This window comes from Centroberyx affinis, unplaced genomic scaffold, assembly GCF_046629955.1.
Source record: "Centroberyx affinis isolate AG114_WGS23_722 - 3 ecotype Tasmania unplaced genomic scaffold, CSIRO-AGI_Caff_v1 ptg001415l_1, whole genome shotgun sequence".
In the NCBI taxonomy this organism is placed as follows: domain Eukaryota; kingdom Metazoa; phylum Chordata; class Actinopteri; order Beryciformes; family Berycidae; genus Centroberyx; species Centroberyx affinis.
This window is the reverse complement of record NW_027279893.1, coordinates 182,665-254,753: the sequence shown is the minus strand read 5'-3', so window position 1 is coordinate 254,753 and position 72,089 is coordinate 182,665. Positions and strand designations below refer to the sequence as shown.

At 42.8% G+C, this 72,089-nt stretch overlaps 1 protein-coding gene across 1 annotated transcript; it reads right to left on the bottom strand.

The window, feature by feature from the left end:
• Positions 1-30,365: 30,365 nt before the first annotated feature.
• On the bottom strand, positions 30,366-65,447 carry LOC139649978 (drebrin). The gene is made up of 16 exons (XM_071526501.1): positions 65,182-65,447; positions 45,071-45,126; positions 44,692-44,804; positions 43,587-43,661; positions 36,656-36,799; positions 36,287-36,364; positions 35,981-36,132; positions 35,748-35,802; positions 35,583-35,657; positions 34,570-34,675; positions 33,747-34,361; positions 32,719-33,078; positions 32,452-32,550; positions 31,951-32,090; positions 31,448-31,499; positions 30,366-31,333 (listed from the first exon to the last, which is right to left on the bottom strand). Exons 1-16 carry the CDS (start codon positions 65,271-65,273, stop codon positions 31,197-31,199), a joined length of 2,349 nt encoding a protein of 782 aa, XP_071382602.1. The 5' UTR covers positions 65,274-65,447; the 3' UTR covers positions 30,366-31,196.
• Between the last annotated feature and the right edge of the window lie 6,642 nt (positions 65,448-72,089).

The window sequence follows — 72,089 nt, the reverse complement described above, 5'->3', positions numbered from 1 at the left end:
TGAAACTTTTTTCGACTCAATGTAGGCACTGGCCCAACAAGTAACTCAGTGTAGGTTGCGGCTAATAAACGTTAACGAAACATACCAGTCCAAAAGAAAAAGTGCCACATCTGCGTCACTCCTCATCGTCCTTTCTCATCTGTGCTTTTCATCTTTGAAAGGCAATGCTGATGTGCACTCTAGTTCTGGCTCAGATACAGTCGCTTTCTTTTTTAGCTCAGTTCAGACGTGGTGGCTATCGCTGCTCATGCTAACTACCTGGTTCTTCTTGCTTTTATTTACTCCAAGCAAATCACTTTTCCATAAATGACAGACGCCTTACTTGTGCAGCAGAGGATTTTTCTGGGTCCTACCTGCTGATGGGTGTTTAGAACAATAAATGTAAAAGCTTTCATGAACTGAATTGAATTGAACTGAGTTGAATCACTGTTATATCGCTACTATGGTATTAATCAGCGATAGAGTAGGAAAATGGACATTTATTCATGTGAAAATGTTGTGGATTATTACTTAGATTAAATAGCTAAAATGGATATTTTTTCGGTGCAGCCTACCCTAGCATTTAGTTGTTAGACCAAATCACTGTGGTGAGAGACTCTTTGTAGATTCACTGTTCAGCTTAAAAACAGGAAATAAGGGCATTACTATCTTAACTAGACTCAGTAAATTACTGTTAAATGAAATTAAATTACTACTTTTTGTTTGTTTTTTGGGTTGTTTTTTTTTTGTTCTGTTTATACCTTTGTAAAACTCCAAGCAGGTGTGAGATGATCATTAGCCAGAGTGGGTGGGTGAAGCTCAGATGATGCGGGAACCTAATTAAGGAAACACACACAAGATAGGATTTTTAATACATTGTTCCACTGATGACCCCTATTACAACATATTAGAAACTTATGAAAAAGCGAAATAGGTTGCCCTTCCTTATGACATGGATCACTTAAATCATTGCCTATGCAGGTTTAATTGTGTTCTCTGTCTGTTAGGTCAGTCCCACATCACTCTCATCTGATACTATCCATTTCTACCTGCTGCACTGCATGAGATAGCTCACCCTTCAGAAAACGTGGGGTCACAACGTTATGTGGCGAGAGAAAGTGAGTGTGTGTGTGTGTGTGAGAGAGAGAGGAGATAGACTCGAATTGACCCTGGAAATAGAGTGGAGAGAAAGGATGTGTCAGGGAGAGAGAAAACTGTGACAAAACACTGTCTTGCTCTCTCTCTCTCTCTCGCTCTCTATGTCTCTCTCTCCCACACGTACACACACACACACATGCAGAGCAGATGTCCAGTGTACAGTGTGGACTTAATGAGCCATGAATGATATGAGAGGCAAGTGGAGATGCCTGTCCCTATCAGTATAGAGATAGACTGTGGTTGGGTCACATCTGGTACCTGCCCCCCTCCCCACTGCACCTGTGCTTCAGATGCTCAGGGAGGGGTGCGAAGCAAACTACAATCATAACCTCAGCCTTGCCATTTGTACCCGTTTGACGGCCATCTACGGCGCAGTCCAAGGGAGACAGGAGAGAGAGGGAGATAAGAAGGTGGGCTGCAGCCGCCGTAGAACAACCAAGACCCCAGATTACACCTGGTGTTAAAATGAATTCTGCTTCTGGATAAGGAAAAACACATGTCAATGCACATAGAACGCATTTGCAGTTGGAATGTGATCAGATAATGGTCGTATTTCTTCCAGAGTCAGGCCAGTGTAAATGTAATCCATACAGTGTGCGCAACAGTGAGAAAGTATCCGCCCACAGGGTAGAAATGTCATCAGCACAGATAGAAAAATCATTACTGCACCTCCTTCTAGAGCCGTAGAAGACGACTCCTTCTGCAGCAGAAAGTAAGTGCAGGTTGTCAGTAGCATCACTTCTGTTGACCCTATACCTGCCATGTTTGTTTTTGTTGACAACAGCCACAATGCCGACTCCCCACCATCTCACCTGCTTTGGATATTGGGCACAAAAAGTGAGATCCGATCACAATGATCACAAAAAGAGCACATATAAACACTAGGTGTAAACACAAGGGTGTGATCAGATTGTTGATGATCCAGAAAGCATATCCAGATACAGATCACATTTTAATAAAGTGTAAATGAGGTCCAAAATGTGGATTGTCAATATCATATTTTTTAAAATTATTTAAATTAACCTATTATGTTTCCCATCTGGTCACTGGAAAGCAAAATGATTACAATATAGGGTTCAACAAAAGAGAAAAAGGTTTGATGGGGGTAGGGCAGAGTGATTAAAACATAGAGGTGGTAATTATAATAGGGCATACTGGAAGGGGAAATGAGAAAGGGAAATGAGAAAGACCAGGGATGGAGAAGGATGATGGTGAGGAGGGGAGCTCAGGAAGGGAGGATGGAAAAGGTTGGTGGTCAGTCGACTGCCCACTGGCCTTCAGCTAGCTGTGTCTGGGGCACAGATGACCCAAAACCGGAAACCCTCCCCCTGTTGTCCTCCTCCTGAGACGTCCATGGCACAGCCCTGACCTAATTTGCACTGATAGATCCTCTGCCAAGCCCTCAAAGCTGACCCCGCAGACACTTTTCTCTACTACACAACCACTAATATGGATTGGAAACTTTCTTTTTTGGTATCTTAATGTTTTTATCTGTTATCCCAATGAATTATTTACTTTTGTATGTGTGTATGTACGTATGTATGTATGTATATATGTATACGTGTCTATCTATCTGTCTATCTATCTATCTATCTGTCTATTTTTATTATCATTTATTTGTGGTGCTTTTGCTGAACAATGAGCAAGTAGTCAGAAGAACAGAGAGATATAGAAGAGAGAACAGCAGTGTTTAAAAGCAGTGGGAGAGCAGGTGGTCTGTATTGTTTAACAAGGTTAAATAGCACATCTCTCAACTCCTCTGTTAGAGTTATCAGGCGCTGCTGTTAGTGCCTGTTTCTCAGGCGAAAATGTTGTGTTTACTTTTCTGAATAATCTGAATAATAATTGACTTGATTATTTTATTGTCCAGCTCAAAGTCATACAGTAAATGTGAGCAATCTCTGCTTTCTCTTTCTCTCTCACTTATGCTCTGGTCATAATGATGATGTCACAGGATGACATCAGAGATCTCTTCCTTTTTCTGCTCAGATCTGGTTCCGCTGTGCGGTTCCCATGAGGTTCACCAAAAAACCAGCCAGGTTCAAAGAGCTGAGAGTGAGAGTGTGTGGCAGGAAGACTCCTGACCATAGTGATATACCACGTTATCAACTACAGTATGTGCTTCAGACACCCTGTCTGGAGATTATATCAGAACCCCAGGTGACTGTATCTCTATCATGATCCGTTCTTTTTACAATAACAGCCTTCAATTTAATGCCAGTGTTGAAGCCACCACAAATCCAAGTCTGGAAGAATTTGACGAGATGATTGTGAGAAACTTGTCTTGACAGATGTATGGAATTTTTCTATTTGTCAATTTGTTTACAGAATCTAAAGTGAGGGGTATTCTTGAGAACACAATCTGTCTCACTCTCTTTAAAATAGACACGGTCTCTCTGCACAGTCTCTCAAAGCACTGCACATTATTATTTATCATCGCCATGCAACCTGACGAAATCTCATCACCAAATCCCCCCAAAACAAAACAAACTGATTGAAAGCTAGAAACACTAGGCAAGCATATTTTGCTGAATTTGTGTTTGATAGTTGAAGATTCGATGAGGACGCTGTTACAGAGGCTGAAGAGACAAGCTTCAGTGTGAGACCGATAAATCACAGAGTCCACGTGTCTATAATATGCACCAGAGTTCACATTGATAAATTGTTTTTGCAGCGGCAGAGGAAGCGAAGACATGTTAAAGTACTTTACTGTTGATTATGAAGTCTATAAGGTGTCAACATATTGTATATTCTACATTATAAAATGTTTTTTCACCGTTTAACATTGTTGTCATCATCGTTAACATCATAGCCATCATTATCACTATCATCATCAGCAGCAGCTGCAACAGCATCATCATTATCATCACTATCGTCATCACTATGTATCAAGAGGTTTGTCAGGTGAGTAAACAACTTTGATTGCTGAGTACCACACTGCGTAGGCATCAGTCCTATGACGAGCTCCGAGACCCAGATAGAAGTGACATCCGTCTATCCGTCCTCCCTGCATCCATCTATGGAGAGGAAAGTCTAAAGAGTGGCGTTTAGAGAGCGGAGGGAAGAAATCACTGGAGGCCTCAGACCAGCCGCTGTAGTCCCACACCATCCCCTCCTGTCCAGGCAGCATCTCAGTGAGTGAGACTGAGTGGCCTTGCTCCAGCATGTTGAATAATGAATTAGAGGCTGATATCCTGTGACGGAGACTGGGAGAGAGCACTTCCTCCCTGGGCCAGAGTGGGGCTTGAATACCCGTGAATAATACATGGCCAAAAGTGGGTCTGTTGAAATGACTCAATACTGGGAGTCAAGTGCGAGATTATCTTTCCACGGTTATGAAAATATTGCAGCCTTCGTAACACAATAGGAGAGGTGAGAAGACGATCGCATGAAGCAGGCTCAAATTTACTATTCCATGTGTTGTGCCGAACTTGTTATCAAATTGTACTGAATACCTAAGTTGTTCACGAAATGCTGATCGACAACCTTCTCTACCTGAGCCTTGTTTAGACAGTCATGCATTGTCATGATATAATAGTTCATCCCTCCAGCTGAAAAACTCATTTAGCTGGCCAACAATTCCAATTTACTTTTCAATATGCAAACAAAAATTGAATAGAGAAAATGCTGGGAGATATTTGAATTACCAACAAAAATACTAATACTTGAATAACAGAAATACAGCAATATCACTTTTCACTGAATATGGACTGAGAAGCGTGCCTCTCAGCGCTACATGACTAAATTTTTAGTCCTACCTTTTTTTTCCCAATCTTTCCTTTTTTCCATTTTTCATCATGGGATTCGGGTTACATAAATGTGGAAAACTAATAATCTCGGCACCTGTCTTTTCAAACAAAAATAAATCCTCATGGACAGAATTATGATATATTTACTTATCTTTATACAGTTGTCAATTTACACATGCAGAAATGGATTTTCGGCCTCCCACAAGACTAACTGGGGCCCCCTGTCTCTCACTGGGCCAAGTCAGCCTCCAAGAAAGCTGGAAACCACAGGCTCTCGCTCAGCCCCAGCTCTCCCAGCTAACCGCTAATCCATGTGTTTGATACATTAGACGCTCTGCTTGGCTTTGTTCTGCGGGGATGTGCTGTCCCTTCTCCTGCCAAGTCTCCCTCTTTCCCTTTACTATCTCTCTCTCGCTCATGCTCTCTCTCTCTCTCGCTCTCTCTCTTGCTCCTGCTGCAGTCCAGAGGATTATGTTGGAGTCCATGGGATTTATCTAATTGTGTTTAATTAGGGCCGGGTCAGGCCGGAGTCACACGACTCGGGCTGTTGGATTCGAGGGAGCAGATACTGTGTAGTACCCCCTCCAGATCTGAAGTCGGCAGGTGGGCCTTACTGGGGGCGAGAAAGAGCAGGAGAGGGAGAGCGAAGAGAGAATAAATAGATAAAGAGAGAGCGAGAAAGAGATAGAGAGAGGGAGACGGAGAAAGAGAGGCGGATGCGAGGAATCAGCAGGGCGACGACGGCGTCTGTGTTGGATTCCCCCCGAGGAGAAATCGATTGCCACGCGCCTCGCTGTTCCCCAGACCTCTGCCTCGCCATGCCTCTCTCCGTGACACCGTGCTGTGGGGAGCCGTAACTCACTGTGCCCTTGGTCGGGGCTTAAGCGGATTGTGGGTCAGGAAGTCTTTCCTTTGGCATTATGCACTGTATCCCCGCTGAAATAAATTCTCCACTGAAGAGCATTAACAGCAAGCGGCCTCTTGCTCTTGTCTGCTGAGGACTACCAAGGGCTTAGAGGAAGACAAAGGCACAGAGGGGGTGCAAAGGAAATCACCAGTTCCACTGATTTTCATCGGCTGAAGAACTTAGAGTGTACTGGGCACATTTAACACCCACCATATCTGGGTTAGATAGATACTGTCTTATCACGTGTTACAGTCTTATCATGTGTAAACAAGCATACATACATACATACATACATACATACACACACACATACATACATACATACATACACGCACACACATACATATATACGTACATACATACATACAGTATAGCAAAAAAGTGTCATCATTAACATGGTCCACTACAACTTTCTACTATAAGATTGATCCAAGATGTAACCACAGGAACTGAGTCAAGTGCTTAATTGCACTTATCCCTCATCAAATGAGAAACATACGGTATATAGATTTTTTTTTTTTTCATCCAGTAATCCACCGAAATGCTGTTGAGAACGGAACGCGCCACATGTAGAAATTCAACAATGCATCAAAGAAAAATGTTTATACTTGTGAAGGAGCTGTCATGTTAAATCTCCCGAGCGTTTTCTCCTGTTACAGACAAAATGAATCTGGTCGCCTCATAATGAGCCCTTATTATGGCATTGTGTTTATGGTGGGCGAAACAAATTGTTATTCCTGTGGGGAGGGCTGAAAAAAAAAATTGCGTCTGTAATTTGTGTACCAAGGCATTGTCATCAGGAGTTACTGTAAAAGCGGGCGGCCTCTGAAATGTGATCCGTAGACACACAAATGAAAAGCACGCAAGAGCAAAGCCGCACAAAAAGGAGCTCTGGGGCCCATAAAGACGCGCTGATGGAGTGGCAGTTGTAAATGAAATGTAATGAAACGCTGCTGCTTGCTGCTGTCCTGATTCACTTCATCACACTATGATCTAAGCCTTTATGTGACACACACCCCAGTGGACAAATCTGTATTGTGTATGTGTTTTTTTCTCTGCGTGTGTATGTGTGTATGTGTGTATGTGAGTGAGTGAGTAGTGTGTATATGTCTTTACACAGTATTGACAATATTTTTTTGAGGTTAGAGTTTACAAAAGCTGATTCTGGAGGTGTGGGAATCGACTACAAAAGGCTAAGGATAGTTATTTCCCATATAATAGTCTGTGTCAGTGCCCCTATTAGATATAATTTCAAAGCACCAAATTGCTCAGTCCAAATAACTGCCACAGACTAACCAGACTAGATAACCCTATGATTCCCCGATGTCCATCGCAACCAAACTGTTGATTCAGCAAGAGAGACAGATGGCCTGTGACAGCCAATGCTATCAACCTCAATTGACTCCAAAAGCTCCTACAATTACTCACTACCACTTAATCACAATGACCCATAACAGTATCCAAGGCACTCCACTGGGTTCAGAAATGGTTCACTGTACAATTATTCAAATCACAACCGAACAAGAGCAATGGATGGAATTGTTGGAATTGAGTAATTATAGGCCAGCCAGCGGTGGCTCCAAATGCCACAAGCTGAGCGATTAAATAATAGCCTTGTATCCACGGTAACCTTTCTGAAGGAAAGTAATATCTATGTAATATGCTGTCATCATCAGACCGTCAGAGAGAGACAGAGGGATGACCAACATCTTCGTGAACGGGAGAACATTGGGACAGAGGTTATTTGGGAACCCAAGCAGTGATTAATTAGTTAATTAGTGAAGCATAGGTTTTTGTTTATCATTGTGATACAACACAGTACATGTGAGGTGCTTGGATATGTACAATATCTATTCAGTCTGTCATAATCAGTGCTTTCGAACAAGTTGGGCCTGCTTCTAAGCACAGCCTTATGGAAATATTGCATTTGCTGGATGATTATTCATCTGAGCCACATGCTTCTGGTATTCACGTAGTTGGTACGGACCCTACTTTGTGTGCACAGTTCATCTCCTATAACTTCTGTCCAGCTACTCTTTATATCAACGCTGATGAACCAGGAAAAAGATATCACTGCTCTGCACAAACCCTGTTTTCTGGACTTCCCTGAGATCTGAATCATTCCATCATAAAGAAGAAATGGGGAAGGTCAGTGTGAGGTTTCATCACATGGAGGGAGAGATGGAGAAAATGAATAAAACTTTATTATTCATCACAAGGTTGGCAGCCAGAAGGACTGAACACAATTTATCCATTTGCATCGGCCTAACAACTCAGTCCTCTGTCATTCCTGGCATTAAGAATTGAGCTCTAAATCTGCCCTGGTCAGCCCCTTTTGAATCTCTGCATCCTCAAGGCAACCCTGTGATTCCTTTTCAGCAACTAGACCGGATCTTTCTGCGTAGGTATCTAAAAAAGGATTGGACCTTTCTGTATGGTTAACTGCATGTCCTAAAGGACACAACCTAACATTTTGTGTCTGTACTGTATATATAGATAAACACGTCCCTGAATGTCCCAGCAATTGATGGTTTTGTGTGTCCTTTTTCTATTTTGGTTTTGGATTTTTGAGAAATTATAGCAGATTATATTTTGGCACTGGTCTTGGGTGTAGGTCTGATATGTTAAAACACTGGGATACAATATTAAGGTTAACTAGGACAAAAGACAGTGAGAAATATGGGCAAGAAGTTTCTGGCTTTTCATTACCCTTAAGGTATTTTCAGTGAACTAAGGATGGTGTTCCAGTGAACCAAGAAAGGTGTGAGTATTTCTTAATGTTCCCAAAGGAAAGAGTTTTTGTCTCCACAGGAATTAAAGGGATTTATGTAAGTCAATGCCCGTGTGTTATTCTATTTCCAGTTTGATGATCACAGAAATGAAATTAGAAGTGGCAGTTATGGTTCAGAGGGTTGTGATATATGCAATTACATACGTTGCATGTTTTAAGTGTTCTTAGTGTCTGGAGTCCACGATAAAGTAGAGGCCATGTAAATGTCACACAACAAAGAGCAGTTACACTTTCAACACATAAAAGAGCTAGAAAGAGAGAAGTAAAACAATGGAGTTAAACAAAAGAGAGCGAGGTCAGAAAGTGAATATATATACGATTGTTTTCACCACTGCAGACCGATAGTAAGAAGTATAGCTGTATTGTCCAGACTGCATGAGGCAAAAGTGGGACACAGCCAGAGTTAAATTAGAGAGAGGCACACCAGTCGTATGTGTGCACATAACATTGAGGCTGGTTGCCTAGTCACAGCGGAACACAGCGCTGCATCCTGGTCCCAGGGAGCGGACTGGAGATGCTGACTCAGCCAAATCCCTCAGCTGCAGGCTGGAATTGGCCCCCAGGAGCACCATGTCTGACCCACATAACTCCATGCTAGGTACTGTAACAGCATACATTAAGTTTCAGGACACTGTACTTGTAGTTAAACTAACATTTCTGGTGACATTATGTCCTAACGTAGCAGCTTTGATGCATCCTAATGACATTCCTATTCTGTTCTGGTTGAAAAGAGTAAAAGAACAAACTGAACAGGGAATAATTGAATTACTTGCTTGAATAATGCTGTCCTCACTTGACCCGTGAACCTGTGGGCATAGTAAAAGGCTGGAATATTGGAGCTGTTTGTGCGGCATCTGAGGTAATTTGCGACCTAGCTGCCCACCACATGTGTCTATTGGTTTGGTAAATGGGGCTTTTTGTTCTCAAGGTAGGCTTAAGTCCCACACTGGTGATACACACACACACACACACACACAAAGGACAGTCAGATGTGTGGTGGCCTGAGGCTTGCTTGCCCGTGGCTACAGACCGCGTGGCCATCGCCTCCCATTAACCTCCTCCGAAGAGGGGGGAGAGAATTGCAAACAGACACGAGCTGAAGACTTTATATTTAGAGGTGTGCTGCCGAGGCTCTGCTAGCTATCTGTTCCTTGTTTGTTCCACCTTGAGAGGCAGTGCTTGCAGGCTGGCTGTAACCTGGCAACAGGTTAGGTACACTTCAGTTATTGTGTGCTTTTATGAAACAATATTTGCCTGTGTAACAGAGTTGAAGAAGTCAGTTAAACTCACTCTTCTGGTAGAAATGCTGTCCATGTGTGTACTTTTGAATTTGTTCTGATCAGTAGAACACAGGCAGGCATGGAGCTTGGAAGTTAAAGACTAGTAAGTCACCTCAGAGAAAGAGGAAGAAGAGGATTTCTTGCATGTATGAATGTCACCTGTGATATTAGTGCTGTGGCCTAGATCGGCTCTCTTACTGGAGTTGGTTTTGTGATATGTGGAGTCTTCACGCTCCCCCCTGCTCCCACTCCTTGGGTAGAAATACTATCCTCCACATAATTCAGGAGCAACTCTTGTATGAGAGCGTGCTTTTGTCTAAGATTGATCTGTAGCAGGGCCATTTGTCATGCTGGTAGGTAGAGTGCTCAAGGTTGAGACTGGGGAAAGAGGCTATAATCTTTACTAGTCTGAATGACATTGGTAATATATGGAACACAGACTATATTTTCTACTACTATGCTTTCGAGGATCAGTGGGCCAAAAGTGACTATTTGGACCTAGCTGTTAAAAAATATTTGTGTGCAACCCCTACCACAACATGCCCAATAAGAACACACCTTCTTTACTGACTCCTTTCCATAGATAGGCCATTTAACAGTGAGGCTCTGCCTTTGCCTATATGTGCTTGTGGGCTTCCGTCAGCCATTATTTGGACACCATTGCTCTGAGGGGCTTCTTCCTTCCTTCTGATCAATAATTCAGGATGTTTTTTGAGCAATTGAGTAAACAGTAAACAAGATCCTGATCTATCCAGATAACATGACCTCCACTATGATATCATGAAGGCATGAAGGTCATCGATTGGTTGGGAATAATCAACAACTGTCAAACTGATTCATTTGCAGCTCCATTTCATATTCAAGGTGGCTGTGGATGGAGAGGTAAGAAGATCAACTACTCCTATAGTTCCTAATCAATAAATGCCAGTAGTCCTACTGTAACTGTAGTCTAGTAACCACATAACACATTGTTCAGAAGTTGAAAACGTTTCTGAAACTACTGTAACTGTAGTCTAGTAACCACATAACACATTGTTCAGAAGTTGAAAACGTTTCTGAAACTACTGCAACTGATCAAAAAACAGATTGAACATAGTAAGTGATGTGGAATCAATAATGGTGGATGAAATATAAACTCATTCCATGGTTAAATGGCTTAACCACTGTTTCATTTCTTGCTTCGAGGTACAAAAGCTCATGTGTACTTTTCCACGCCAGCTTTGATCAATGTACTTAAAGCAATGTTCATCTGGACACTGTAAAGGAAACTTTGTCTTAATTGTTAAAACTAACACCCTGCAACCTGTGCTGTGTCCTCGGTGGGTTCTAGTGGGCGCAACGGCAGCTGGCTCTATTTTGTTGTCAAATACAGGAAAGCAGGGAGGAGAAAAACACCATGAACTTGTATCAGTGGAGAGAGAGAGGACACTTGGTATTATTAATAGTAACAGACCCATGACAGTGAACAGAGAGGAGCCTGTGTGAGCTGCCTTTTATTTCAACCACCCTCCCATATACCCCACAACCTCCCACCTCCCTCTACCCCAGCATCTTATGAAATATGTACAAGGCAAACAGAGGTGGGGTTGATGCGCAGACCTGCCTCCACTACGACTAACCGCTACACGTCCAGTACCATTACTTATTTATAAGGCATGCCGTGTAAGTGCCAGAGTGGCCTCGCTCGCTTCCCTCCACGCCATAAGGGCACTTTCATAACACCCTGTTTACATTTCAACCACCAAGAGAGGAGTGATAACAAAAAAGGATCTCCAATTAGTTACAGTGTCCAGAGCATGGGCGAGACACAGGCCGCCGAGACGGTTCTGATAAATATTTGTAATGTGTCACCGAGCCCATTGGTTTGTGCTGGTCATCATCCAAGGTTATTGGAGGAGATGAGTTGAATACTTTTCCATAGGGTCTCAGCGTGCTTTTGAAGTAAATGGAGGGGGGAAAGAAAAGGTAAAAACAATAAACGCTTAGTTCTAAAGGGGTTGTTAAATGTACATTGGAATTACATCCAAGGAGCAATCTACACAAGTGCTATTATGTTGTTCCTTCACATTGTCTGCACTTCTGAAATTATCTTTGTGCCTTCCTTTCTGGGTGTTTCTGCCTTTGAGTTCTGTCTCCACACAAACACAGTAATAGATTGTAGGTGCCCATTCATATTTTCAGTATTTTTGCTGCAGGGGCATAACTATTAACAGGATTCAAAATTATAACCACTATGCATGGTAGAAAATCATTTTGCAACGGCATTCATTTCAGTCCATATAAGATTTCATACAGATGTACTGCATGTTGAAAGGAATGATGAATGTTCAATAGGTGGATTAGATTCTCTTGATACACAGAGATTGAATAATAATTATTTTGTCCATTAAAATCAAGCCCTTTCAAATCAATTCTGACATCATTATTTCAGCTAAATCATTGAAGACTGGAAAGCCTCTTGCATCGTGAAAATATTGCATGATTTCCACACAAACCACTGCAATGGAGTATGTGGGGGCTTCAGAAATTTGGCATCTCAGAAAAAAACACTGCCACTTGCATAGAAATAAGTGGGAGGATTCATTGTCAGCAAGTAAACAAAGAAATGTGACAAGCCAATCTTTCCCCCCCTACTCCTTTGTAACATAATAAAGAACCAGATCAAATCTGGATTAAGAACAGAATGCCTATGGCATTTTACATGTACCGTCCAACTGTATAGATTGCAAGCTTCACCAGGGTACAACATCTGGTATAACTGTTAGCATTCTACTGGATGGTATTGTTCACTCCAAACCATGTTAATCAATGGATGTTTTTGTGAGATACTTTTATTGAAAATCAGGTCACGCTATAAGATAGCTCTGGTAGTGTTGGCATACAAGTTAACTGATTAAACTGATGAAAACAGCAATGTCACATTCAAATGTAACTGAGGCTGGACGACTGTATTGAAAAACAAATTTCAGCATCATCAAATCATATTTTTCTAGAAAAATCTCAGCACCACAGGAATATATGCAAGAAACGTCTTCGAGGTAAAAATTGTACATATTAAGTATTCAGTCAGCTTCTGTCTACAGTACATTGTAAAAGCTAAGCAACCTCCCTCCCTTATGGCAATGTAGGTCATATTTTCCTCCAACTCTGCCTCTTGAGTGTCTCAGCATCAGGCTTGCTCTGCCCCATCTCTGCATGCCACCAAACACAGAGCTGGCACTACCTCCTGGGACACACACACACACACACACATACACCCACAAACATACACACACATTCCGCCAGAAGCTGTGCCAGGCAGACCTCAGACATGTCACCATACTGCACCACTGTCTGGGACCTCCACAGCCACTGTATCCCCAAACCACCATCCAGCGCCACACCTCATAGATCCAGCCCTAGGCCAGGCCGGCCCTGCCCAGCTGTGTGTAATCCAGCCCGGACCTGGCTGCCACAAGTCAACCCTTTCTCCACACCATCCACTCCATCCTTCTCCACATCTCCCACACCCTAATCTCTCTCTCATCACTTGTCTCTAGATGGATGGGGGCTTGGGATTGACGGCAGGCATGCCGCCTCCGTCCTTGCCATGGCCATCTGCTTGGCGAGCCCACGGAAAGGGAAAGGAACGGTGGCACGCGTCTGCCAGCCAGCCAGTCAGCCTTGCCGAGGGCCGTTGCGTCCAAAAACGCTGCGCCGTGCCGCGGAACCTTAACTCACTGTCACAGGGCCGTCCAATGTGATTGATCTGGTCCATTTAGTCGGAGCAGCCAAGTCCAGAGGAGGTCTGGTCCTCTTGTAGCCCCTCCAGCCCCCTTCAGCCCACTCTAGCCCTGACATCCCAACTAGCACAACACAAACACTAGAGCCCCGCCAGCTGGCCCACAGGCTTGACATGCTCTGCCTGCTTATCAGTCAACATGCCGCAGGCCTAAACCCAGGCTTACATGGCCGTCCACTGCTGTTCAGTCCTTTGGCTGTCCTACTGAGGAGTAATTGAACTGAATTGAATCAGATAGGCTTAAATGCTCATATTGCGATATGCTTTTTATGCATGATAAAGTCATTTCGTTGGAAGAGGAAGATCACACAGTTTTTTTTGTCTGCCATATCTCATTCACCACAGGAAATCTGAGGTTTAATAGGTTAAAGACAGTTGCTCTGCACTGCTAAATTAATGTTCAAAGAGAAGCAGAGGCTTTTTATCAGCTCCATAAAATTGCACTGATTCACAAAGCAGCGATACATAACATATTTCATATTCCAACAAATTTGTCCCGCAGATTCTCCTCAATACGTTTATTGCTCACAGATGAAATGAAATTCAAAGGAAATTAAAGAGGTCATCAGTACAGGTTTGTGCAGTTTCATTTTACATCCCCAATATTATTTCCTGTTCTGCATATTTACGTATCCCTAGCCCCTTTATTGGATGGCCGGTGCTCTGGCTTGGCTCATTCCAGGGAAGACATTTCATTGGTGTTTAGTTACTATGAAAATGAGTTCCCTAGACAGAGAGGTCATGGCCACAGCCCTTCATCCAGTTGCTATTTGCGCTCTGTGTGTATTACATCACTTTGAAATCAAGCTAGTCCAAAGCACCGACTTCTCAATGCTCCCTTTTAACAAGCCTAGTGTTAGTCTTTGGGATTTACCCACTGCCAGGCTCTAAGGTTTTCCTTAAAATTCCAACCACATCATATGGACTTTTTTTTTCTTTTCAGACGTCTGACTGCCGAGGAGAAATCGATTCTCGAGCTGCTCCATTTCACTATATAAACATAAAATGATTGTAGATTTAGCGTTAAAAGTCATGTAAGGTTTACTTGATTTGTTGATATAGATGTGACATTTAGCTGAAAGAGACATTGCTTTAAGGCTTTAATTGTGAGCACTGAGGCAAAGTAATGATACAGACCTTTTAGTTTAAGGCCGGGATCCAGGAGAGAAATGGACTCTATATACCGCACGTCCACTGAGTGAGTTTAAAGAACTCTGGGAAATTGTTAGGAAAGTTGCGTGTCCTCTCACTTTAATATTTAACAAGAGGAGAGCTTTTGCTCTGAAACTTTCCACCATCCTTTTGGTCACTGTATTTTCCCTCAACCCACCCACCCAGCCACCCCTTCTCTCTCCCTCTCTCTTTCTCTCTCTCTCTCTCTCTCTCTCCCTCTCTCTCTCTCTCTCTCTCTCGCTCTCTATTTTCTCTTGCTATTCCTGTTTTGTCTTTGCTGCAGAAGACATCTTTGCATCAGAGACAGGGTAGTAGAAGGTGAAAGTTATGTAAATACACACCATTAAATGTTTACTCCCTACTTACTTACACCTTTAAATATCTACCTCCTATTTACTATTACTTTACCGGTTGACAATCTGTGCCTTTCGAGAGGTGAGACTGAGAGTTGTCTCCAATTTCAAATTGTTATGATCACTTTAGGAAGAAAGCCGTGTCCTTGAGGCCATGCTGAGAGGAACAGAACAGGCACAGGCACCTTTTCAGGGTGAGCTTGAAAAGACAAATACTATGAGAAAGAAATACTATTCAAAGAGGGTAATGATAGCCTGAAAGTTAGATAAGTGAGCTTGTAATGCTTATTTGTATCTCTGGATTGGCTATTCTAAGTGGGCTAAGAAAATGAGAAGTATGTAAGATTTGTCACCCAAAATATGTTTTGTTTATTTACTCTTTAGCAAAGGACTAAAGCCCTAACTGGTCTAGCAGTAGAAGACTGTTGTTGCAGGAGTGGAGCACTGAAAAAATGTAAATGTTCTCACTCAACCTAGATTAAAGTCATATTCATATTAATTCAGTTTCATATGATGCTCACAAAGATTTCACATGAGAGAATTTTTAAAAAATATTTTTCTTCAAGCATACAGTAGGTAATAATTCTGCATCTCCATGGATCTCTACTATAATTTGAAATCACACTATGGTCTGAGGACTTGAGCAAACTCCCTATCCGAGGCTCCCGTCTTGGAGGGCTGGTCTGTGGGCCGTCCAAGGCCCACCATGGGAACTTTACTGAGGGAGTTGGCTGGAAAGATTGTGGGAGTGCAGTGACAGTTGGGGGACTTTTCTCATGTGAAAAGGGCCGTGCAGTCCCATAGAAAAACACACCACTACAGACAAAGAGCATCCGTGACCTGACAATGAGGCACTCTGAGTTTGTTGATTTAAGAAAGTAGCAGCAGTGCCCTTTTTTGCCATCTCTACATCCGCAATCATACCCGGGTTAATTAAAGAATTCTTTTCTTAATTTCCCAGAATATAATCATGACAGTTTTACAAGCAGCAAGGTAATATGATCTTGTATTTTTGTTCAGTGTTGCTAAGCGTGTTGCAAAGTAGTTTTAAGCGTGTCTCCAATGGTGACATCTCATCATGGTGCAGTATGAAATGGTCCTGAAGTTGAATGAGACTCAAACAAAAGCATGAGGGAATTAGTACATGCGAGGCACATTTCCAGAAAGTGTTTATGTTCTTCTTAAAGCCTTTCTCTGGCAGAAGCGATTACATGAACGTCTCCTACTTATTTGTTTTCATCTGAACATTTGGCTGAGGGGTTTATCCATCTTGACAAGCACATAATATGGCTTTTGGTGCTCTGAGGGAGAAAACGAGAGAGATCGGAGGAGAGAGAGAGAGAGAGAAAATGTGAAAGTTAAAACAGAGGCTCTATGGTGGGGTTTTATCACTTTTCTTGTTCTTCCATTCCTCTCTTTAACAACATGCTTAACTCCCCAAAGATGTGTTGAAAGATCACAATAATCCCCTCAAAATGACATTAGTCCTCACTCTCCTCTTTGAGTAGGTGGAATGTATCCGAGCCAAATTACTGAAGACACTCTAGGGTGTTGGGAACGTCGTGATAAACACATAAAGTTCCCAATGTAATTTGATTAAGTCTAAAAAGTATAAATATGGTGTCTGCTCAGCGTTCCACGCTAAGCCAATTAGGAGCTCTACAGTAAATGAATTTGTGTCCATATGATACTTTGACTTCCCCAGCAGTCAAAAGGTATGGCATCAAAAAAAGAGAGCTTTTACTTTTTAACTTTCCATTATCCTCTCTTCGTCACTGTATTTTCCTAAGAAAAAACCTTCAAACTATGTCAGCATGAAAACTGTTATTATCATAGGGAGATGGATTACAAAGTCAACATTGTTAGTGTCAGACTGATAACTTTGGAGCTCAAAGAGTCCCATCTCCATGCCGTGTTTTACCTAATACACATCCTTTTACCAGACTGTTTACATTGAGAGTCAGTGGAAATATTTTATTACTCTATTTTGTACAATTAATAATAATTTCCCAAATAATAGTGTATAAGTCACTAAATAAAAAAAAAATCATTTTGAAAGAATGCTCAGAAAACACTGAAATAGGAGTATTTTATTTGCCACATAGACAGGGAAAAAAGAAAATACATACTGTTGCCTAGTTGGATTGTCCTATGATCACTGTCTCAACCATTTGGCCACCACTTGAAGTAAAGTTCAAGTTAGAATAGGCAATGCAAAACATTACAGTATGTGGACCTCTCCCTCCACCAATGATGCATTTGAAAATTACAGAGAGAGCGGCAAAGTGCTTATTTCTTGTCCACCAAATGTGGAGCCTAGGAGGCTGTATTGGAGTGCGCTGCTCAGCCCCTCAAATTGCTGCCAAGATATACCACTGACTTTTCAACCAGCTTTTAGTCACACCAGTAAAATACAGGCGAGGAGAGGAGGGGCTCTCTGTTCTTTCTCTCTGTGTGGCTATTAAAGACACAAATGTTTTGGTTCAGACCCTGCCGTCTCCCATCACTATTCTGTTTGCCATTTACTTATTTTTTATATATAAAGATGAGTCAAATCATGTTTTCAAGGAAAGTCATGAGCAATTTAATTTTTTTTGTTCTTGTTTTTGTTTTTGTTTTTTTTCTTGTGAATCAAAGAATGACTCTGCCAAAATCGGTCAGTGGCTTGAAACAATGAGATACCTTAATGATAAATTCAATATTTTGTTTTCAACAAGAGTATTACTTAACAAAACCTGAAAATCAGTCTCTTAATATAAAAATATAATATCATATTAGTATTAACAGCCTAATATAATCATTTTGCTTTTTTTGACAATCCCTTGTTTTTAGGAATGTTAGAATGCAATTTGTCACATTCATAGCCACACATACACTGCATATAGTGTATACTATTGTGAATTTATATTCAGATATGAGTACGCGCGTATGTGTGTATGAGTGTGTGTGTGTGTGTGCATGTGTATGTGTGTATGTTTGTCCATGTCTGCCTTGCCTTGTGTTATGTACTTGTTTCCTTATGTTGTATCCTATTAGTGCATGCATATGTCTGACAGTGTTTCTGCAGCCCATATAGTGAGTGTGTGTGGCTGTCTGTTTGCCGATCCACTTCCCCTGGTGTGTGAAGTGTTGGATAATTAGCTGCCTTATCAGCCTGGGACACGGGCGGTCTCCTCTCCACTGACAGGTCATGGAGCCCAGGACCAGCGGGGGGTTGGAGAAAAGGAGGAGGTGGGATGATAAGGCCACTGGAGGAGACAGAGAGACAAGGAGAGAGAGAGAGAGGGAGAGAGAGAAGGAGCCGAAGGAAGGGAGAACAGGCGGAAGGAGTGAAGGGGGAGGGGGCAGGGAGGCAGACAAAACCCGAAAGAGAGAAATGGGATGAAGAGCGAGACAGAGGAGGAGACAGAGAGATGGAGCAGTTAAAAGGGGGAGACAGTTAGGCCCCGCAAGGACAGAGCAGCTGCTGCGGCCTATCAGCTCTTCCACGAGACCTCGCTGCTCATTAGCATAAATTCGAATGACAAATGTGGCCCGCTTTGGCAAAGACTAATTAATTCACGGAGGGGGGAAACTCACCAGAGTAAGAATCCAAATCCTTCAATGCCACAGGCCTGAACAAGTGTTAGGAGGGAGTGTGTTGAGCTCTGTTGTATTCCGGCATTACTGTCCTTCCCTTGCACTTTTTGAAACGGCTGCTGCTTTCACGTTCTTTGAGTTGTGTTTGTTTATTCATTATTCGGTTGTCGGAGATCAATTTTGGGAAAAGTTTGTGTTTGTAGGGAGAAATGCATTTGTTGAGTTTTTTTTCTGTATGTGAGCGTCTTCCACAGAGGGAATAAAGGTACAGTGTAGCTTTTTTCACTGGGAAATACGAATATGTATTATGTATGGTTACATATGTACTGTAGGTGTTTGTGTGTGCGTGTGTGTGTGTGTGTGTGTGTGTGTGTGTGTGTGTGTGTGTGTGTGTGTGCGCGTGTGTGTGTACGTGTAGCCTATGTGTGCGAATGTGAATGCGTGCATGTTTTCTGGTTGGAACTTAATTAGACTGATATGCTGTGTTCAATGTATTTTCACACAAACACACAAGCACATACACACACACAAAGATAGACAGACACATGCACACACAGGACTTTATGATTTATATGAAGGAACAATAGATTGAAAAAGATTTCTTTGCTGTGGACTTAGGCTGTGCGACCGGCAGCACACAGGGAAAGGATAAGTGCTCCCCCTTGTGGTTGGCAGGCAAACTTCACATTCAGCTTGAAACCTCTGCTATTAGATTTGATCCTGTCTCAATCTGGTTTCATAAGCTATGACCCTACACTCTAAGACAGTGTCATTTTGAGTAATATTAAAAGGATATTCTATTCTATCACTATGGATACTTGAAGTAAGTTCTGCAGTCTCTTCCTTGTGGATATCCCTCATAACACACTGAGCATTACCTCATTTTGCCCTCCATTAGCGTGTCTGAAAAGGAGGCAAAGCCTGCCAATGAAATGTCTGTCTCCTCAAGTTTTATTAACAAGCCTATCGTTCTCAGAGGATTTGTTAAATTAGAATCAATCCAGCATGTTGGCAAGTGCCAGTGAGTGGTGTGGGGGGCCTAAACGATCCATTTGAATGAGATTATAGATAAAGTGTCTGCTTCATGCCCCAGCTTGTGTCAGCCCTCAGTCCTCTTTGTTTTCCACTTTACAGCAGGCTTAACTGGCCAGAACATCTGGCCCTCATCAAGTCCAGGTGTTCCCGCAACAGTGTGTGTGTGTGTGTGTGAGTGAGTGTGTGTGTGTGTCTGTGTCTGTGTGTGTTGGATAAAGTGCCTTCTCTCTGCCTCTCTCTCCCCTCTCTCTCTCTCTCTCTCTCTTTCGCTCTATGTCTGTCTCGCTCCCTCTACCTCTCTGTCTGTCTTTCGTTTCTCGCTCTCCTGCTAAACACACCGAGCTCAGCCAGGTGCAACCGTTTTCCTTACCAAATCCCTTGTTAAAGACCCCACAACGGTTGCCCAAGAGCTCCCTGCTAAACCAGGCTCTTCCTGCACCATAATTACATCAAAACAGAACATGTTGTTCAGTGTGAGGACTATTTATACATCCACCTCGCAAGCCGGTTTTCTCTCTTTCTGCTTCCAAGGAACATCCTTCTGCGACTAGTGTGTATTCGTGTGTGTGTGTGTGTGTGAGTGAGTGTGTGAGAAGAGCAGGGTTTGAGGGGGGGTGGTGGTAAATTGGTGTCGGGTAAGTTTGGGGGTGGGGAGGAGGGGCAGTGTAATTCTCCAGGTGGCACACAGGGGCCCCGCTTGCCACTGCCCATTACAAAATACCCCAAGACTCATACACCTGTGAAACGCATTATATCTTGACCAACACACTGAAAGTAGGTGGTATTCTTTTTTGTCTATCGTTATTTCTGACAGTGGCGGACAGCTAAAGCGATTTGAAGGCAATGCTATAACCAACTGTTGGTTCAAAAGGGATCATTCAGGCAAAGCCACAACTATTATGAGCCTACTATTCATATCTTTGCATGAGGCCATCACAATTTCCATACTAGTTCTGTATGTAATATGATTGCTCTCTGGTTTAGACTACAGAATGGGTCTTTGTTGGACAGATCTCATAATCGTGCAATGTTCCAGCCTCTAATGGGCAATTACACTGTAAGCCTGGTCATTTATTTATTTAATACCATCGCTACCATGGCAATGACGTTTGTCTTATTCATGCTAGCTTGCTGTCATTTAGCGTTTCAATGTATTTCCCCAAACTGCACCTTCCCCGAGAAAAATTAGTCTTCAAATTTGTCACTGATGCAGTAAGTCAATGGAGGAAGACAGTTTTCCACATATGAAGCTAAGCCATGAATTTGGAAACATCTGGTCATCAGTGTTAGTTTCTGTTTTCATCTGTGTTTGTGTGTGTGTGGGAGGGGGACAATGCTCGGCCAATGCAAATGTAAAAATATGTTTTGATAGATGGTCATGGTGAAATGGCCGCTGTGTGCCATGTAAGGAGCTGGTCAGTGTAAGTGATGGTTAGCCTAATGGTTTGGAAGCCAGGCTTGAGGTCGAACAACAGGAGTGAAACCAGCACAAACAAACAGTATATGGAAGCCATCTCTGACTCAGTGTTGAACTGCACAGGACTACAGTGGTTGCCTTATAGCAGAGAAAAACCTCTTCAGCAAGCTGTCCTTGCTCCATGAGGTGTTGTCCTGCAAAGAGGACAGATAACTGACTGACTGAATGAGAAACTTCATTTGGAGCTGTAAATTACTATGTGATATGGAGCACATGGAGCAAGGGCCTCAACGCATCAGGAAGGCAAATGTGGAAATTAATACATTTTTAGACTTGTATACAGTATATCTGTTAGATACACTTGTGTTGCCTATTGCATTGCAGACAGCCTTAATTCTGAACCTTTTGATGAATCCATCCATCTATGATTATGTGAAACAGATTATCTGTGGAGGTCCCTCTTTGATGTAAGAGAAGGATCCTTCTGCAGGGTACAGATACACGTACAGCAAAGAAATCCCATGCCCCCGCACTCACCCTATCTTCTCCAGGCCGTCATGACCAGTAGCTTTGATAGGTTAACCACTGAGGGGACTCACACATCCCTGATAAGCCTGGGGAGCTTCAGAGAGAGAGAAGGGCAGAGAGAGAGGGACAGAGAGAGAGAGAGAGGAGGACAGAGAGAGATAGAGAGAGAGAGGAGGAGGGGGGGGGGGGGGGGGGGGCATCAATTCACTAAACCCTAAGCTGTGGCAAAGTCCCTGCATCTAATATCATTTGCCATCGAAACTTCAAAACCTGCTTATATCAACTGAATTTCTGGGGACAATGTGGAGCAAAAACTGATGACTGACAAGATATTGTTATTTGGTCGTGTAATAAATTTTTCGACCTTGGTCACCAAACCTTCATACACAAAGCTTAGAGGGAGCTTAGGTCCTGAATGCTTCCCTGGTGTGAATTTTGTTTAGATATGGCCTCCAAATACACTACCAGTCAAAAGTTTGGACACACATTTTTCTTTATTTTTACTATTTTCCACATTTTAGAATAAGACATCAAAACTATGAAATAACACAAATGGAATTATGCAGTGACCAATAAAGTGTTAAAGAAATCAAAACTATCTTATATTTTAGTTTATTTTAAGTAGCCACCATTTGCCTTGATGGAAAGGCAAAGGCTTTGGAAGGAAATTCCTACATAGGCATCAACTTCACTTTTTATATTTGTCTAAGAAACACATTTCAAGCTTTTAAGCATAAGCCTTTAGATCAAAATGGCTTTAAGATAATGAAAAACATAGTACATTCAATCAGGTGTGTCCAAACTTCTGACTGGTAGAGTACATTTCTGGCAGTTTTTACTTTATCTTTCCTCTAGATCATAATGATAAAAACTACAGGATCAACTCTGGACACACTAAGGTATGGCGAGTGCCACACCTTGCTGTACCCAACTGACACGCACGGAGCAGAGAGGAAGGGAGTGGAGGAATCAGGGGAGGAAATGGTTTCATGGCTGAGCTGACTGTTTGAATTAGTGTATCTGAAATGGGCATCGTCTGCTAGCACTCTGACATGGTGTTGCTCTCGCCCCTGGCATGCATCCATCCCCTCAGACTGACACACACTCACACACACACACACACACACACACACACACACAAATGCACATATAAACTTACATTTCCACATACACACACACAAACGCACACTTACACAAAGACACACACATCATGCATACAGCTTGCCTCCGACCTCCCCGCTGTGTGTGACACGGCACCCATGATCCTTTGCCTCGCGGGCTGTGAGCTGTCAGAGTGACAGGGCATGAGGAGGCTGACATGTGACGCTGCGAGACAGGATCAAATGTGTCATCATCTCCTCAAACAAAGAAACAAAGAGACGAGAAACTCTTTTCTGTATAAGCTCATTTTTGTCAGCAATATCACACCAAAGATGGCATTTTTCATCTTGTTAAATATCGCTTAAGTTTAAATTATGATTTGTTTTTGACACGAGTTGTCATAAGATATAGGTGAGGCTTTGTCTTGAAACCTAGAGTCACATAAGCAAAACATTTCATGGTTTATCTTTCATGGTTTATTTTTTCCTGCCTGGGCTCCAAATGGGTGGGGTTTGCCACATAGGACAATACAATGTGTTTCATGAAGTTGAGACAATCACAGGAAACTATTTCAATGTCAGTTTAGTATTCATGTCTGTGACTGACAAGTTACGTGATCTTAATTTCCAGTTGAAACAAACACTGAATATATCGTACAAATGTATTTTCACCCAGATCTGGACAAAACTAAAGAATAATCATAGATGAGTTATCATCGAGAACTAAGTTTTTAGCTGATCTGAGGGGAGACTGCTGTGTTAAAATTAGACTGGTGAAAAGAGTGTAAGATTAGTATAATAATCCTCTCCTCTCCTCTGTGTCTGACAAGCTGTCGTCAGGTAGAGCACATATGCATGTGCACACACATATACACACATGCACACACGCACACACACACACACACACACACACACACACACACACGCACACGTAAAGCTCTCCAGGTCTCACTAGCTTAGTCCAATCTGTCCTGGGCTGTCCAGGCCTCTGCAGTGCCAGTAGACCACACATCCACACATCAGCCCTTTATTGTTCCTTCCACTGTGGTAATGGAAACAGAGTCAATGTGGCACGGAGGGGGAGGAAGTGGCGGCCGAGGGCTGTGGGCCCCGGGCCCTGCATGGCCCCTCCACGGTTGGCATCTCCTTACACACACACACACACACACACACACACACACACAACCTCTCTCTCTCTCCCTCTCTCCGGCTCTGGCTTTGACACACACACACACACATACACCATTACAAGTGAGTTCGGCAAGCCGCACTACAGTGAAAACACACACCGCCCCTGCATCCCTTCAAATGGAAGGAAATCCTGGACATGTCGAGCACATTTAGAAAAATACTTGAGGTTTTGGAGAAATTGGGATCACCTCGTCTCTGAGTAATGTGATGCTGGTTATATTAAAAAATGAAGGGGTGCCCATATGGAAGCCATCGCAGACCTCATGCATGCACATACCAATCAAAGGAACTGCAGCCCGCCTGCTAATGAGGGTGACCGTGACGTTTTTATGTTGTTATCCTACTGTGTGGCTTAGGTAACGGCTATAGGACGGGGGGTTTGATCCACACATGCACATGGGGGTCCGCGTGGTATTGTTACAGCCTAAACACATTTTTATGGTCTTTTTCGCCTTTGAATTACAGTATCGGCCCAACACGTGGCAGGTAGGTTTATTGGTTAGTTAGCAAGCTAGATTTATTTCCTTTAAATGTCTCAGAGCTGTCGAACTGACACAGAGGGACTGCGGCTCTGTTTACAGTGAAACAGCAAACACCAGCGGTTCATCTGAGGAAAGCAGCACCCAGAATAGAATAGAATAGAATAGAATAGAATAGAATAGAATAGAATAGAATAGAATAGACAAATCTAAAACACATGTGTCTGGCCTATTAAAGCCTATCTTACAGAAGATAGGCTTTAATATCCCCTCTGTGTAGCCCTTGTTAAATCTGAACTGAACTATAAATTTACTTTATTTATGCCTCTAATACTCCACGATGGCTTTCATGTTTTCCAATTGATCTTGGTGTGAAGGAGGAGATGGTAGATGCAGCGGTATTAATTGTCTGAGTGCTACCCTGGTCGCTGTTAGTGTGTGTGTGTGTGTGTGTGTGTGCGTGTGTGTGTGCATGTGGGGACAGTTTATAGTGTGTGCATGCCTGTGTTTGTATATTTGTGCATCTGTGTGTGTGTGTGTGTGTGTGTGTGTAGACAGGTGTGTGTACCTGCGTGCTCATATGCTATCGGTCTTGGTCAGGTCCCTGCCTGGGTGTGTGAAGGTTTGTCTCCCTGTGTTGTTGCAGCCTGTGTAATCATGGTATTAATTATTAGCTGTTTGCTCTCCATCATCCCCCTCCCCTGGGGCGGGCACCGTGCCTGGCGCTGCCAAGGGCTGGCTCTGGGTGTCTCTTCTACTATAAATCTGCATGGTTAACATCACAATCATCGGAGCAGCAGCAGCGGAAAACACCAAGTCGTCGTACACTTCCTCGTGCAGGGTGAAAAATGTGCATTGGTCAAGCTAATAAAAAAATGTTTTGAGCAGTAAATTAGTCAAACAAAACAACATTTTAGTGGCTGCTTTTGTCATCGCTTTTGAAGATTTTTTTTTTTCAGTCGCACAAAATGATGCCAACAGCAGCGTGTTTTTCTGTGTTTCTAAATCACCCTTATAGCCTGAAATCATGTAGTTCAGCCAAGAAATAAACAATGTGTCCCCGCGGGCTTAGCCTAAAATGGTGTGAGAGAAGATGTCTCACATTATCCTGCTTGGTGTCCTCGGGCCAGGCTACGAATTAGACTTAACTCCATCTGATCTCATATGTGTCCTTTTCACACACTACCACCGGCATATCCCCATCACTCACAAACACACACATGTGCTTATGTACATTCGTCTCCCTCAGTTGCCACCATCGGCATCTCTCTTTCAGAGATACTTGTGAAATGAATTGTCTGGGAGAAAGTCACAGCATCTGGCAGTGATTTCGGTGCCATGGGCAGCGTGTGTGAAACCCGGACTGGGGCTGCTGTGTGAGTCAGCGGGAGGTCAGGGGCTTTCACCCCTGCTGCTCCTGAGGGTAAGAGACAGCTCATCCCAGCGTCGACCCCCGGGACCTCTGCTACGTTTGCCTGTTAACCGGTGACTTCTGAACACAATTTAGTCTTCATGCTAAGCTCATGATTCGTTGTGACAATATTTCTCTATGCTTCATATAATTTTCACTACTGGTGTTTGTTAAAAAAAATTAAATGTATCTGTGCACAATCGCAAGCTATCCAAAACCTTTAAAGTCATTTACGGGATTGAAAGCAATTTAGAAAATCTAAAGATTAAACCCCATTATCCATCATTTATCTTGGCCAATTTTGCTTTAGTTGCCTTTCAGCGGTTACCACGGCCTCTGTCATGTTTCCCGTTTCTTTCAAATTCAATGATAGTCATAAAGACCAGAAAAGATAATTTTAGCAAAACACATTTTACGTCAATTTACTGAATGGAAATATAAATGATCGGTATGAACAAAAATCCAATAAACCTAAACCAGAGAGAGAGACATTTCTTCTTGAACCACAGCAGAGTTAATAAAAATCACTTATGGCTTTCAAAAGAACAACAGAATTTCTTTTTTTACAGGGACTATTTTCCAGGATAGGGGTTTGAAGATGAGGTAAGAGATTTGGACACGCCTGTTGCTAGATTCAAAGCGTGAATTTTTGTTTTCATCTTTAAAATCAGGAAAATAAAGCATTTGTACTCAGTCTGTTGCATTAATTAACAACTACCAATGTTCCCCTGTGGTTTTCATCCACTTTGAAGATTCCTCCACAATAGACTGGGAGACTTAACCATTTACCAACTGAAGAAAAAAAAATCCTGTGATTAGATCACAATGCCACATGTTGGCTGATTGCAAGCACAGGAATGGTATCGTAAAAGCAAAAACCGCCTCTTGGGAATCATGTCAGGAAAAATCCCGCAGAGGAAATGTTGCCAACTAGTCTTCACCAATGACTGGTAAAGAGAGATTTTTTTTCTTCCTTTTTTTTTTCTCTTTTGCTTCGAGACAGAGGGATGTTCTAATCCTCCGTTCATTGTTAGGGTTGTGTGGGACTGGCCGAGGGAAATAGCTTTTTGATGGCAGTGGAGGGGAAAGGGAGCTTTGCCAGAGAGGGCTTCAGAAGTTAATGGGCCGGTTTCTATGCTGACAGTAAAATCTTGGCTTGAACCATCAGGAGCTTCCAAGCTAGGCGTTATCTACTTCAGCGGTTTTGAAGATTATCTTTAAAGGGAAAACAGAAAATGACAATGTCAAGAACAAGAGAGATGTTTAAAAGCAAAGGTTTAATCAAGACTTATACCAGATGGAATTATCATAGAGCTAAAGCTGATTTATGTTGAGGGACCATAATAGTTTGGAGTTGTTCTGTTTCCAGATAACTGTTGTAGCCTTGAGCCTGTCTCACAGAATACAGAATCAGAAGAAATTTTGATTCTCCGCATGGCTCGCAATGAAGTGTGTATATCCAATTGGTAATGTTTGAACCTCTGGATGAAATGCTGCCTGTGGTAATTGTTGCCCTTACAGAACAATGAGCCAAAAAGAAAATGAGTCCCATTTGCTCTGAGAGTGCACTACCACACAGGTGCTTGTAAACACCAATCTTTGTTTCAGCAAGGGAGGAGAGTGAGACAGGAGCTGCTTAACTATTTTAAGAATAGTGTTGTCTGCCTGAGCTCTGCCAGCCCTTTACGCAAGCAGAGCACTGGAGGTAAATTTCACAGCACTTAGGAGTGGGGAAGATCCAGTCGGGCAGCCCTCTGGCACAAAGACTGGAGAGACAGGCAGCAAGGCAGCCTGCACCCTTGAGGAGGGATAGGATGACCCTGTCCTTATCTGTGTGTATGTGTGTGTGTGTGTGTGTGTGTGTGTGTTAAGCCAAAAAGAAAATGAGTCCCATTTGCTCTGAGAGTGCCCTTGCACACAGGTGCTTGCAGCTACAGTACAGTAAACAGGATGGGGAAGGATGAAAGTTACGAGGATGCTGCGGTAAGATTTTTGTCTCCTGTAAACTGACACCTCTCCCAAACACATAATTAATCACAAAAAGTTGTAGCAAACTATTAGTTAGACAGTGACAGGCGAGGGTTGAGGAGTGGCAAGGAGAACGAGGTTGTTTAAGAAACGGGGGCAAAGAATAGCGAGAGTCTGCGGCTGTTGGCGTGCATGTATATATGTGTGTTTTGATGTGTGTATGCGTGCGCATGTGCATACCATTAGTGTGTGTCTGTGCTTATCCACCCCTCCATGTATCTTGGGGGCTGCCAGGATCTGCTTCAGAACAGAAACAGCCAGTGAGCCACAAGCCATCAGCAGCCAGGACAGATTAGGTTTCTGTCGTTGGGCTCTGTGCTGATAACCCTGCAGTGAGTGGCATTTCCCTACCGCCACTTCACCTCAGCCCTCCCACACTTGTCAGTCGTCCACCGGTCAGACAGGGTCTGTCAATTAGCTTAGAGATAAAGGGAAGGTCGGGCGGGTGGTCTTCTCTATTAGTTTAGCACCCCAGTCGAAGGTTTTTTGTAACCGATGAGGGTCACAGAAGGAAGGAAACAGCCTAAAGACAGAGGGGAAGGGGAAGGGAAAGTTGACAAAGAGTGGCACATTAGCCAGGGTCTCCCTATCACTCCGCTTAATCCGCAGAGACAAGGGATCTCTGGAGTTCTGGGGATGACCATGAGAACGGGGTTATGGCAAAGTGGGAGAAGAGGGACACACTGTCGAGACTGATTTGCCTTCACACTCACAAATGTATGGATGTCCTCTCTCTCTCTCTTTCTCCCTCTGTCTCTTTCTGCCTCTCTCTCTCTCTCTCTCTCACACACACACACACAAACAAATGCAAAGACACCATACAAATTGGTCTTATTTCATGAGCATTCATGTTTGTGCTTATAATATTAATGTCAAGTTTTTTTTTAACTACTAGTGTTTAGATTTGAATTTACTCTCTTGTGTCTGTCTCTCAATCTTGCTCCTTCGAGTCTGTCATCTGTCTTCTCCTTGCAACCTAATCAGTATTTCATAAGAGCCCTATCACCTTTTAAAACATATCACAGATGATTAGCCTTCTGGGGGCAAACTAGACAGAATAGTCTCCTGGATAGAATTAGTCAATCTGTCAACAGGCATCAGTTCTGACAGGATGAGAGCCATGTCAAACATTACCTCGCTATTTCAGAACAGAGAAGGATCTGCCAAACACTGTTATTGAACTGGCACTACAGGAGTGTAACCTAGCCCCCACGCCCACCCTCACCCCCACCCCCACCCCCACCAAAAAAAATATTAAAGGTGTTTGGTAAAGAAATATTAATGTCATATTCAATCAATCATTATTACCCTAGGGGAAAATCTTGTTTAAGGTGTAGCGGCATTAGTAATTTTTAGCTTTGGAAATGTCTGGATATTCCGCTTCTAAAATGTGTGTAACAATAAGCCTCCTCTCTGGCTGCCAAAATATTTTGCCTTTTGTCCTGAGGTATCTGTTCAGTTCAGTGTGCTCCTTCTCAATAGTTGTGTTAATGGCACATTGGAAAAGGCAATGTCTCCACCTATAGGTCTAAATATGGCACTGCAGCCGACAAACTTTTTTTTTTTTTTGTGCTTAGCACACACATTGCCCACAAAAATACTCAAGTCAGGTTTACTCATGACAACTTTAAAATTAAGAGGCTACTGATAATGAAAATCCATACATTTGATGAAGCTGCCATGTTCTCCTGCTCTCAGCACCCTGACTAATATTTGACATGCAAATTTCCTCCCAGGAATTGATAAACTATTTAGAGATCAATTTATCATTTCAATGACTTCAGGTCATTCAGCTCATTATGTGAACGTTCATGATAAGGTCACCAAATAACTGTGATGTGATTGCCAGATGAAAAAAAATGAAATGTACCATATACATTTCCTGAGACCAATAATCATTTTATTATTGTATTGTTGCAGGTAGTCTATTGCTTTTCATTATCAGTAATATATTTTATGTCAAAGTCTAGTTTTGTGGGTTTATAACAATGCTAATTTGTGGCTACTGCGATGCTATGAAATTGGTGTGAACTACATGATGTATTTATTGGATTTTTTTTGTTAATTTTTTTGTACATCTTTTGACAATTTTCAGACATGCAGAAAAATATCTGGAGTGAATTTTGTTATTACTTATAAACACTGTGCTCCCATTAAAATGTAGAAAATAAGGTAGTTTTGCTGAGAAATTAACAGGCATGTTTGATCGTATGAAAACATCAACAGTAATATTAGAGAAATTATGCATTTATCAATGCAAAAATGTGGACACTCAAACAACAAAATAACTACATTCAAATATTTCATTTAGAAATATGAGTGATATTAACAGTAAAATCAGTAAGGGTTTGGTTCTTCTTGTTAAGTAAAAGTAAAAGTAGTGGTTAGACTCTCACACACATTTTAACAAAGCATTTTGAGTTTGTAGATGGTTTATATCTGTAAGTTTGGAGTAAATACAAAGAACATACAAACACTTTGATTATAGCAAAAGAAAAGATCTTTGATGTTTCTATACATTCTTATATACAAATGTAGTGTATTAAGACAAAAGAACATTAAAGTTGGAAGTAGCATTTTTTTCTCTCTATGTGTGTTACTATAATGCTTTAATCACTTCAGATCTAGGGAAAAATAAAATTCAACACGTAATGAGACAATGAAGGACAGCACTATATAAACAAAATACAACCCCTTATTAAAGAGTGATGGAGAGACACAGATGCTAAATACAGTGCTTATTTACTCTGCTCATTTTTCTTTTGTCATGTTGCTGTACAGTTTTTCAATGGGTAATTAAAGAGTGTTGAGAGATTGTAAGCAAAAAATACCATACCTCAACACAACGGTATAATATATCCAAAAAAATAACAGATAGATGACGATAAGATCATATGTACCAGCCAGGAGCGGTAAATTCATTTTGAGCAATGCAACTTAACCTCCACACATGGAGCAAATGGTGAGCAGAATGGAATGTCTGTAATATGGGTCCAATAAAAAGGAAGAATATACACAATAAAAATCAGTTTGGTTTTTTTTTTGTCTTTTTTTTCTGCTAAAAAAAAAAAAGCAAGCGTGTAATCATTTGTTATTGTCATCCGATCCCTCCCACCAACATTCCTACTGTATCTCGAAAGGAAATAACATATTTTGGTCCAGGAAAAGGCCTCTATTATATTATCCAAGAAGGGATGGTGTCCCTGAGTGTGTGTGTGTGTGTGTGTGTGTGTGTGTGTGTGTGTCTGCCTATCTGCCTATATGGTCTCCACATAATTGGCAGGGAACAAGCCTTGACGGCCATCTTTGCTGCACCCCCTCCACCAGGCTTTATCCACCGTTTCCACGTCCTTGATGATGTCACCAGGTTCAAAGGAGATCTCTGATTCATCCTCTGTGGGAACCGAAAGATAACATGGTGAACACCCACTAATCACAATGTAATTACCGTAAGTGGAGGCACTTTATGTGCATGCGTACAACAATTATCCTGTAAATGGCAGCTTACCTGCTTGGTAGTCGTACAGCGCTCGGACGCACATTTGTCGCTCCGGCGTAACCTGATGTGGAAGGGAAGAGCGATTGAGAGAGAGAGAGAGAGAGAGAGAGAGAGGAGGTAAGGGCAAATACGGTGTCCTGTTTCAGGTTGTGATCATGAAATACATATCTTGTTTAAATATGTAAAGCCACAGGGTAAAATAAAGGGAAATAAGGAGGCCTACTCTAATAGAGTAAAATTATGGTTATTGTTATGTAATTATTATTATTATTATTATTATTATTATTGCGCCGTATGTGTAGGGGATGTTTCATGACCCTTGGGCCAAGCTAAGCAATTAAAATGCCAATGTCAAAATGTCAAATATTTCCGGGGTAAAAAATTGATGTTTTCTCTTAATCCCTGACAGGTTTTGATTTTTTTTTTTTTAAGATTTGGCTTTTGGAAGATATAAGCTTTGTGCAGGACACGAGGATGTGATGAGGGTTTATGTTTTATTTCTCAGTAGTTACCGCTTGTCCATTTTCTGAGATCTCCTGCTCCTCATCCTCAGCAACATCATCATCGTCCTCCTCGGCCGTGCCATGCAGATCGTAGCACACAGCCAGCTCTGGGGTGCTGAGTTCGGTGTCCGACGGACTCATAGATCGCTCTGGGGAAGACCAGTATGGAATGAATTCATCACAGCCAACCAGCACAAAGTAATACTTTGGATGGGTTTCAATGTACCGGATGTCTATATTATGGTGTTTTTATCCAGAGCATCTTAAGTAGCCTAATAAAAAGCAAATAAATATGTCAAGAATAAAACACTATAGTATAGTATAGTATAGTATAGTATAGTATAGTAATAGTGTAGTGTAGTGTAGTATGAGTATTGTATAATGTAGTGTATTATAGTGTAGTATAGTGTAGTGTAGTGTAGTATAGTATAGTATAGTATAGAATAGTATAGTATAGTATAGTATAGTATAGTATAGTATAGTGTAGTTTAAACTGATTAGTAGTCAAACCTATGCCGTTCTGTTCCCGTATGTCGTCTCCGTTTGTGATCCCATTGGTTGATAGAACCACAGTCTCTTGTTTGATTTGCTGACAAATAGCTTCTGCATCTGGAATGATGATTTGGTTGGCTGTCATTTTTAATTTCTTGAGTGATACTTCTAATCACTTCTAATTAAATGTTTTTTTGTGCTGCTGTAACAATACTCTATAAAATGTATGTTAAATGTTAAATATAACACATTTTTAGATACAAGACAAGGACAGAAGAGGGCTACCTGTGACTGCTGACTCTTCCTCTCTCTCTGAAAGCTCAACCACAACTGGCTCAGCAGGGGGCTGACTGTAATCTGATTGGTCATTCTCCTCTCCATCTTCCTCTGCCTCTCCTTCCTCCTGCACCATCTCAACTGGCTCCTCCAGTGATGCGGGTTCTGCTTCCTGTTTAGATCCCTCCTCTTCCTGCTCCTCAGCAGTCTGGATGGGTTCTGTGGTGATGGTACAATGTTGCGGTTCAGAATTCTCCTCCTCCTTCTCTTCTACATCCTCTTCCTCATCTTCCTCCACCAGTACAGCTTGCACTGTATGGCCAGTGTCTGAGACCAGCTCAGTTTGCATATGAGTGGCTGTGTATAGGTCTGGTGGTTGGAAAATTACAGAGGTGTTAGAAAGTAAAACACAAGAACACAACTGTGCACTTCTTAAGGTTACATAAGTGTGCCGATAAAGGCTGTGTGTGTATTTGTAGAAATACTGGGAAAAAAATACAAAAGACAAGTTCTCTGGCTACAGTATAGTAAAAAGCATGACATGACTGACATTACATAGGGTCATTACACAGCTCTGTTTAATGCTCAATTCTGATTGGCCAATAAGCACATTCTGAGGTCTGTTATTTCTGTATAACAGACTGCTGTTTCACATCTAATCATATCACTACACTGGTGAGAAGTCCTGTTGAGTTTGTTGTTGTAAACTCTTGTGCCAAAAATACATTATTCCTTGGTTGCTGCAGACAGTCCTGCTGGACTGGTTTTTGGCAGAAGCATCTAAGTTACTTAAGCCTGTAATAAAATCATTTTAAATCAATATTTCATGTCAAATTATTAATGTCTTTGGTAAGCATTTGTGTAATAAGCAGGATAATGTGCTCTGCTTTGCATCACGCACCCTGTCTGGGCTGTTTTTTTACAATAATGACCTGCTCCCTGTACATTGTCCGTTATTTAAGAAAGGAGAAATATGATTGTTAGCATTGTATAATCAGACCTTAATATAATGCTTTATGTCCTGTATGGAACCCCACCTGTGTTTGGCTGTGGGCTCTCTGGAAGGGGAGCTGTCGGTGCCTGTGGAACTAGACCAGGCTCAAGACAGACTGAGGATAGAGGAGAGCGCTCTGGCTGGGGTTGGGTTGGGGTATTTGGGGGAGAAGGCAGTATGGTCTGGATTTGGGCCCGGTCCTGGGGTGGGGTCATTGGGGGAGAGGGCGGCAGAGCCGCTGCCTGTAACTCTGTGAGACTGCTTTTTGGTAAACTGGGGGACAAGGAGGCTAGGAGACTAGGGGAGGCTGGAGGTGCAGAGGGCTGTGTGGGTGATGGAGATTTGGGCTTAGCGGGGGCCTCAACTTGGTGGTTAGTCAGGGGGAGATTGGGCAGGGCTGAGACTGGAGGGGTGGGGCGCAGGGGTGATGTGGGCGGTGACATCATGGGGGCCCGGGGCCTTTGCGGAGAGGTGATCGGGCGGAAATCAGGGCTGGTGGGAGGAGAGGTGGTGCGGTAGAGGGGGGAGGGAGGGGCCCGTGAGAAAGGTGAGACCAGCGGAGGACTGCGAGGTGATTTTGCTCTGACTTCTTCCGACTTAGAGAAGATGAAGGCCGTGTCTGTCAGGCTGCGCTGGTATCGCCTCAATGGAGGTTTGCCTGGACAGAGAGAGCAAGGGAATCAGTTTGTGAGTATACAATTTAGCAACTTAAAATCTAAACACAGTTGCCCAAAGACATCAAAACACACTTGCTCAACTACATGTATGTGGATCCAGTGTTGACCCATTCTATGTATTTCAGTGAGCTCATTTAGACCTCTGAGTGCTCTGTTATCACCAACTGTTCATACACACACACCATGTACCTGTGCGGGGAGATCCAGGACTGGTGGGACTTTGTGACGATGACGACAGCTGCCTGAAGAACTCTCTAGGATTCATGGAGCGCTGGGACACCAATGCTGCTGCCTCCTACAGGTCACAAGAGGAAATACAAATGCGAACATCTCATGGCTGTAATAAACGAGGCCTACTTTCTATCCTGTACTTTTGCAGTCAGCATCTGATTCACAAAGACATATATGTAAATCAGCTACCAGGCAAACATGCCCATATTCAAGCCTTGCAGGAGCAAGTAAGTATATTGATGGCACTTGTGGACAATTGATTTCCATTAAGCAAATCACATTTTTTAATTATTCAGATTTATTTTCAATTTAGATTGAGGCCAATTTAGATTACTTTTCCACGTCATATGTTAGACAATCACAATATCATTGGCTAAAATAATGAGGGAAAAAAAGAACAAAACAACAATGAAATAATCATCCATTCTATGATTCAAACATAGGACACATCCAGGACACATGTACTGCTGCAGCCATAATGTCACTGGAACATTGACCTTCTTCAATTCATTCATAATTTTCTGATTAAGGCTCTCTCTGTGACTAGTCTCCTTCTCCATATATATATATATTTTTTTGTAAATGCATATAAGCAATATAGTTTATGCATGGACAGAATAGGTGCAACATTATGGCTTTGAATGCAATGCACAATCTCTATGTCTAATATCTTATGTTTCACATAAAACAGAAGACATAGTACAGCAAGTAAAATAAAATAAAACAAGGGACCAAAATAAATAAAAATGATAAATAAATAAAAAACTAGAACAAGTGAAATTAGTCTTAAGAAGAGATTTAATGATGATACAGATGTAGCTAGTCTGAGTTCTTTGGGCAGGTTGTTCCACACTCTAGGGGTGCTAAAGGCAAATTTGTAACACATTCAGGTTTTTGACGAAGCAGCTATTTCAGAGGAACATTTTGTAATGTTAGCCTTATAGGTTTATAACAGCCTAGGATTCACTTACTGCTGCTTTCTCTATGGACTCACTCCGTCTCAGACGAGCCCTCATATCCTCCTCATGCTCCCTCTGCTGCTGCTCCTGTCAGTGCAGAAATACAGCAGCAATCCGTTATAGAAAACACATTCTCACACACACACACACACACACAATACACATATTTTCACTCACCCATCTTGATTTCTCACGTCTGCGCAGCTGTTCTTCTTGCTCTGCCTGTTTTCTTCTGCAAGAGGGAAATCATTTCTAAATATCATCACTCATCATTAACCTGAAATGCACTGCATTTACACTGCACTGCAACTCACATAAATTAGTCAAACTTCTGATCTATGCATGTTCTGGCCATTGGAGGGCACTATTGACATGACACAGAAGATACAATGTCTGCTTGTGGTGCCAACCTCTGCTCCTCGATCATCTGTAGTTTCTCGTTCATCTTTCTGTCTCTCTCTTCAGCTTCCCTTCGTTCCTTCAGAACTCTTTCTCTTTCAAGACGCCGTCTCTCCTCTCCTGCTCGTCTCCTCTCTTCATCCTTCCTCTGTTCCTCCTCGCGCTGACAGGAAGAACGTGAGACCAAATGATAATTTAATTTTCATTTCAAATCAAACAATACCTCTCTTCAATAGACCCCTGACCTGAGGTAAAGGGCAAGTAAACCTCCAATTGAACTACATTTCAAACCGCTCAAATGTGACTGAAGACTGTACCTCTGCACGTGCCCAGAAGGAGTCTCTGTTGATTCGTCTCATCTCCATTGCAGCGTTTGTTTTTCTGTAGTTTGTACCCTATAAAAAATGAGAGAGGGAAAACTGAATAGAGAGCAATGAATTCCCCAAACCTGCCAATGACACATAAAGGGGCATTTTTGAAATTATATAGTACTTTCAGTAACTGTACTTTGACTTTGGTCAATGGTAAAACTATACTATTTTCACATGAATAATTAGATGAACATACCGGAGGTCAAATGAGTAACTGAGTGTACAGCAGGCCTTGAAAAGGTGTCATGACATTTTGTATATGTGTAATTCTCTGTCTCCATCCGATGGACAGATGAGGTACTGCAGGAGACTCACCACTGTCTCCTCCTTCTCCACAGACCTGGAGCTCCTCCTCACCCGCTCCGCAGGTGCTCGAGCCTGGACCTTACTGAGCTCAGCTGCTATCTTCTCCTCTGTCACATCCTCCACCGTCTCTGCACTGATAAAGGCCTGGACCTCCTGAGACACAGAGGGTGGGGGTGAAAATGAAGAGATGGCGATTAGAGCAAGCCACGGCAGTGACGTGTAAGAACTCTACGGGAATTTACTCCACTCTTGCATTCACACACACACACACACACACACACACACACACACACACACACACTGTCCCTCTAGTGGTTTTCTCTTGGCCTGCCTCGGGGCCATGCAAAGTTGGGGCCAAACAGTTGCGCAACTGCTTCAGTTATGAGGATGGAGAGAGAACAAAAATACTCCCTGGCTTCAGCGAGAGGACAGGAATGCATTGGTTTGGATGATTATAGATAGCAAAGGGGAAGATGGGAAAAAATGGGGAGTAGGGGGGTGAGAGAGAGAAAGCAAGAAAAAGAGAGAGTGAAGGAATGTGTGTACGCAAGACAGAGACAGAGAGAGAGAGAGACAGAGAGAGAGACCTCACTAAACATGCAACAGTTGTTCCATACCAGGAGAGTCAAGCTTAAAAGGGGATTCAGAGATCTGAAAAATTACTAACGACGGGTCATATTCAACAACCGCAGAACAAAACATAATGTTCCACTGCTCCTCTTTCTACAGGACAGATACGTGTTGAACACAGGCTGAACGCGCACGTGTGTGTGTGTGTGGGAGGGGGGGTGTATGTCTGTGTGTGCGTATGCATGTGTGTGTCTATGTGGTTAGGATGTCAGAACTGTTCCATGGAGAGCACAACCAGTCCAGTTAGTCTAAGCTGCTGATGGAGGGCCACGTCTGTCAGCCTCCAGCAGGAAACCACAGCTTTATCGGAGAGACAACACTGACACTGACATTGGACAGAGCGCTCAATGCACACTATAATACACGTCAGTACAGTGTGTAATCTATATCACTCTACCTGTCACTGCCAACAGCACACACACACACACACACAGACTAGACAGTGGAGTGCAGTACAGTCAGGGCCACTGGCAAAACCAAGGAGAACCGAAATCAGTTGCATAGTGCAGTTCAACACTGTACAAGTGCAGAAAATCACTGCACTACATCCACGTATTTATCTATCACTATCATCAAAAACCTACTGGGTAAAGGATGGGGCTAAAACTGCCAGGGTGAGATGTTCCATGTTACTGTAAGGTGGTTTAGATAAAAGCATGGCAAATGGCATCTGATAAACCCACATTCAGTTCAGAGAGCTGTATGTAGATGACTAGTTGTCTAGAGTAAACTCACACAGAGAACGGCACAGTACAGAACAGACAGGCTGCTCTCGGAAAAACTGCAACCTGCATGTTTTTCCCTGCATGCTGTTATGCAAATCACTTCTCCCTCTTTACATAATTGTCATAAATACATGTCTGTTATTCCTTCTGCAGCTTTCCAAACACAGTGACTTCCATAAATCAAAACTCAACCTTTTCTTTCCATTTTCAGCTACAAGTCATCAATCTCTGAGATTAAATCAACCCCTACCCTTCTCTGTCTCTCTCCTTCACCTCCTTTCTTTTCTCTCTCCTTTTCACCCTGTCCCAACCCCATCACTTTTTCACCAAGGACCATTTCAAGTGTGTTAACTTCCCATTAACGTAGTGAACTATCAATGCAATAACAATTTGTAGCTACTGTTTTAGTGTAATAATCCTCTTAATGTAATACAGCACCCATTAATGTAATAAACGTTACCTCCTGTTAATGTAATAACTTTTCTCCTGTTAACATAAAAAATATTACAGTATTGGGTTTTATTACATTGACAGGAAGGTAAAAAACATCAGTTTTCTAAACTGTAAAAATTTTAACTGATAATGTAATTGTCAAAATTCAATACATAACAGTCACCCATTAACCAATTTGGTTATTAACTATGGTGCTACATCTAAAAAAAAAAGTGATATGTATGGAAGAGGTCTTTGGTGATTATTGTAAATGTCTTACATTCCCAATCAGAATGCTTTAGCAATATACCTAAAGTATTGGATTATTAATAGGCTGCAATATAGTAACCTCCATCCCTGCCTGCTCTGCCACAAATAACTTTACATTTCTAGCAGTTGCATTGCCACAATAGTCAACTGGTCCATTTAGACAAATGCTCCCCATGTCCTATTATCCAATGTCCATGCCCTAGAATCAATCAGGGCAAATTCTCAATATAGTGGTTTGAAAGTATAATGTGAGATGTTGCAGCGGAACCAAGTGTTTAAATGCTAAGCAGCTGGACATTGAGCCTCATGGGCTCACCACCCGAAAGGTGAAGGATGGGGGTCAAGTGGAATGCCTGTCAGGCAAAGGACAGGGGTGTAGCTGATCTAGGTGTCATAGACCTTGGCAATGGAGACTGGCTCTTGTTATGTGGAGCATAACCTCTCTGGGAGGGGAAGGAGCTGGAGCTGGTGTGGGAGCTTGAGAGGCACCAACTAGACATATGGAGGTGGGCTCACATCTACACACAGTGTCTGCTCTGGAACCAAACTCCTTGACAGGGGGTGATGTCTCACCTACTCTGACTGTTGTTTGTGTGTATGTACATAAAAGCAGTTCAGAGTGCTTGTTTTTCTTGGAGATGGTGAGTGGGGTGCTGGATTATCACACTATTAGCTGCAAAGTGTTATTACATCAATGGTTTATCACATTCATGAGACGCTATTCCATTACAGTTGTAACAGAGTGTTCCTGAGTTGAAATAATAGAGCAGGGGCGATAGGGGGTGGTGCTGGTTGAGATGGCGTTAAAACCTCTGCTCTTAAGTGTCTGTCATTACTGTGAGATGACAGATCTCTATGATCTAAACTGCTTCAGGGCTCAGCACCATGACTCTAAGATAGTCTGTATTATTTACAATAGAGCTACTGTTCTTTGTTGCAGTCCAAATCCCCTGCCCCGCCTTAAAAGACCTTTGGTCTTTTGCCAGACTGGTGTCATGTCACCAAATAAGAGTATGCTTATAATTAATATGGCTAATTAAAGATGAATGAACTCCTCCATTGTGTCTTTTTACATTTCATCTGTCTGTCTACATTACCGTCATATCTCCCTCATCTCCTCCAGCATATCATCAATGTCTCAACCCCCACCACACAAACACACACACACACACACACACACACACACACACGCACGCACACAAACAAACAAACACAAAGATGCACACACACACACACACGCACACACAGTTCTTCAGACTCAACTGTATTCTACTATTACTTCATTGGAAATGCATCACAATGGAAACATCTGCATCCTATTCACATTCTAGTCTTCATAACGTAATGCCAAACTGGAGTACAGTATGAAACACACCCAAATCTGCTGCTGCGGACTCGCCTTGACACAACCCTCCCACTGCCAGCTGGGGCATGCACCAGGATACCAAGACAGAGAGAGGCAGAGAGAGACACAGAGAAAACAGAGAAAGCAAGAAAAGAGGGCATGAAAACTAAAAACAAAGGACAAAGAGAAAACAGCATTGCCAAGGGGAATTCTGACTTTGTTGAAGCACATTCTCTCATTTATAATCCTGCTAACTGAATCCAAGATAATGAAAGCCAGGATTTTTACAAAACAAACAAAAACTTGAGTTCCCATTTTGTTATCATCAATCAATGTCAGTAAGTAGGTCATATGAGCAGCTTTGTTTCCCACTCATCGTAAACCAAGGTCAACTAGGAGGGATTTGGGAGGGAGTCAAGAAAGTGTGCTGCATCTGTTTATTTTCCACCAAAAGGGTGCACAACACTGAAAAAAGGCCATATCACATTATCATATACATCACATACATCACCCTTGGGCATCCTATAGTTATGGGTGGCCCCTTAAATTCCCCTTGGTCCTCCAAATTTATTGGTTGAGATCTAGTCAGGCTCATGGTTACTGTAGTAGCTGGTAACACAGGTAGGTGGTACTTTCATAATACTTAAGGCTCAAGCATTATGGCCATATTGTAGAAACATACTAAAAACACTTGCTTACAACACAAAAACGTGTCACCTCTGAGGAGGCTGTACTGGAAGCATTTTTGTACTTGTTGCATTAAAACATCAGATATCTGTGAGGTGAAATTCGACACAGTATCACTGCTCTGACTGGTACTGATTTGCATCACATGTTTTTGGGGACTCAGACACTGCCAGAAACTATAAAACAAACAGGTTTTATAAGTAGTGAGTAATCATTTTTCAAAAATTAATCATGCAATAACCCCAAATGATTTCCCACACAGTGGTATCACACAGAGTAGCGTGCTGTTTTACAAGCTTCCCTTGATGTTTCAAAAGCAACTATGCAATGTTCTGGGGTGCTAAGAGCTTTATTGCTGATTTATCTGAACAAGTGACTTCATGGGAAAGTTGTTTCATGTCAAAGGAGGCTACATGGCCGTGACAGAATATAAAAATCCCACGTCTGTTGGCAAATCCAAGTTAGGATGACCGTGGAGGCCGGGATAGCACAGTAATGTATCATCACCATAGTCCTTACATCAGAATACTTCTGCAAATGTAACCCATATGCTTGGCCATGATGTCCACGCTGCAGAGCGATATGTTTTCTTTTAGTCTGAATCAGCTTCAGCTAGTAAAACTATGTAAAGAGCATGAACTCAGGTGCTGACTAATGGAAAATTCATCCGAAAAAGTCTGGAAAGTTGAACTCACGTTCTTTCCTTTTCTGACTTACAAGCTCAGATACTGACTGCAAGACTTCTGCCAAAACACAAATAAACCAGAGAACAATTTTTGACTTAGTTTGCAATAAATTGTTTCTATTTACTTCTATTTGTTATCCACAGAGAAGCTAGATGGGAGGTGTGACCGTGGGTTATCGTTTGGGTTGTAGTGACATGGGTCTGGCCGTTAACTTATGAGTGTGTGTGTTTGCTAAGGTTAGAGGTTGTGGTTCTCCCACACTTCACAGAAGGAGAGAGAAGGATTCTCTTCACTCCAGGCAATATTGACCATGTAATCATTATTCTACCATTTTGAAATCCCACACATGTATGCATATAAACTCTCTCACAAACGCACATAAATGGCCTCGTTCACACACCAACAGTCTCATAGGGGGGTTAAGGGGTTTAACACAGTGGCTCGCAAAATCCCAGACTCGACATTCACTGTTAAAAAAATGAGACAAAAAAAACAACAACAAACATTCCACAGATGCTTCCGCAGTTGACTGGGTGATGCCTTTATATGGAAACTAGTAAACCTAGGGGTCGGCTGAACTTAACCCATGAACCTCTCCTAGTGAGATAGAAATGCTAAATAAACACTTTTTCAGGGGCAAAGATGGAGGGGAGATGACTGATCCAACTAGCAAGGTGATGGACAGAGTTTATCATGTGTATGCCCATTTATTCACACACACACACACACACACACACACACACACACACACACACCTGCATTGTATAAATATGCACATAGAGCCTCCTTAAAGTCACAGTGAAATTAAAAGTGACTTATTGACTCATTCTTACATACCACACACCTATTTGACAATTTATGCCCAAAAACGACAAAACATTTATTTTCTTGTATTTTTATATAAATATCTCATTACTTTTGCTTCTTGGAAAACAGAAAATCTTTAGTGGTGACTTCATTGAGTACCAGAAGGCGTACATAAAAATTCAACCAATAAAGCCATCACAGATTTTTGAGCAATCCTGCCCCTCTATCCTTCCTTTAAAATAAAACTGCCTTTCTGTCCTTAACTGATATCCCATTGGTTTACTATTTATCCATGTTATGTCCCACCCCAACGTCCTGTTTCAACAAAAAATACATCACATTAAGGAAGCAAGATGCTCTCAAAATGCAGTTCCATTGTGACTTTAACCATTCCCTTTTCAATCTCCTCCTTCACATGAACCCCATTCCATTCTCCATTTCCTGTCTCTCCTGTCACCACTTAGCCAGAGTTAGTTTGTGATGTGCCTGCCGGTGGCACCGCAAACAATGGAGCTTTCAACCCCGACCTTACCCCCGTCTCCCCCCTGGTAGCAGCGTGGCAGACGGATCACACACAGGACCAGCACACCAACAGACCAGGAAGCGGACCGAGGACAGGAAACTCTCAAAACAATACAAAGTAAACTACCGTGTGTAAATATAGAGTCCTGAGTCTGGAGTGCAGAGATAGAAGAGAAGAGAAGAGAAGAGAAGAGAAGAGAAGAGAAGAGAAGAGAAGAGAAGAGAAGAGAAGAGAAGAGAAGAGAAGAGAAGAGAAGAGAACTTGTTGCTGTGTGCATCAGTGCGTGTTGATATCAGCATGCATGTACACACGTTTGAATATAGTGTGCACATGTTTGTGTGTGCGTACAAGCTGCGAGTGAGTATATAAATGTCAGCGCTCTAACACAATGTCCGCCTGTCTGACAACATGATTATTCACTCCCTTGCGCGTGGTCTGCTAAGTTCACTACCTATCTGTGTTATTCTGACAACAGTAACCATGGAAATCCTTTATCCATTCTTCATTGTAATGGGAAGACCAGATCCACAGAATGAATACAGTGTAATAAAAAAAACAACCATGACGAACATTATTACAGAATAGGAGGAACACAGGATGCAGGAAAGAGAAAGAAAGAAAGAGGGAGGGTGGGGTGTGTTTACAACTCTTACGCACATCTACTGTACAGGCAATGCCCCTCCTGAATGCTTAAAATGTCACAGCTGGAATGATGTCATCTTTAATGCACACTTTGGTGGGGAAAAAGTGACCAGCAGACAAACTGTCTCTATTGGATGAACTGCACAGTAGAGTTTGTCTGATTCAAAGGTTGGTCAGTGCATGTTGTTCTTACCTTGAAGAAGTTTTTGATGGCCGGCATGTGGCTGGCACATTCCGTCCTTCGGTAGTCATCTACGCTTTGGCCAACCTGCGGACAAACACAGGATATAGACGCTTACATACATATCATACCTCTCTCTGAGCGGACTGAAAAAAAAAGAGGAGAGGAAGAAAGGCTGAGGAACAATAGCATTCACATTGCTGCAGCTAAGTAGATTCTCTGTTCCACAAAACTGACAATCAGTGAAAACGTTTGACCAAAGCTCAAAAACAATGTCAGTGTAAAGTCTTGCCACTTCAGCAAGCCTGTATATTTATACACCAAATATGCAAATTGCTTGTGCAAGTGTATGTGTGTGTATGTGTATACTTGTGTGTGAATGTGTGAGTTTCTTCAATGCTTGACTGGCTACAGATGCAACCTCTGACCCCATCACAACATTCCACACTGTCTCCATGGAGAAGGACCAGCAAAGCACTTTGGGAACCGTCTCAGCATCTGTTACCTGGCCTGAATTGTGCTCAGAGTATGAACACCATTTTCGGCTGTGTGTTTGTGGACGGGGGTGGATAGTCGGGGGATGGACAATGAACGAATCAAATATATATCACAACTCTATAACTCCATGGAAAACAACAGAATCATTCAAGCGCCTTGCATCTGCCTAACATTATTATACTTGAGTATTTACATTTTCTGTTTGCCCTATGATTCATGCACTTTTGCACAACAATGAGGCTGTAACAGCCCCTTATAATATTTTCCCACATGTCAGATGCCAAATAAGCCGCTGTCAAAGCAAAACTATAGAATGTGAATAAGCCATTTATCTTAGGCTTTTCTCCAAAGCGTTTTATAGTTCACTGAGTGCAAGCATTTTTCTCTATGTGGCCCCTCAAGATGTTGAACCCATGATCTTGGAGCTGCTAGATAAATACTTATATTAGCTGTCTATAAGTGGGTGCAAGTGTGTGTGTGTGTGCGTGTGTGTATCTGCATGTTTGTGTGCGTATGCTTGCATATGTTAATTTGTGTGTGCCATGCATGTATGTGCTTTTCTATGTTTCCTAAGCATTACTCGAACAAGCTAAGCCCCGCAAGCCTGTCTGCCACTCACCCAGCTGATCATAGCAATGCGGGGGCCTCCTGTCTCTGCCGTTCCCACTCTGCACAGTCCGTACTGGGGCTTGGAGATATGAAACTTCCCTGCCAGCTCTGCCACACCACCCACTGTTAAAGAAGAGACAGAGAGTGAGAGAGAGTGAAGGTAGAAGGAACAACGGAGAAACAAGGACGGATAGAGAGCAAAACCTCTACTTTTTCTCTAAATATCAAACTGTGAGAACATTAAAACATTCCCTAACAATAAGAGAACAATGACTGCCTTTCAATTCGGACCAAAGTGAAGCAGCTGAGTAGTTTCATTCCTTGTGGTGCTTAAATATTTAAAACTTGCATTCCTGAAACAAAAAACACTCCACATATGTCTGCCTTACCTCCCGAGTCGGCCAGTTTAAGCTTGTTGCTGACTCCATCATATGTGAACAGCGCCCTGTGGACACACAGACACACACACAGGTCAGCTACTGAGAAATACGGGTGACAAGGAAATGACAGATAGATTGGCAATGCTGAGTGTAGAGAAATAAACACAGAGTAGATAGAGCACAGACGGAATATTCTGGACACAAGTACAGCTCGTTTAACAATGTCCAAGCGTTATGGCACATCCAAAAAATTCATTTGCAAGCATAAACATGTGGACAGCTGGGTACGCCATGTGTTCAGTCTATCAATGTGCACGGACACACACACACACACACACACACACACGCACAGACAAAGCCGGATGTTTTACTGCGCATACTTGGTCTAAATCCCTACAAGCTTCCCCACGGTGTGAAGCATCTCCACAATGCACCGACAAAAATGAATTCTCTTCCACTCTGACATGCACTTGTTCTCTCTGTTCTTCTTCTTTCTCTCATTCCTTCCTTTCTATCTCTTCCTGTCCTTCAGCCCTTGTTAGTCAGAAGCCCTACGTGCGTAAAACAGGGAAGCACTCAGCAGCACAATAACCTTCATTCATAGCGTTCGTCCCACAGATGGATGACTCTCACCTGAATGTTAAATATATGCAGCCAGTGCTGTTCACAGCTACAGAGTTTCTGAGATTTAGCAGGAGAAAACCTGTCCTACCGCACCCTTCAGTCAATCAAACCGTAGGTCACTGTAACAACTCAGGAATTCATGATGCTTGTTCCCATGAAACCATTGAAATACAACTCTGCTGTCAAATATGCTCAGTAAGTACAAAGTGACTGTTTTGAGGTGGAAGCATATCATTAAATATCACCACAAAATGGTCAGCATGTTGAATGGATGTTATCAAACAAATCAAATCAAGCAGTAAATAATGGGAGTCTTACTTTGCCATCGTATACTTCTTTCTGATCAGCTGTATACAAGGTCAAGAAATACCAAAACTCCAAAATGATATCCATATGCTGCTTAATGTGACACGCTCCTAACATGGTCCTGATTCACTTGTGTGTTCGGAGCACACTGGGGGTAAATGTGTGTGAATGTGTGTGACTTTACCAGCTGACTTGCAGAGAGAAGAATTGGCGAAGTTCTGTAGGCCTGATCTGTGTGTGTGTGTGTGTGTGTGTGTAAATTTCTCTCTGTAGGACTCCTGGGGGTGTGTCAATAACATCTGGAGCTGGGTAGCCAGAGCATAAGGCCACGAGTAGCTATTACAATGGGCCAAAGGTGAGCTGTGTGTGTGTGTGTGTGTGTGAGAGAGAGAGAGAGAGAGAGAGAGAGAGAGAGAGTCTGTGTATGTGTGTCTACGGGTGTATATATGACAGGCATCTGCACAGTTGTGTGCATCGTTCACCCATTTTTTTCAGCATCACTTCATGGTCGTGAGCAGCAAGTTATTATGTTTAAACTGCATTGCATATTTGTGACTAGAATGTGTCTGCACTATCTGACATGGTCTTTGGACTTTATTCTACCTAACCCTCTGCACTGCAAAAAATTTTCATCTTAACAACTTTAATACTCAGCCTTAAAACTTTATTTTCCTTAAAAGTAGTGGAAAAAATCAGCCCATGGGATGAGATAATTTCACTCAGTTGTTACAATGGATATTTTCTTTGCAGTGTAAAGACACTGACCTCTCCACCTCATCTATACAAACACCAGCAGCTTGGCACACAGGCTGACAGCAGGCCAACTAACTCAGTTAACATCTCTGAATCACTCTGTTATTACTGCTGGTACAACTGGTCTCTGTCAGTCCAAAAAACAGAGAGAAACAAGAATCACTCAGTGTGTGTGTGTGTGTGTGTGTGTGCGTGTGTATGCGTGGGTTTGTAGATATGTGTGTGTGTCTGTGTGTGTGTGTGTGTGTGTGTGTGTGTGATGAGGACACAATAACCATATTGTGTTCCCTGTTGTGCAAGCAGTGCGCTGGCTCAGCGTGTGATGAGGCAGGTTGACACTGATCTCTCTCCTGTCTCTGCCCTTAATGTGTGTGTGTGTGTGTGTGTGTGTGTGTGTGTGTGTGTGTGTGTGTGTGTGTGTGTGTGTGTATGTGTGTATGAGTTACCCTATACTCAAGTCTTACGTTGATTACTGTTTACTGTAGATCCATCCTGTTATCAAGTATAACCAAGTGTCGAACAACTATCTATGCGCCTATGTCCCATTTTTTCATAAGATCAGGTCAGAATGTAATAATGCATGTCTTAGAGAAATTCTCCAGGGCTTTCCAGCATTAGGTGAGCTTTGTGTCAACTGGATCATTCACATATCTCTTCTTATTCTAGCCACATCCAGAGCTTAGGCACCGATCCATGTCCACTGTGATTAGTCCTCCAGACATTCCTAAAGGTCAGCGTTCACAAGCAGTCGGGGTCAAAGGTCACTGTGCCTCTGAAGGAGTCTTAATTGCATGCACAAATTCTCCACCCACAGGGGACAGGCATGCACATGAGGATACACTGTGCTATGGGAGACTCTTTGTTCTGCCAATGCTTTCACTAAGATGGAGTTTTCAAAGATCTCATATTCAGGCATTTTTATCCCAGGACTAAGCTTGATCCCTGTCTCGGAACATTACACGGCCAGGGGGGCACAGTTTCAATAATTTGAAACCAAAACAAGAAAAGGTCAAAATCAATTAAATCTGCCTTTATTTGTTTTGTTTGATGAATGTGTAGGACAGGATGGACTAGGATGTGCAGCTACATATGTGTTTCATGGGTGGCAACAGGGTGTCAATGGTGTAGCGAGTAGGGAGACAGTTCTTCAAACGGAAGGTCAAGGTTCAAGCCCCCATCACAGCAAGCGTTCTGCCAGAGTGTCCTTGAGCAAGACAGTGAATCCATAACAGCCCCAGGATCGCTGTTCTGCAGCTGAGCCTGAGCTCTGACCTCCCCGTCACTCACCATGTTTTGATGCTGGTCATCATTCTCCTCATCTTGAGCATTATCACCACTTTTAATATTTACTTGCCTTGGCTCTGAGCATCAGTTGGCACGGCAGCACACTCACCATCTCTATCGTCACTACTGGTGCCAGCGGTGGAGCTAACGTTTACTTCACTAGAGCTGGCTGAGGTTGGAGGCAGAGGTAATATTGCTAGCAGCAAACACTCAAAGCAGCTGATTCTTTGATGAGAAAAGTTGTCAACAAATGTTCTTTTTTTTTTCCTTTATTTTTTGAGTGAGTTTTACTTCTCTTGAAACAACTGGTGCAGCAGCAAAGAAAATGAGCTTAAACTCAAGTGGCAATATCAGGCTAGAAGTCAAGTGGAACAGTCCACTATCCTGACTGAGTAGGGGGGGTGGCCATGATTCAAGATTAAAATCATTTTATTGCAATAACAGGAGGGGTGTTTTTCACTAAGTATATTTCTTTTAAATTAATTACATGATATTCTTGTCTTTTGTAGGGCCCTCTGGGGCCTAAGGCAGTTGCCTACCTTTGCCTAATGGTATGACTGTCTCAGAGAGCAGAGAGCAGTGTTTGATGGGGTATCTACTAGGAATCAGCAGCAGAGGCAGAGCCATTGGTCTTCTCCCCCCTCTCTTCACACATGTGGGTTTCCTGAGAGCTCCACTGACTGATGAGAAAAACAGATTCACTCATCTCTGTACTACAGCCCACCTCCAAACCCAGCCAGCTATGAGCTCAGCTCTGAGGGAGGGAGGGACGGAGGGAGGGACAGAGGGAGGGGGGGAGGGGGGGGAGGGACAGAGGGAGGGAGGGTGGGAGAGGGAGAAGGATGAAGAGAAGAGAAGAGAAGAGAAGAGAGGAGAAGAGAAGAGAAGAGAAGAGAAGAGAAGAGAAGAAGAGGAATTTAGGGAAAGAGGCCATTATTAAGGGGAGAGAGGGTAGGGCATGCAAAGGGGAGAGGGAGAAGAAAAGAGGAGAAGAAAAAACAATGATGTCATGATCTGAAACAACATCAGGTTTTTTGGGGGTTTTTTGTGGAAGCAATTAAAAATGAGATTTGAAATCTGTGCATCATTACTGCAGCCAGCCACTGTAACCTCAGTGCAGCCATAAACAAATAAGTAGGCATTCATGTCAGAGCAGGCAGAGACACACACACACACACACGCACAAACACATGTATGCACACACAACACAGGGCTGAGCCAGTAACAACAGGGATGGTTTGCTTTGGACTGCGAGAGCCGCTGTAGTACTTCCAAACACGCTATGCTCTACCATTTCAAAGATGAACATAACATAAGCAGATGGTGCGCTGTACTGGAGAAAGCTTAGATCTTACTTATTCAGGCATTTCACAACACCACGCTATACTCTCAACCATTTCACTGGTTTGAGTGTGGTAATACGCAGGAAATACTTGAACACGATGTACTCACTTGTCTCGTATTCTAACTTCCAAACAGACTTTGGCGGCCATAATCTTCTTTCCTTGTACTCTCATCCAATTTTGTTTTGAAGTTCTTGGTGTATGCATTAGACTGTACTTGTACATTTACATTATAATCATCAGGATCAACTAATAAGAATATGGCTTTGAGTCCCATCTGCGGATACCTCACTATATAGCGCATATACATATATAGACATGTACAGAGTCTTGCAATAACCATTTCTCTTGTCCCCCCTTTCACTGCTATCTCACCATCTTTCCCACTCTAATTTCATTATTCTGACCCTTGTCTACTACAAAGTATATTTCTTTCCCTCCTCCTTTCCATCTTCCTTTAAATCCTGTAACACAACATTTACCTTTCACACAGTAAAGCAATATCTCATCCTCATCTATTCTCCCTCGACTCCACACTTCCTATCCTCTGTGTCTTTCTGACAGGAAGATCTTGCGGGCCCACGGGTCGTTTATTCATTCCATCTTTGCCAGCGGGGGAGATATGAGAGATGTGCGCTGATGCACGCTGTTGGGATATGATAAAGTGCACATGAAGAGAAAGATACGAGAAAATGGATGGGAGGCTGGGAGCTTTCACCGGGATATACTGCCCAGATTAAGCTCTCCATGAGACATCTAAAGACATCGCCTCGTCCTCTCTCTCTTTGTCTGTGTCTCTCTCTCACACAGACACACACCATCTTGCTCCCATGGCATGCCTGCGCTTTGGCTATGGCAAGTCATCTGTCAAGACCTGTGGTTTTAACTACTGGTATCTGTTTGGCAATCTCTTGAATACGAGTTATTTCCTTCTCTCGCTTCTTTCCATCACATTCCTCCTTTCATTCCGTGTGCCTGTCCACGAGCCCCTTTCTGTTCAATTCATTTTCCATCATACGTTTTTGCCCCCCCTCCTGCAATGCACCCCCTCCTCCCCCTCATCTCAGCCCCCCTCACTCCTTCCTCTTGGCTCAGTGCTGACCTGGGCTCCTAGAGCTATTTTTAGCCCGTCTCTCTGTCTACCTCTCTGTCTGTTGGAGTCGGGAGCTCAGAGACATCCCCACAGCACACAGCGCTCATTTCCTCTCTCCAAACATGGGCAAAAGCAGCCCAGCCAGACTGCTGCTGCTGAAAAAGTCAACTGTTTTTTGGGGGATTTTTTCCCTGTCCAGTATGTTACTCATATAGAGTCCATGCAGTGACCCCAGTGGTACATGCATTCCTCCATCCGTCTGGTCTGGCCTGCACAGACGTTACTGCTGGTAACCAGGCAGGACGGGATGGGGCAAAAACGTGTGGTGGGATTGGAGATTTAGGGTTTGAGGTAGAGGTAGAGGTAGAGGTAGAGGTAGAGAGCGATAGAAAGAGAGAGAGAGAGAGAGAGAGAGAGAGAGAGAGAGGGAGAGAGAGTGAGAGAGAGAGAGTGAGAGAGACAGTGACAGAGACTGAGTAAGGCACTCCATTTGTCTGAATTGTACACACTTAAAAAGGATGTGTTACTTTTTCTGTGTCATCTGTGTCTTCGTTTGGACAACACACACTATGTATATGTAAATGACAGCACATTTTAACACCACATGTGTTGTTATTAACATATCTTGTGTTGAAAAGTAACACAAGTGTGTGTTGTCCTGAAGAAGACACACACAGATGTGTTAAAAATGACACATCCTTTTTATGAGTGATATATACATGGTGGAACTGTGTCTCTAAGGTGATGCATGAGCCATCACAAAACATCATGACTGAAAAACCTGGCCTTGTGTTTGTGTGTTTAAACCACAAACACGTTCCATTGCAATGAGTGGTAAAACATGTTGCTAGGAAGCGCACACACCTTTGAAAACTTTGGAAAATGAACAGCTGGCTGTTTCATGAACTGTTTGATGTTACTGGTTACAAAACTCACACAATATGGCCGTAACGCTGAATACACTGTCAAGCATTGTGTTCATCCACTACACACTGTACTTTAGCCTAGCTTATAAACCATGGGTTAATATTACATGTGGTGTAATATCGACATCATTGTAAATGAGGGCAACCTCAATGGTTATTCGAGTTTAAATAAAGGTTTGAAATGAAATGAAATGAAATGAAATGAAATATCAACAATCATTACTATTCCTTTACAACAGGTTCCCAGGTTCAACCAAAAATCACTGCAGTGTTTTCCTCTTTGCCCCCTCAGTAGGTGATGAAAGGTGGATGTCAAAGGGATAGACTGCTGCTGAGGGATGGTGTTTACGTGAAAACCTCTCTGTGCTCATTAAACTCCTACGACAGAGCTGACCCGGCTCCAGAGCACTGCTGGGAGGAGACAGACTGGGAGAAAGAGAGACAAAAAGAGAGAAAGGGACAGAAAGAAAGAAAGAATCTTTCCTTGAAATCAGGTAAGGAAATAGAGAAGTTGCAAAGTAAATAGATGCAAGGGACATACTATAAAGTAAGGCAGAAGTGCACAAAAAGGGGCGAGCCTTGGTCCTCATACTCATCTCTTACTGTAGAGCAGTGGGCTGAAAACACAGTAATCCTCATACAGACCGAGCAGCAGGACACATAATGAGAGCTGGTGAGCAGGAGGGGAATGAGACACAGCACAAAAAGACTCCCAGCGGACAACTCGAAATGATATAAATTGCACCGTATTTTCCTACTTAGCACTAATGAGATGTATCTCAATTATTCATTGCAGATTTTGGAAAGTAAGTGAGGAGAAATAGCAATTTATCTGTCATTTGAACATATCGCTTGCTGAAAAACTATGGTGATGCACTGAAGAAGTCACAAAGCAGAGACACAACTACAACTGAAAACACTGAAAATAAGAGGGCTAAGATAGCTGGAGTACAAGGGACAGAAAGCACAGCTCAGGGGGCGTCTTTGGGGGCCAGTGGAGATGTGGGATGAAGTCAAATATAGTCAAGCCAAGCAGCCCCAAGCAGTACTGCGGTTTACCGAGTAAGGTGTAATATCCCTCTACTGTCATTTCAGCTGCAGCTCCTCTCCCACTGAGCGGAGCGGATTCCAGGAAGGCCCCATGAGAGAGCCACTGGAGCTGTTATGTAAATGGATTCAAAACAGGAGTTGAGATACAGGAATGATACAGCAGAGGTTTGAGTTAGACCGAGTGAACTGAGCTGAACTGATCTAATTCACTTCACCTCATTTCCCTTATTTGGCCAAATCACTCTTGATGCCAGATTAATGAACAGAAGCGTGCGTTCTCATTACGCAACACTAACATTTTCAAACCCCAAACTGCTAAATGTCCACCATATCTTGTCCGGTCTATTCTAAGTGTATGGTTGTGATGGAGGTAAAGCTGGCTCGGGGAAATAGCTTAAGTAAAGCTCTGCTCTGTGGGTATGATGTCTGCTGCTGATGGTAGTGCCTGGCACAGTACCCTTGACCCAGTAACAGCACCGTGCCAAGTACCAATCAACAGCGTTTACACTAGCCAAACAAGCTCTCAGGATATCCTACTGGACACACACACACACACATACATTCACATACACAGTTTAATTCACCCAGTGCTTCACATCCAATAAAGCCTAAAATTAGGTTTATTAAGTAATAGTGGTGCCACTCTAGACTGAAAGCTTATATCTGCCTAGAGTGTTTTCCCAGAATAGACATTCTCTGTTATTTTCCGTTTCGATTATAAGTACGATACAACATGAGAAACATTCTGTAAAACATTCTGTAAAACCTGCTGCTTCACTGGGATTTCACTCATGAATAAAAAAAGGTTTCATTGCTCCTAATGGTTGTGAATCAATAGGAATGACTAGAAAAGCTTGTCCCTCATACAGCAAACCTCTGTTATTGTGCTGATGTACTAATACTCTTTACTATTACGATTGCCATGACAGTGATGGAGTCAGGAATAAGGCAATAGCACTGAGAGCTTAACAACAAAATGCTGATTGTCTAAATTCCTTATCAAAAAAAAAATCGAACCATATCAAGGGAAGACTAGCAAAGTCAGTAGTTCCTTTGTTACCCACTGAAGAGTCCAAGTGGCTCCACAGAAACCCAAGTAATGAAAAAGCCACAGCTTGCTTCAGTGCTTCAAATAGTTCTGAAAACTTTGACAGTCTGACTACAGGATGTTGACTAAGATCCTCTTCCACTGGCAGTGCACAAAGTCATTTTTTTTTTATTTCCTTTGGTTTTGTGTCCTTACTTTCGTTTTCTCACATTTTTATAACTATTCATGCAAGAACAACGTATATATTTCTACAGAATGTAGTAAGTATTGTAGCCAAAATGAACCTTTATACTCTGTTGATGGTGGAGTAATATTCAGAGTAGTGACAAAGCATGTTTCATTTAAACACAGCTATGTGCACAGTGATGCAGATTTGAATCAGAACTTGAATGCCTATTTGACCCATCTGAATGCTTGGTCAGATCTACCCAGTGTGTAACACTGACTGATGTGTATACTTCACTGCAGACCACAGTATGTGACAAAGCACTGACTACAGAGAGTCTGGCTCTGTCTGGGTGGAGGACACAGCGGACTCCCCTGGGAGACTATTACAGACCAGTGAAGCTATTTGGCCTGTGAGAGGAGAGAAGAAACAACGGGACAAATGGCAGAAATAACAGGGGCTCAGTTAAGGGGTAGAGAAAAGAAGACAGTAGAGAACAAAAATACAATAGAAAGAGAACAGAGAGGGTAGCAAAATGAGCACAATAAAAAATGTAGGAAAATTGAGTGAGGGTTTTGAAAAAAAAAAGAGTGCATACAATATGGGGGGGGGGGGTAGCGAGGGGCAGAGGGAGAGAGTGGATGGAATGCTGAAAGGAGGAGGAGAGGGACGGAAATTTCTGTTCTCAGCAAAACATGGAGCCAGAGAAGTTTAGAATATGACAAACTAAACAAATAAGTAATTAAATCACTGCCAAGGATCACCGAGAGAGAACAGCTCTCTCTGTGCTGAACCAGATGGAAAAGAGAGGGGGATGGAGAAAGAGAGAGTGAGAGAGAAAGAGAAAGAGAGAAACAAAGAAAGAGTGCTGCAATATAGTGGTGGTCATTTCACAATGTCTTGAGAGTGTCTATGACTAAACTTCTGATGAACAGCCACAAACCGGCTCATAAGCACAACAGGAGGAGAACAGCACTAGTTGTCAGGTGATTAATTGTGTGGCAGTTGATGCAGTGGTGTGTTGAACGGCCAACAGTTGGTCTAGTGTTAAAGCTATGAGCTAATCCACAGATAACCTTAGGCACTTGTTGCGTAAACCGAGCTCTACATGTACTAATTACTTAGCTACCACATTGCTCTCTCGGTAATCTAATCCTAACCACTAAGTGTGGCAAGTGAGTGTGTGTGTGTGTGCCTCTGTCAGGCTGCCTGAACACAGAATATGAAAGTAAAATGCATCACTATATCATGGCAGGCCACACTGTTTTCTAAACCTCAGACAGGCCAACCCATAGAGTCTGATAAGCAAGTCAGGCTGACGGGTTTTAGAAGAGATTCACAGAAACAATATCCTTCCTTTCAAAGCTAGATGAGATATTTCAATTCAGAGGGAGGAAGCAGTCTAGACCTCCCCCGTTGTGTGATGTGTGTGTTTGTGTGTGTGTGTGTGTGTGTTTGAACAGGAGGTGATAACAGAGAGGATGCAGGCATGTTTGCACTCAAAGGTCCAATTCAGCTTGTTGAAACTTACTTGCTCACACACAAAATGAATCAACACTGTGCAACCATATTTTATATTTATTTTTTTTCCACTGAGGGATTGGGGTGGGTGGGTGGGTGGGGGGGTGTTCTATACTGCCAATGTTTGTTTTTATTTTGTAAACTGAAAATCTATAAATAAAGTGTTTAAAAAAAAATGAATCAACACTGGATAGCAATGTAGCAAAGTAAAGTAGTGGATCACACATATTAAGTTTTTTACATATTATATTGTAAGTTTACAGTAGAAAAGGTCAATGTGCTGATGGTTCATTTCCAACATAACTGCAGAGGTTAAGATTATCAAAAACTGCTCTCTAATAAAAAAAAGTTTATGATAAAGTATGTTCCCATGTGAATATTGACTAGAATATGTAGAATTAAATTTACTCTCTCTTCAGTGTGAAGGTGTCCACACTGTGCATTAAGCGGTTCAGCGAAGCACAGCTCATTATAGCTTTTTACTCAAAAGTGCAGCCAAAATAAGCTACGGCCTTATCAGCAGTCCAACCCAATACTCTTGCCGATTAAGATAAGACTGTAGTGCCTCGGGCCAAAAGAGGGGCCAATTCAGTGCTGAGAGAGGGTCTATGAGAAGACGGGTACATGAGGTTCAATGATGAGTGTGTGTGTGTGTATGTGTGCTTAAATGAAGGATGGGGTACATAGAGAGGGTGTTCGCGTGAGGAGGGATACATTCTGGCAAGAAAAAAAGTGAAGGTGCTACTCAAATGTTGGGTTCACACTGGGGAAAACGATGAGAAACACCAGGGGATGCATAGAGGTATAAATGGGGAGGTTGAGAGTGGAATGACACACAATGGGACACAGCCAGAGTGTATAGAGGGTTGCCAAGGGGGCAGAAGAGTATGTGTTTATGGGGGGCAAGTGCCTCGATGGAAGTATTACAGAGGGATTGTTATAGGTCTGTATGGGGTAAATTGTTATGACTCTTAGGGGGAACCCTTACAGAGAGGTATACAGTGTGTTCAGAGGGTAACAGAGGGAGAGAGGAGAGGAGAGGAGAGGAATGAGTGATGCTAATCGAGCCCCTCCAAAGTAGAGGTCCACTGGGATCGCTCTGGCATTTCCTGTCCATGCTGTCCCACACTGCTACACACACACACACACACACACACACACACACACACACACACTTATTATGCGAGCATTAAAAACATGCTGGCATCTTATCTTCAGCCATTTCCTTAAATTAAACAAAGCAAACTCTCTCAAGTATCCCATATCCACTTAGCCCGTCCTTTCTGCTGCCCGTCTCGGCTCTTTGATCTACCTCAGTCCTCTTCACCTCTCCACCTGTCCTCTCATCTTTCCCTTCTCTTTCACTCTCTCCAGCTCCATCGCTTACTTCGATCATTCTCGGGTTCTACTTTTGTATCTTTTCAACAGCCTCTTGTCTAAACCGCCCCTGTGAAACCTGTCGTCCATCTCACCAACGCCTCCTCTTCCCTTTCATCTGTCATTCTTTCTCATCTCTTTATTCCTCTATTTCTTAGCAAGTGTCCCTGCCCCTTCATTTCACACACACACACACACCCTCCTCCCTGCCTCTCAGTCCCTCTCCACTCATCTCCTCCCTTTCATTCAGACTCTCTTAACAAACAACAACCTAGCTTTCCCACCAGGGTAGTCAGGACAACAGAGCACCCCCCGCCCCCCTCCCCATCCATCCACAACCCAATCCCACCACCACCAGCGAACAAACAAGACAGGAGAAAGGAAAACAGAGTTGGGTCCCTGCATCCAGTGTGACTTTGCTGCAGACGCTAATAGTTAACCCTCAGAATGTCATGACATCACTGTCTGCCTTGTTGCCATGGTGCTGCGACACTAAATCACTCAGCAACTCCGCAAACACAGCTGATGATCCCTCACAGTGTTGGACGGGACCACTTTGGGAAAGAGAGGAGCAGAGGGGTGTGTCATTGTTATTGAATTATGTGTGTGTGTGTATGTGTGTGTGTCTGTGTGTATTTGCATGTGTGCATGCACATGTGCAGGCAATATGTGTGTGTCAGGGAATGCGTCTGATGATCTCATAGCTGTGTAATTAAGAGCAAAATTACAATTAAATGTTATGGTGTGTGGAGAGATTCGTGGCTGTCAAATGTTGCTAGTGTTGTGCTTGGCACGCTCAGAAAGAGACGAGCCAAAACAAAACATGACGGGGCCCTCCGTGTTTCGGCATGCACTTGGTTAGAGGCCTCGCATCACTCCTTTCACAATATTCATTCAAGCTCTTCATTTATGTGGTTCTGCCTAATCCAATGGCTCGGAAAACAAGATGTCCGACTCGCACAAACCAGAGTGGAGAAAAAAAAAGTTGGGCTTTAAAACGCATCCTAACTTTTAGCAAATGAAAGTAAGAATTCAAATTCAATTTATCATCTTACTCAGAAAAATAAGTTGAAGTATGTGTTTTGCTGCAACCAATGTCTAGAAACATTGTTTTCATTATTATTTTAATAACATCATATACTTGATTTATTTCTGACAATACTGTGAATCTTTACTTCCTGGATTTGATGCATTTGCTGTTGAAACAGGATGGTGGGGGCGGGGCATAATGCAGTGAGGGATCATTCAAAAGTCTAAACCAATGGAATATGAGTCAGGAAGAGAAAGGCAAAAATCTGATGGTTGTATTTTTTAGAAACTTACATTTACGCCTATTGGTGCAGCATGAGGTCGCCACCAAAGATACTTTGTTTTCCAGGAAGCAAAAGAAATGGGAGTTTATTTCACGGGGACTTTAAGAGGTGACCCTCATCTGCAGCTCAGGCCGACTCTGAGAGCATCATTCCTACCTCTTGAGGCATGAGGCAGCTGTGTGGGAGCTGCTCTGGAGGCAGTGGAAACAACACTACAACAGAGAACACTGTGTCTCGCTATCTCCCAGAACAGCGTGCCTCAGCACTTTGCAACCCAAGCATGGCAACAGCATCTAGATAGGTGGGTCATTTCCATCTCTGTAAAAGTACAGCAAGAGTTTCAATGCGTTTGAGTGCCAAGCACCTGGTTTCAGAGATTATCTCTTTACCGATGCGACAGCTACTTTGAACGCCTATTTTAAGATTGTATCTTTGACATCCTCTCTAGCACAGATACATGTAAACACCTGTGCCCAAATGTTCACTTGGATGTGTGTGCAAAACTCTATCTGTGTGATATCATGCTGTTGCTCAGACATCCCCTCATAGTACCTCAGTTGGGCTTGATGCTTCACACACCCGTCACACCGCGTTCTTCCCCTTGCCAATGTTTGGAGAAACACAAAGATACAGATGTTTTAGACAGCTATCTGACACACCCTGGAAATATCTCTCTAGTGTCGCGGGCCAAGGTTAGATTAAATGAACAATCCACCTCAGTCCAACTTCTATTTTTCATAGCGTTGTATGAAAAATGTATCTGGCTCCACAAAGAGTTTCAGAGTTTCCAGCAGAGCGTCTAACTGCCTTTATCTTGGACTGCAAAGGGAAACAATAATGTATTTGTTGTCTCCAGTGTTGTAGGCATCAAAAGGACAGTTTTCCACTGGAAACAATGTGCTGAGGGCATTTGGATTAAGGTCAACTGCTGTGAGGCAGTGTCATGAACAAAAGGAGGACTTGATAAAAAGGTCAGGTGTGAGGACGGATGATGGGACGCTTTCAGGGTTATTGTGTCGAACGCTCTCTATCTAAAACTTATGTTACTAAAATTAAAACGTCTTTAGTGGAGAGTGTCACCCCATTGCTTCCAATGTCTTGATTAAGATAGCACCTCTTTTGTGTTGATTATACGTTTTTTTTTTTTTTATAACAAAAAAAAAAGGAAAATGCATATTGTGAAGAAGTGCTACTGTGCCACCAAGTCCTGACGCACATTACTTACCCACCCATTTCATCTTCTGTAGAGCAATTACAACTCACACTTACAACACCGTGTCAATTTGTGGTCTTATAACCAACAGTTTGCTTGCTCAGGAACACACACACACACACACACACACACACAAACACACTCATATTACCTTGTACAGTCATGTCTCATCATGCCTGAGACTATTACCCCACAGCTTCATCCTAAACCCCAGATGAATCTAAACAGTGTTTAAGGGAGCAGTAGGCAGTTGTTTAGTGATTACTGCTCAACTCATTCTCTAAGTTAATCTAAACATAGGAACCCCCATATAACAGCCATTATATCCATCATTATCATCATCTACCAACCCGCCACCCACACACTTGCTCACACAAGTAGCCAGGCAAGCTGAGGCCACTACTTTGCAGATGGCACAACCTACATCGGGTGATATACTTCATAATAGCGGATCCCTATCTGTTTCCAGCAGTACAATGATCACTCACTAAATCTTCATATCACATATGAAAAATCTCAGAAGTCTTCTTTTGATGCCCTCACTTCCATGTCTTTCCCAAGTCTCAACATCCTGTAAACACCCCCATGGTCCTTTGGAAATCAGTGGAAATCTATTTAACACAGTCAGCGACTGAACACTATTGTACAGAAAGCAGAGAAGGAGAGAGAGAGAGAGAGAGAGAGAGAAACAGAGAGAAAGAGAGTGAGTTCTGGGCATTGGTCCAGTGTAACTGCCCTTTGACTTTCCTTTTATACCGCTATTTAAATCAACTATCGATCAAACACGTCTTGTTATCATTCAGCTTGATAACAACACAGTGTGAGGCCTTTGAAGCCTTATCCTGAGCAGCTAGAGGAAACCAACCAGACTGCTTGTTTTCTTTCTATGGGATTCCAGAGTCAGATGATCAGGGGTTTTCATGACAATGTAGAAAGCTATGAGAACCTTTACTTACCTAGATGAGGATTACACAACAGCTCATGTGTAGACAGCTAGCATTAACTGCCATCGGGTTGTAATTAAGCAACTAAACAACGACAGAGCAGAGCCCATGCAAGGAGGCTCAGGCAGAGGGTAAAGACTTGATAACAGCTTGATCGATAATGGTTGTTTAGCTTTACATACAAGGGAGCTGACTTGCTGCACTTGTACGCATAATCTCCCTCTGGAGTCTGTGCCACTCCACTGTACACAAACATATGCACTCAAGCATGCGCATCCACACACAGCGGCACCCTTCGTTTCACCTTCCTCCCTCCCATCCTCTCCCCACCCACAGGTGTGTTCCATCTCGCGGGTAACTTTAGACCCAGGAACCCTTTAGGTCTCTGTTAATCATGCATGAGCCTGTGGAAACTCTGGCAGGTAGCAGCAACACAAACACCCCAGGCCCATACGCTGAAATAAAAGCTCCTCCATTTATCATCAGCAAGAGAGTCCTTTCACAAGAGATCAGAGGCCTTGATCCAAACAGAGAGCTGGAGCGGAGAGGATAGTATGTTGCTACTTTAATGAGGATCGGTAAGATTTATTACTTCCAGTTCCCAAAAGCTGTCAAAAGATCAAAGAGAGAATTAATTAGGATAAGGATAGAAAGAAGTTATTCAATTACAGTCAACTAAGTGTCCAACTAATGAATTGACAGCATTTAAAGTAAGTAAAGATTGTGGGAACTGCACACTGCTCCAAATACTGAAAATAGGCTTGAATGACATACTGTATTACAATCCTTTTTTCTCTCAAAGGATTGTTTGTCAGATCATTATTTCTGCTTTCTGACAGCTACAAGAGAACAACATTTCAGGCTGGAGCATCAAGATAGCATTTGTGGATTGTCACATGTGGCACACGCAGTAAAAAGTGGAACATTGGACAAAGAAGTGTTAACAGAGGTGAATTTCAAAATGAAGCAAAACTGCTGAACCATGACAAAGCAATCTTCCTGGAATACGGGTCAAAACCTACGAGTGAAACTTGATATGTTTAATTCCGTTTGGCGGCAGAGGTCTGACGCTTGGCAGCCACCCTTCTGCCCAAAGAGTCAAGAGTGTAGGCTGTACGTCATTTTACAGGAAATTCAACTTAACTTCTCAGGAAATTCTTGCACCGTCAAATCACTGAGGAACTGTCCCTGCCTGGTACAAATGAGATGTGATTTGAAAAAAATCTGGGCCAGTAAAAGAGATTAAAACACCCTATACCAAGATTCACATGTGCTAATCCTATCTTGTAAAGAGTTTAGCTAATATTTGCATACATGAACAAGCTTCTAGCTCCTCTCCTAGAGCTAGAAACAAGAGATATAATATAAGAGATATAATCTGCGATGTGATCAAGTGCCACTTCCTTATGTTGATAACTGAACTGCTGGGCCCAATACAGTCACACAAGGTTGTTTTTTTCTGGGGATAGGGTTTCATTTTCACACTCATAAATGTAAATTAAGTACTGAAATAGCTCTAGAAAGTATTGCTTGATGGCATCACATTTGATGCACTATCCAAAATCATAGGACTAGCACAATGTATGTTAATTCATTTTATTGTGGATTTAGTCAAGTGATATGATCAGTGGTCGTAGATCAATATTTCTGTGCTTAAAAGCTTCATGACTAAAGGTGCTGACTTGGACTGGAGGAGAAGAGTGACTGGCTCTATCTGACTGAATGATTCTGTTACTACAAATGATTTCAGATATTTACTTTATGCGTCACTGCCTGACTATAATAATCCCCACAAGAGAACACACTCAAACGCTAACACAAACACAGTACACAGCTCCAAAGAGCAGACTGCCAAAGAGAAGTCGAAGAAGAAGGTGTGTTTGGCAGCGTTCAAAGTCACCAGGGCCCGCAGATGTCGGGATACAGCCCACACCCAGCTGTGATGAATAGAGGTCAAGCTCCCACACAGCTCAATAAGAATTCCCATCTGATACTGTATGTTTTGCAGGACCGAAACAAAATTTTTTTCTTAACTAAATTCTCAGTAACTGACTCAGCTCTGTCTCTCCTTCTTTTACATGCTTGACTAACCTGGTGCAATACTCTACTTGATTGGGCAAGTGTAGCAACACACGCTGCTTGGACATATCACTGGAAAAAGTGTTTCGTATTTACACACTATCTCACTGCTGGGTGGAAACTGTGTAAGACGCCTTTGATCATCAACATTTGTGGCAGAACAAACCACTGGCTGAGGTATTTTATTGAACAGAGGGGAAATTTCTGACCCCAGTTTGTGCTTTAACTAAATATAACCTGAACCTGTACTTTGCAGACCTGAATGTATGAGCTCATGTACATGAAATACATGAGCTAATACATAACTGTGTCAGCGTACTTGCTTGACAAAAATTTCCATTTGTGCATGGCCCTGTAAGCCAGGCTGGCCTTACAGTAAGCGCCTATTTGAATAAATTATTTTGGGTGTAAATGGATGTAAAGTTGTCATGACTTCTGCTGATGAACAGAATGAGAAGTATTTCCTGTCGAGGAGTATTGTTCAACATCCTCCGGAACATGCTCTCTCTCTCTCTCTCTCTCTCTCTCTCTCTCTCCCTCTCTCTCTCTCTCTCTCTGTCTCTCTCTCCCCCCGAGCACACACAAACATAAGACACATGCAGGCAGGCAGACAGCACTGATTTCCAGCCTATGTGTGAGAGACTTTGTAGTCCTCAGTGGTCTGGGAGAGTGAGGAGAGACCTCCAAGGCTGTGTGTGTTGAATAGAGAGGTCTGAATGAGGGATGCATTGAGATTGCCCCTCTATTCTTCAGAGCCTTCCCACAAAGGGCCTGTTTCCCATTCACGACACAAGGTCATTAGATAATACACACGGGGACCTCAAGGCCACACAGTGGGGGTGGGACCGCTCCACGAAACAGCCCTCCTCCCTTCTCACTGCAAACTTCTCAACCCCCAACTCACTTTAACAGCCACTGCAGGACGCATACACACATCCAGATACAAATATATTCACATGGAAACTCGCATGCACATATGTCACCTTTACACACACAGGCACAAGCACAGGCAGACACACACACACATGCATGCGTGTGCATTCCCAACACCTCGATGGTATGACGGTGGGAATAATGACATCATTATGCCCCCCCCCCTCCCCTCTCGCTATTCAGTCACACCAGTGTTATTTAGCCTTTTAAAGGGGGTTTAATGCTAGGGGATCTCTCTCTCACACTCTCTCTCTTTCTCTCTCTCGTTTTCTTTCTCTCATAAGCACAAGCAAACACATGCATGTGGTGGATAGATGAGTTTTGTGTCTGTATGTGTGTGTGTGTATGCACAAGTGTGTGTGATTGTTTGACAGGCAGTTGGTTGGCAGAGACACAGTCCAGAGCTGTTGTTCATTGAGACCTGGGTTAGGGTTAGGGTTCAGGTCTCAGTGAGGTCTCCAGTGAGAAACTGCTGGATCAGTGAAGTATCGCAATGGAGGTGTTGTCCCTAAACACTGCTGCATTCAGACATTTTTAAGGAAACTGAGCATATTCTGCCTGTATGGGGAAATTCATTCCACCGCATTCATGAAGATCTGTCAAAGTTTCACTCGGTGTTCTGCATCTCTATTGCTCAGGTCTGTATACTGTAGGCATGTAACAGAGAGCCAGGAAAGAGGGAGGAGGAAGGTGGGTGGGCGAGACAGAGTAAACCTGATGGCAGAGAGAGATGTGAGCAGAGGAAGATGAAACAGAGATAGACAGAATGAAACCTCTACTTCCACGCGAGCACACATGTAGGCCTGCGCCTTGGCCCACTGCTCTAGGCTATACGTTGTAATTTGCAATAACTTTGGTGATAGGCTAGTCTGTCATCAATGTGGACTCGGACACGTGGAAAGAGAGTGGTTATAGTATGTCTAATTCTCCCCAGGCTAGCCGAGTAGCCAGTGACGGCGTGTCTGAAGCTGGAGCTGAAAATACCACACACACACACACACACACACACACACAGAGGGAGAGAGAGAAAGAGAGAGAGAGAGAGAGAGAGGGGGGGAGGATGGACAGAGTTGGAGACAGATATTGTTTGGACAGTAGGGATAAGTCACCATAGTGATGGTCCAGCCAATCCTTGTGACAAGGGGGATGAACAAGCAAAGTATCAGGTTGTCAGGTTACTAGAGACGACATGGTCTCACAAATACCACAGCAGACAGGATGATACAAATTATTTCACCTTTGCATATAGGTTTCAAAATCATGAGTGCAAAGCGCAGTATTCTAAAATGGAAAAGATCCTCCTGTAAAATACCTCTAAAACTGTTATTTTGGCTTGCTTTTACTTTAATTGTGGTCTGCATTTTGGTTTTGTATTCTTGTAATTATGCTGCACATTTGCCCTTTAGCATATAGGCTATATTGAGCATATTAGTAGTAGTAAACTAGTAGTACTACTAGGTTAGTACTAGTTACTACTAGTTGTAGTCAAGTTGATGGCAGTCCTGCGTGCGTGCTATGCTGTCTGTCAAGTTAAATAGCCTCTCCCTGAAAGACAACCCCTCTTTCAAAGATCAGCTCATCAGCAGAAACCCGACCCTGCACACAAAGAATGAAGCAGCAGAGCTCCCGGGGGAGAATAGCCGAGTCATTGAGCGGCAGGCCGGGGTGCGTCCAGCGGGCCGCCGGCCAGGTGCTGCTGCGCTCTGGGCCACACAGGTAACCAGCCGCCTGGCGTGCGTAATGGACAGCCAGCCAAATAGGAGATGTGAGCCAGTACACCTCTGTGGCACTTTAAAAGCTACCAAGCTATCTGTGCCATTTGAATTTGCCACTGCTGAACCTGTAATCCCGTTTGCGTGCTGTCCCATGGCCGGCCACCGCAGTATTCCTTTCCACTCATTGGATTAATTAAAACCAAGCCTCTGGTTACACAACAGGCGCTCTGGTTATGAATAAGTAAGTAGACCACGACCAGCAAAACAGAATGGAGAACGTTTTCTAAAGGTTTCTGTTTACACTTGTGTTGTGGTGTTCAATAATCAATATTTTTATTGCGTAACTGGAATGAATCTGTTACTTCGATGGAGACAAATATAGTTCTGCTAAAGTAGGCAGAAGTAATTTTGCAGAAGAACATAAAGTGTTACCAGTTGGTGGAGGAGCGGGGGTTGAGGATGTCCTCTTTGGCCGTGAGCAGCGACAGGCTGTAGGTATCAAGGTTGACCGCTCGCATGGTCATGATGGCAAAAGTTTTTCAGACCACTCCCGGAGATTCTCTCTTCACGTCCACACGGACTATCCGCTGCAAACGGCCACACCGACACACTGAGGGGCGTTCACGGCCGAGAAAACGACAGTATAGGCATGCAAGTTCATGCAGTGCGAGTTGAAGTTTCAAATTGGAGCGATCCGTGCAGGCGCTGCGCACTCACAGCGTGGAGGAGACTGGGACTGCACACCAGACTTTGTGCAGTGAGATGGAATAAGTTTTCACCAAAAGCCCCACCTCCCGTTGAGAGGGTGGAAAGCATAATGACTTCACTAGCTGGATCACTCGGAAGAAAATCGTTCACCGTGCAACAACCACTCTATATAATAAACGATAATAAAAATCTGTTTATGCATCCTCATCCTTAACAGCAGTTATCATCAAATGACTTTTATCTTCTCTTCTTTTTATTTATTTTTATTTTTTTGCACCACCTCTGTTGATATTTACATAATAATCCCTAGAAAAATGAATGTTAGCTGGGACCAACAGAATGGAACAATCCAGGAAAACTATTCATTTTGCATAATTCAAATGATGGTGTCTGAGTGGTGAAGTCCAGTTCAAGACATCCCATAAAGGGGAATAGGGGATGCTGGTGTGGTTTAAAGACTGTGGGGCTAGAGGGGCAGTGCGGCAGCTTTGGAACTGTCAGTCTGTCTTTGTCTTCTTTGGTCTTTGAGTCGGCCCCCAGCGGCCCTTGGCAGACTCCAGAGAAGCCATTTACAGTGCAGGCCATCCTTGAACAAGCCAAAGAAGGGCCAATTTCATGGGAACTGAGTCTGAAGCAGGCAGCACATAAAAAAAAGAGCAGGGGAGGCTGTTTCAGTGTTTAAGAACGGCTGGGGGTCTACTCAATGGCTGCCCAACAGTGCCACACACACACACACACACAAACACATACACACACTGACCACTTACACACACACATTCACATGGACACACACACAGACAGGTTTTGAACTCTAGTTAAACTGTTAAACTCCCTGTTTCTCTCTTTCACGCATGCACACACTCACACACATTCATGCATATTTGCACACACACACACACACACACACTCTGGTATTTCGCTGTGGGTCAGTGGCATGGGGGTGTATGATCTTGGATTATGGGAATGTTCCTGAGCTCTGTAATTTATTTAGCAGTCATTCTTAGATAATCCAGGACAGATGTAGGGGATAAAAGTCACAGCCTTTTATTTTCTGATGTGTCAGGCTCAGGCTGGAGATTAGATCTCAGATCAGTTTCCACAATGGCTAACATGCCAGGCCATGTTTTTTCACCCACCAAGATTTGATCTGGGAACAGTGGACAGTGGCTGACTAATCCTCTGGTGAATATTGGATTGACACAGTCACCAGACACAGTCACTCATAAAAATAACCACTTCCTTTTAAGGCAAAGATTTTCTATCTTCACCTTCCTACCCCCCTCTTCCTCTTTTCATTTTAGCCTCCGACTACATTTTTCACTGTCAGGTTTGCAACTCTTCTGCAATGATGCCAGGGTAGCGGACATATTAATAGGTCTATGTTGCAAACACAAAATGAGTTAAGGTTCAGTGCTTTGCTTTGTTGAGGAGAGCCAGTCACTGTGATATGAATTATATTTGTGGTGTTTAACAACCATCGCCATATTTTCACCAAGAAGCAGAGAAAATAGAGCCACAAATCTGACATGGTGCTTTTTAACTGTCAAGTCTCGACAGACTCCAGTACAAACACAACATGGTGTGTATCACTGTAGGCATGAAACCGCTGCTTTGCCACAAGGACAGAGTTCAGATTCCTCCCCAAAAGACCCATAGCGGGTAAAACTTCACTGCAAGCTGTCTGGAAACGGTGCATTAACACCAGCATACACATGTAAGCATTTGCACACGCACGCACACACACATCTCTGTTTTGGCCAAAGCTTGCATGCCAGAGGGACAGGGGGCATGACATCCCCATGCCACTATTATTCTTACAACTTCCTGCTATTAGAGGCTCTCCTGCCCCTCCAGCCTCTCGGCCCTTCACTGTGGATGTGAACTGCAGCGCTGTTATGCTCCACTTCAGAGGACTTTGGCATTTCCTCTGCTGGGGTGCGGTGGCAGCTGTTGTTAGAGATGGGGTCGAAATGTGGGAATGATTGTGTGTGTAGAGGGGAGTTGAACATGCGTATTTGTGTGTGTGTGTGCGCGTGCATGCATATGCAAGCGCATGTTAATGGGGATTTTCTTCTCATTTACGGAAACTCTTTCTCTAATTGTCGCAGATGCCGGCTTTTTGGTCAGCTTCCTGCCGTCCCGAAATAGCCTAAACAAACAGAGTGTGGGTGACAGTGTGTGGAGCGGACCGCTCACACACAACATCCTCTCATAGTCTCTCACTGTGAAACTGCTTGATAATCCACATGACTTTAGTGCTCTCGTTTATGTTGAATCACTGTAACTGTGATTGTTCCACCATCTTATGGTGCGGGGCGTGGCATAACATGGACACAAAAAACCTCTCTGGTCCTCTGAATAGACAAAATAAACTTCTACCAGCAAACAAGTCACTTCCTTGTCAGCATGGATTTGTCCAAATCCTTCTTTCCTGGGGCACATCCAGGCTTGCATTGCAGGTTTATGTGTGCTCAGACCTGATGGGTGGTGTTAAAAGGTCAGGGATGTGTTTGGGTTCAGGGGTCACAGCTTGATCTTTGTCCTCCAGTGGTCATTACACTTCACTAATAATATGTTTTTCATTACTCCCCTCTCTACGCTTTCAGAGGATCCACCTATCTCAAGTGTGCTTGTGTTTGTGTATGTGTCCGTGCAGTCTGTGTGTGTGTGTGTGTGTGTGTGCTGTCATAGATTTGTGTGTGTGTGTGGACAGTCACTATGGCTGGAATGCTACATCTTCATTTTGTCATAAGTACAGCCTTTCATAGGACATTATGCTCAGTTGTCTTGTGAATTTACAGTATAAGCTGCTGGAATGTGTCCTACCTTTTGGAGGCTATTTGTGCAAGCTCTGTTTTAGACAAGTCAGACCTTGCTGAACACTTCACTATTTTTTCTCATCTCTGGGAATTTGTCAAGCACAGTAGTACAGGCGAGTAGCATTGAGCTTGGTAAGTCAGTTATAGAAAATGCCAGTCTTCTAAGAGGATCGATGATAATGGATCATCTTAAATGTACATTATTATCAATACACATGTCAAAGATTTTAATTTACTATACCACCTGTTGTAGTAATCATATTGTTGTAATCAATATCAACTATGTGATATAACACTTTACTTGAGCAGACTGATGGCACTCACCTCACCTCCTCTTTCCCTCCTGCCACAGTAATGCTGAGCTCAGTGAAGGAGTCATGTTATTGTTCTCCTGGAGGGAGATATTGAGGTGGCTGTGGGAGAGGCACGCTAGTGGCGATGATAATACAACTGAGTGGAAGGCAGTCGCTAGTGATAAGCCAGCGGTGTAAACACATTAATCTGACAGCTGTGCTCGCACAAATTTACCATCAGCTTGAGGCCAATGAGACAGTGGCATAGCCTTGAGACACACAATGGGGTCAATTCAGGTGCCAGACAGATATGATAACAAAAGGAAACATGAGAGATATGTTGAGAAGTTGGGAACAAAAGATGCTGGGTGGAAAGAAAGACAGGAGCACATGTACGCGTCAAGATTGTTCATAACATTCACAAACACATCCCCTTTGCATGAGAGAGGGAGAGAAAGAGAGAGAGAGAGGGAAAAGAGAGACAGAGGATCCACACTCTATGTGAATGTGGGTGTACTCACCAGGCTCTCAGGTGAGGTCACTGCTCAGCTATGCGCTTTCACAGCAACTCTGCCAGAGATATCTTCCCCATGAGTCTAAGTGTGTGTGTGTGTGTGTGCGCATGTGTTTGTGTGTGTGTTGGGTGTGTGCATGCAATTTTAATTCACACACTCACACTTGCAAACACCTCATAAACACAAACACAAGTACTTAAAAGACATTGGATTTTCCAAACTGCCGCTCTGTTCGCTCTCCATTCCCTTACTGTGACTCTCTCTCTTTTTCTCTGTCAAACTGTACAAACAAAAGCATAAGCTTTTGGCTTTCCCTTCATCACGAGGTTGCCACGCTTCCGTGAAATACGACAAGCATAAACAAATGGCAGGGTTATGCTGAAATGAAAAGCGATCACAAATCTCAGTAAAAAGGAATTCTGTGTCTGCTCTCCTATGTAGACCTTAAATTAGACCATGGTGTCAGGATGATATAGTATTCGTAAACTTTGCCTTGAGAGGTCCTGATTTAGAGGTGTGTGTGTGTGTGTGTTTGTATGTGTGCGTGTGTATATGTGTGGGCAGACAGTTTTGTTTATGGAGCAGACCTTGGGGAGGTCTGGACCAACAACGTTTAGATGAGACACACAGTTTGGAGGAGGGTGAAATATACAGAGGAATGTGCTGTCACTCCTTATAACTATGGACTTCCTTTGTACTTTTGTATTACTAGTTTTTCCACTTTTGCATGGAGTGTCCATGGCGTGTGTGTGTGTGTGTGTGTGTCATAGTGAAACTCCTCTATCCTCTGTCCTGCGTGGTTTGAAAAATATATTCTTATCTTCGATCGGCTAAAACTGAGAACAATAAACAGTATTTGATCCCACCATACTCCCCTCCGTCATACTGAACTGACCCTACATGAGATTTAAAGCCTTTGCCCACTCCCTCGCCATACTCTTTGTCCAAGGCCTCAAACACCAGCAAGATTTATAGAGCTGATTATTTCTGCTTCCATCATATGTTGATGCGCTCCACAAAGAATCCCCAACTCGCTCACACTCTACTATCCTTGACTTTGGAGGCAGTGTTTTCCTTCTTCTCAAATCCAGATCCTCTTATCTGCTCCCCAGGGAGACCTGGGAAATGAGAGCCACATGTGGTGATGTCAGCGCGTGTCAGTGGCTCTCAAGCTGTGTTCGACGAGGTTGCGGTGCGGCGGCGGGGCGAGCCTGGTGGGAGCTCTGAACACAGCCCACTGGCAAAGCGGCTGATGCAACGTTCGGGCCTGTAATCAGCGCTCGAGCCGATGCCCGCGGACACAAGGCGAGCGCTGACCGGGGACGACACTGCGGGCGCTGCCACAAACACACACCAGTGAATTACTCCATTTACTACAGAATGAAAAGGGAAACTGAAGTACGTCATTGGTTGTTAAAGGTTCGGTTGACTGGTTTTTACTGGATGATTCTGGGCTGGGGGGAGTATTAACACACACCCGTGTGCGTACAAACACACACACACACACACACACACACACGTATACACACACTCATGCACACTCTCTCTACACACACACGTCAAGATGGCATGTGGATACAAATATTCCATCACCCGTAACCACCACCTTCCCTCGTCACCCTTCTAATGTTACCCATCATCGGCCACATCACTCCACATCACCATGGCAACACTCTGACCCCCCCATGTTTCTGTGGTGTTCTGTGATCCCTTACCAGACTTCCTCTATTAAAAGTCCCAACACTGACGCGCCAAAAGTATTGATCTTGATGATCCATGTGCGCAGGGAGCCACTTGGCAACATTTTCTGCTGACTCGGTTTCTCTTTCGCCCAAAAGTTCCAGGAAGCACAACAAGAAAAACACACTAAGAATATCAGAGGGCAACTGCTGAGTGATTTGGTAACCAGACACAGATTTGTTGTCGAAACTATAGACATAATGCTTTGGCAAGCTTAATTCTAAGTGATCAAATTTGAAAGGAAAACACAAACCTAAACCAGAATTCACATTATTCTGAGGATTGTAGGTATTTCTATTTATATTTGGGAACACAAAACTCTCCCCCAAAGCTAGAATTTAGAGAACAAAGACAATAATCTGTGATCAAGGAACAATCTCAGGAGCTGCTCCATTAGTAATAGTGAATAAAAGACTGACTGTGTTCAATCTAAAAAGTCCTTTAGGGCGTTTAAAGTTTTACGCCAAAATAAGAATAATTTCATTGTAACTCCAGGCAAAGCTAATCCATCCAAGATCATAAGAATAACATGAAAATTTATTTTTCAGGATGTCCCCAATCTATATTAATTTTTAGATATTTTCATGAATTTTAATATGACTTTTGAGTTGTTGATTAATTTGTAATAGCAGTAAACACACATTGACCTATGATTTACTGTTATTCTTGGTATTAAGAGCTCTATGATTGTAAATAAACAAAAATAAGGTTCCAGTTAGACTGGAGATTGGGCCATTTATGAACTAAGGAATAGCAAGCAGAGATGGCTGTGTGCCACGAAAGCAAGCAAGCAAAAAAGAAAGAAAGAAAGAAAGAAAGAAAGAAAGAAAGAAAGATTGCTAATGCTCTTTGTGTTAAGTTATAGGGCCTGTGAGTGGAAGACATGATTTAAATTCAATATACCTTCAACTTTGATGAACTAATACAGATATAGACAGATTTTTTTTTTTTTAATAAAAAATAAAAAAATCTCAATGGTATAGCTGATTTTGCCCACCAGATGGCACAGCTGCATAAAACATGCAGTGTTTGTAATTGTGTCTGTTTCCATGCATTTTGTGAGAGATTCAATTGTCTTCAAGGCAGTAGTTTTTTTTTTCCTTGGTGGTTTGTATTTGTTGGGAATTGAATATATTGACTTAATCATAGCACATTTGGAAAGTCATATTTTCTAATGTTGTGTGTCACCTAGTGGACAAAATCCATCATTAGAATTTTCATTTTACACTACAGTTTACACTACAGCATCCTCTGCAAAGACTAAT

Excerpts from the sequence above, each read along its gene's own strand:
- LOC139649978 (XM_071526501.1), bottom strand. The coding sequence starts at position 65,273 with ATGACCATGCGAGCGGTCAACCTTGATACCTACAGCCTGTCGCTGCTC. Across the intron at positions 36,800-43,586 it reads CCATCAAAAACTTCTTCAAG|GAGGTCCAGGCCTTTATCAG; the intron begins GTAAGAACAACA and ends TCTGTGTCTCAG. Across the intron at positions 31,334-31,447 it reads GCTGTACGACTACCAAGCAG|AGGATGAATCAGAGATCTCC; the intron begins GTAAGCTGCCAT and ends CGGTTCCCACAG.